Here is a 72,089-nt window from a genome sequence, read left to right on the forward strand (position 1 = left end):
ACCACCAAAAGCATATCTGACAATCTGCACCCCGTAGCAGGTCTAAGACCAAATAGAACACTGTCTCTGAATCAAAGCTAAACTCTCAGCACACAAGATCAAGGCAGAAGAAGAATCTCATTTGGTTGTATTGGTGGCCCACAAGAAAGTTCTTCCAAGTGGGTGGTGGTCTTGTGAGAACTGCAAACCCACCAGTCTGTGAGGTTGCCTCAAACAACAGGCTAATATAGCCTATGCTTGAGTTTTACTGTATGACTGTCCTTCTCAGGAAAAAAGAACACTTTAGACAGCATACTACATAACAGTACAGAAAACAGCAAAAAGGAATAAAAGGGAATGGCCTATTCCACCAAGAACGCCAAACAAAGGGCAACTAATAACAAATCCTGGTACCAAGCTAGGAATAAACAGTCAAGGAGCTCAACACAAAATTAGCGGATCTTAGACCCAGTGCTGACTTTCATATCTCTGTGGTCTTGACAAGCCATGAGCAGCAGGGCACAGAGGGCCTCTGTGGGTACTATACCTGGTCAAAGGGCAGGGTCCACAGTGATGGGCAATGCACACCAGACTTCAGTGGAGCCTCCTCAATTAACTGTGGAAATAAACAAAGATCAACCAAATAGGAATTAGCAAAGGCTATTTATTCAGCGTTTGTTGTAGCAAAGGGATCGGCCACTATCACTTGTGTTTTGGCAGACACTAAAAGGAAGGCAGAGGAGTGGGAAAGCTTTATAGTAGAAAAAAACGAAAGCTCAGGTGTGCTCTGATGGGGCTGTTGGCCTGGAGAAGCTGGGGCGGCTACTCTAAGTGGGACATCCCATGTGATTGGTTAGGAAGCATATTTGGCCTTTCTGGTTGGTCTGAAGTTAGAAGCAGGGACAAAATTAGGGAAACTGCTAGTTATTAATCAAGTCTTGGATGCTTTGGGCCAGTTGTTACAGAAGTTATTTTTTAGCTTTCTAGATTGCCTTCTGGATTCCTGTGAGTCTGGATTTTAGCAGACTGGCTTCCTGGGCTAGCTGTTGTAGATAAGAGGGTTGGTTTCCTGGGAAGGTTGTGGGTCAGAGTTCTATGTTATATACGGCCTGGCCATTGTCTGTTCATATACCCAGTCTCTCATATGGTAGAGAGTAAATCATTTTTCAGCAGCTACCTTTTCCTTAATTCTGATAAAGCTTATCGCACCTTGAATATTCAATATAAGTCATTACCAAATTCCTTACCATTCTATGCCAGTGTCAAAAAACTGAAAATCCAAATTAATGTTCCTGATAAGTGCTAAGGCAGATATTGCTTGCTTTTCTGAGAGAAAACCTTGATCAGAAAAAGTGAGAGCTGGCAGAAGCTATATAGACAAGCTTGTGTTAAAAAGTCTTTGAAGTCATTAGTTGAGAAGAAAAGAATAGAGAAATCCACCCTGCAAATGGAAGGTCATTCCAACTCACCTTACTTTAGCATATTGGCTCCTAAGTTCTCATACTTATACTCTTCTCCAAATCCATGCCATTGGCTCAGGGGAGCCACGTCACTGGGAGAATAGAAGAGTTTACATCCTTTTCTCACCCATAGAGGCAGCAGCTGACAGACCAATGTAGAGATGTAACAGCCCAGTCTCTTGCCTCTGGTCAAGACAAACTGAACTGTGGCGCAATTTATACTGCAGAGTACTCCAATGGATGAGGCTAAGGCTACACCTCTCTGGAAACATATATTTGCTCACTTTCTTCCATTGCCCGATTCTGCTTCCCTCACTTTTCTACGGGTTTCTCCTGAGAGCACTCCTTCAATAAACCATTGCATGAAAATCAGCATTTCAAGCTCTGCTTCTAGAGAACCCTGCCTAAGACAGGTCATACTCTGAACTGTATTTCTACCACATTTTACTTATTCACTCAGGTTGCCTTTAACTCCCTGCCACTACAAACATCTCTCTAATGAATATACTTATAAACCTGTTTGAAATTTTCTTTTCTTTATATACTATCAGAAGTGGAGTTGCTGGGTCGTGGTGTATGCTAGACTTAGTAAATAAGTACTTTCATCCTGCTCTACTGAATGGTTCTATATCTCTCTAGACTCCCACTCTGGAAAGTTTAAAGTCCCCTCAATTATTACTGAAACATATGTTTTAATATTGTCTCCCCTTCTGCCACCAAAATTAATAAAACAAAAATTTCATGCCTCAGCCCTGTTTGTCCAATCAGCAAATTTATTGGTTGTTATTTAAATCAAACTGTATAGATGTTATGTGTGGGCTTGAGAAATAAAATGTTCCTGTTAAATTATACCAGCATGGCACCACCCTTGTGCAAATTCCTCTAGTTCATATTTTCCCTTCAGCATCTTGATCCTTAACTCCCCAATGATCAGGGAAATATATTAATGATGCTCAGATTTTTCATTCATTCAAATGACATTTTTTTGAAGACTTCAATTCAATCAACATTTATTGTGCACACACTATGTGCTAGGCACTCTGTTAGACTCTGGGGATACACAATTTTAATAAACATATTTTACTTGATTTGAGTATTGATTCAGTATTTAAATTGCTACTTGGAAATAAATCTAATGATTTTATTCAGTTTAACAAGCACTGTTGTTAATTGCACAAGTCAGGGCTGTCGACAGCTAACCACTCAATGGAGGAGGCTGCAAAAGGTGACTTCAGTCTTATAGCCCATGACAAAATGGAGCAGTGCCAGTGCATGGCCTATTTGTCTAGATTCCTGATGCTTTTTCCGGATTAAAGTTTTGAGGAGCAAAATGAACATTCTGCAATGATAAAGCTTCTGGATTCCTTCACGTTTAGTTCCCTGATCCTATCTAATCTACTCTAGTGTAATGTCTTCATAAATTCTAACTATCCAGTGACGGCATCACAGAGACCAGTGATTCATAACTGAATCAATCAAAATAAGCCAGGCTCGTACTAAACATTTAATGATTACTCAGTGTTTCTCAGGCAACCACACTACTCATTTTTTTTTCCCTGTTGGCTCATTTCACACTCCCAGCCCAAAATTAGATAGAGTTCTTTACCTTATAAATAAGGTTCATTCTTCCTGAGTTTTAGTCTTTTTATCTCCACTCTCTTCATTTAGCTTTGGTTACTATTATTGCTGCTGCTGCTGCTGCTGCTGTTGTCACATTTTGTTTTGTTTTTTTTATCCTTTTCTAACAGGCTAATTATTCCAATTATAGCCCTTAGCACTGCCTGCAGACTCTAGCTTAGTACTTCCTAAATTGGGATTTATGTTGTAGTCATCTTTGGAACTCCGTAAAAGTAGAGATTTTTTCTGATACTGTTCTTAGAGATTCTGATTCAGTAAATCATGTGGGGCTTGAGAATCTGTGTATTTTACAAATTATTTCCACCCCATTTGTGACCCCACTCACCAGCCTGCAGGTTCACAGTTGCCCAATATCTTTAGCATAATAGAAATAGTATATATATCCATGAAATTTCCCTTAGCTTCTCCTCCCCCTAGGCTCAGCCAATCCCCAACTCCTAGGCAGACATAGAGTCATTTTTTTTCCCATGAATTACTCTATTCTCTAAAAGAACAATGATTTGGGTTCCAGGACTGAGCACTGTGCATGGATGAAAGCTGAGGCCCAGCATTTCCGCCTGGTTCCCATTTGATACCTCATGTTGAGACAGGTTCAGGTCAGCCACAGCCTTATTAAACAATATGTAGGACACTAGTCATCCACCCCTCTTAAAGAATAGTGAGTCCCTCTATCTTTATCTTTAGCCCTTGTTCTTTACAACTTCCCTTACTGGAGAAGGGATTGTGGATTCTGACTCCCTTAGCCTACTTCACTCCAAAATGTGAACAACTGGGATATGCTACCCACCTGGTTGGATAACACACAATTAGTTTCCCCTAGAAATAAATCTGGGACTATTAGATACTTAAATATTGTCTCAGATGTTGTCATTACCCATATAGGAAACAAAATATGTAACTAATCTAATTTTCTACCATCTTGGTCTCACTCAGTTTGAGATCCTTCTGCTTGTCTCCTCTCTGACTCCTGATTGATGTTCAGTGAGGTCTGACATGCATACATGATCCTATTCTTTTAAGTGTTCATAGCATTTGACCTTGTAGTCCTACCTCTGATTCTGTAACATAAGAGAAGAATCCAAAATTAAGACAAAGAATTATCCACAATTATATCTATTGCAAAATTGTTTATAAAAAAAGGAAACAAACCAATAGTTCAACAGGAGGTTATAAGAGTATAGTGAATGGTGACATATTTTTAAACTGGCATATGTTGTGATCATTAAACATGATGCTTGTGATTTGGTAATATGAGTAAATTCTAATGATATGGTGGCTTGAAAAAAGGAAGATACATTATATATACAATATGGTCTCAAATATTTAAAAGTCTATAAAGTTGTGATAATTTTTAACTTTTCATTTTGGACTAATTTTTATCTTAAAGAAAAGTTGAAAAATAATACAGGGTTCTCTTACATCCCTCACTAGACTTCCTCTGATGTTCACATCTTACATAACCACAGTACAATGATCAGGAATGAAGAATTATTGTACTTTATATGCTGTGATTATTGACATTTTTCTTGGTCTTGTGTATCATAAAAATTCATATAATTAGTATGACTCAATGATCAAAAAAGTATTATAAATCCCATGAAGAAAAAGATCAACTCTGATCCAGAGAGATGTAACTATGAAGGTAGAATTATTTTGAATCACAATAACAACCAAATCTTGCAGAGTTTTTGATTAATGACTGAACTTTGGTTTTGGATGGGTATTTGCTTTGCATCAAAGTTGAAACAAGCACTTCTCAACTTGTCCAGTACACACTGTATATTCTTTCTTATAATCCCATTAAATCTCTTGTCAAATATACCCCAATATCCACCTGATTTACAAAGTCTGCTCTTCCTTTCTTGGTCAAATAAGCCCTAGATATCTACATTCTGTCTTTACAGATTGTATGAAAGCTTTCATGTACCTTAGAAAACAAATGTTCCCACCCAGGACTCTATAGACTCATTTAACCTGGAAATATTACCCTATGAAAAAGATTGATAATTCTCCTTATACTCTGTGTATAATAATATTTTGTCTACATTTTATTATAACCCAAACTACTTTATGTGAAAAGGAAATACTGCTGTTCAAGTTCAGGCATCTTTAAAACTAATTTTTTAAAGTCATCTTCTGTAAGATCTTATAAGATTACAGCAGGAAATTTGTAAGTGTGACCTGTGCCACACACACCTCCCTGACAATGTTATATAGCAATTTATATTTGGACCTTTGGGAATCCATAGTGCCTCCTGAGAAAATGCTAATTAGAATGCTAACAAAAACAATTGCTAATTTGAGTTTAAATAAGAATGTAATATTAATACTGAGACTCTTGAATAGGAAGAGGTAAATGGTATATCTATTTCTTCAATGTTCAGCTTGGCTATAAAAGTGATACAGAGTAACACAGAGTCCTAGAGAAAGGTACACCTCAAGATGAAAAGAACTTGACACTTTAAGTCAGGATGCCGAAGGCCTGTCCACTGGGGGCCATGGTAAAAATTAGCATGAAATTCTTACATGAGTGAGAGATAAACTTCTATCCATATGACACTCTAGGGCCTGCCACATAACTATTGTGGATTTCAGATGAAAATATGAGATACCTTGTTCCAATATCAGGATAAAACCTTTTTCTTTTCTTCCACAGTCTCTCAATCTGTCATGAGATTTCAAAATTTTCTAGTTAATGTTGCACGACTTTGGGCAAAAGGACATTCACAGGATAAGTAAGAAAGTTAGGCATAAGCACTGTAAATATAAAGACACAAGTATGTTAACAGTAAATGATGGGACATTAGGTTGAGTACATAGAAGAGACTTTCCTCCAAAGTGGATAATAATTATACATAGACTAAATGCTTCTCTGTATCTACCTAACAAATCTTAAAAAACAAGACACAAAGGAAAAAATTATTTCATATAAGTTATCTACATCCTAGGATAAAGCTCAAGAATATTTATAGAAAAATAAAGTCATCAACCAAGGGAAAAATTAATAATGCCTGGTGTTCAACCAAAGATTACCAGACATTGAAATAAGCAGAAAAATATTAATCACATAAGGAGAAAAATCAGCCAATAAAGATTGACTCAGAACTGACACAGATATTAGAATTAGTAGACAAATATAATAAAAACAGTTATATCTCTATCTTGCATGTTCAAAAAGTTAAGGAGAAACATAGATGAAATGAAAAAGACCCAAATCAAACTTTTAGAGATAAAAACTACAATGACTGAGATGAAAAATATTATTGATGGAAATAATACTAAATTCAAAGTTGCAAGAGAAACAATTAGTGAAGCAGAAAACACAGAAATTGAAACTACTCAAAATGAAAGGTAGAGAAATAATTTTTTATAGAGGGAAAAGAGCATCAAGAGCTTAGGGCAAACTTCAAGCAGTTTAATATACATGCATTCAGGGTCTCAAAAGATGACGAGTGAAGGAAAGTGACAAAGACTATTTGAAGACGCGATGGATGAAAAAGTTACAAATTTAATGGAAACTATAAACTCACAGTTTTACAAGTCTTACCAAAACTCAAGCACAAGAAATATGAAAATCAGGGCATAATTAAAATCAAATTGGTCAAGATCATTGGAAAAAAGGAATCTACAACCAGAGAAAATAAATGAACCATTACATACAGAGGAGCAAAGATAGGGATGACACACATTAGATTTCTCAGAGGAAACAATGCAAGCGAGATGACAAAGGAGCAAAATCTTTTAATTTCTGAAAAACAAAAACTAGCAACTTAGAAATCTTTACTCAGTGAAAAAATATTTCAAAAGAAAGGCAAGTAAAGAAGTTATTTTATATGCAAAAGTTGAAAGAATTGATCAACAGCAGTCTTTCTGATAGAAAGAAATGACATGTGGAAATACATGTTTATACAAATGATTAAAACACCTGAAATGACAACTACATAGGTAAATATATAAGATTATTTTCTTCTTATTTAAATATTTTTAAAAGATAGTTGATTATTTAAACAAAAATTAATAGCAATGTATTGTTGGGTTTATAACAGATACATAAATTAAATGTGTGACAAAATGACATAAAATTTAGTAGAGAACAAATTATAAGGTACTCATTTTATAAAGAAAGCAGTATAACATCATTTGAAGCCAATTGAAGATGTACAATATAAACTCAAAAAACCCACTATTTTTTAAAGTCATTTAGATTGTAAGCCAAAGAAGAAGATGAAATTGATTTATAAAATGTACTCAAGTTATCCAAAATAAGGCAGACAGATGGAAAAAAGGGAACATAGAACAGGTGAGATAAATAAAAAACAAATAGCAAGATAGACTTAAAGCTAATACTATCTATAATCACATTAAATGGAAATTATCTATCTCAATTAAAAGACAGAGCTTGTTATATTGTGTACAAAATCAAGTCCCAACTTTCCACTGCTTACAAGAAACTTACACTAAATAAAAGGCATGAAAATGTTAAAAGTAAAAAATTTGAAAAAAATATACCATGCTATCCTCAGTAAAAACTATGCTAGAGTGGCTAGATTAATAACAGACAAAGTGGATTTCAAGCAATAAATATTACCAGGAATGATAATGATAAATGAGCCAGTTGATTAAGAAGATATAAAAATCCAAAATGTTTATGTACCTAACAACAATATTTCAAATACATGAAACAAAAACTGATAGAAATGCAAGGAGCCACAGACAAACCCACAGTTAGAGGTTTCATTACAACTCTCTCAAGAAATGATAGAAAAAGTAGACACAAAATTCCTACGGATTTGGAAAATGTGAGCAACACTATCAACAAAAGAGACCTAATTGACATTTTAGAGAACATTCGGCTAAACATTAGAAGATTGCACATTGTTTTCAAATTCACACAGACCATCTATCAAGAGAGATCATATTCAGTTCCATAAAACAAGTATAAGTGTATTTAAAAGGATTCAAGTAGAATTAAATTAGAAATCAAATATAGAAGATATTGGGAAAATCACCAAGTATTTGCATATAAATAAAACTTCTGAACACCACATGAGTCAAAAGAGAAATGAAAAGGGAAATAAGAAAGTATTTTGAACTAATGGAATGAGAACACAACATGCTAGTATTTGTAGGATGCCTAAACAGTATTTAAGAGTTTCTCTCTGCAGTATATTTCCTCTGCTTATTTTTACGTTAGAAAAGAAGACAAGTCTCAAATCAATGGCCTCTAATTCCACTTTTAAAAAATAAAAAAGAAGAGCAAATTAAACACAAAGTAAATAGAACAAAGAAAATAGTAAAGAAAAGACGAGAAATTAATAAAATAAGAAAGAGAAAAGCAATAGAGAAAGTCAATGAAACAAAAAGCTAAAATTATAAACCACTAGCCAGCCAGTTCAGGGGAAAAAAATATTTAACTACAAATATCCAGAATGAAAGAGGCAATATCACTACAGATTCTACAGTCATGAAACCAAGAATAAGGAAGTATTGGGAACAATTTAACGCCACTGGGTTTGATAACTTAGGTGAAATTGACAAATTCCTCGAAAGACACATGCTCATTCAAGAGGAATAGATACTCTGATAACTATATCTCTGTTCAAGAAATTTTATTTGTTAGTAGAAACTCTTCCCACAAAGAAAACTATAGGCCCAGATGCATTCATTGATGCATTATGTAAAATTTTTAAGAAAGAAACAACACCTATTATACCAGAAACTCTTCCATAAAATTAAAAAGTAGGAAATAATTTCCAATTTATCCTGAGGCCAGCATTACATTGATACCAAAATAAGAAAGCCACAGACCAAGATTCCTCATACATATAGAAGCAAAAACTCTAAATATAATTTTTGCACATAAAACCCAACAATTTGTAGAAAAGGATAATATATCATGACCTTTTATTACTTACAACTGCTGTAAATCTACAACATCTCAAAGTAAATGTTGAATTAAAGCATATCTCGGCAGGTTTTTTTTTTTCAGTAGAACATGACAAGCTGATTAGAAAATTCACATGGGATTGTAGAGGACATAGGAAAGCCAAAACGACTCTGAAAAAGAAACGAAAATTGATATCAAGATATGGGAAAGCTAAAGTGATCAAGACAGCTTGCATAAGGCTCAAGATACTCAAATAGACAATGGACCTGGATAGAAAGTCCAAAAATAGTTCTATATATCAAATATGGACAATTGTTTTTTGATAAGTATGCAAAACCAAGTCAATAGAAAATAAATAGTATTTTCTACAAATGTTGCTGGAACAATTTCGTATCTATTTGCAAAAAATAAACTTGATCCATACCTCACACTGTATACAAAAATTAACTGAAAATGTACCATAGGCTTAAATGTAAAACCAAAAATATTAAGACTTTTAGAAGAATATATGGGAGAAAATTTCTGTGACTCGTGTTTAAACAAAGATTTCTTAGGTTAAACAACAGAAACGTGATCCATAAAAATAAAGATAAGTTAAACTTCATCAAAATTAAGACATTGTCAGGTGAATAAAAATAAAAGTCACGGACTGGGAAAAGTCTTTGGAAAGATATATCCAATAAAAAGCTTGTTTTCATAATACATTAAGAACTTTAAAAATTTGATAATATAGGGGAGGGGAAGGGGTGAATAGGAGGAACACAGAGGATTTTTAGGGCAGTGGAAATATTCTGTATAATTCTATAATGTTAGATACAAGTTATCATTTGTCCAAGCCCTTAGAATGTACAAGCACCACGAATGAATCCTAATGTAAACTACGGACTTTGGGTGACAAGAATGATGATGTAGTTTCATCACCTGTAACAAATGCACCCTCTAGTGAGGGATATTGATAATGGGGAGGCTGTGCATATGTCGGGAAAGGGAGTGTATGGGAAATCCGTACTTTCTTCTCAAATTTTCTGTGAATGTAAAACTACTGTAAAAACTACTCTTAAAAAAACTCAATAATGAATAGACAAAAATGAATTAAAAATGGGAAAATACTTGAACAAATATTTCACCAAAGAAAATTTATGGATGGCAAATAATTGCATAAAAAGATACTCCACATCATTAGTCATCGGAAAAATGCAAATTGAAAGCACCCTGAGATACCATTACACATCTGTCAAAATGGCTAAAAATAAAAAGACTAAAGACATTGAATATTGGAAAGAATGTGAATGAATTTGTGGTACACTGACATGCAGTCTCATATGCTGTTGTTAGGATTATAAAAGAGCAAAGACACTTTGGAAAATATTTTGGAATTTCTTAAAAAGTTGCACATACACATACCATCAGATTCAGTCATTTTGCTTATAGATATTTATCTCAGGGAAAGGAAACATGTGTCCACACAAGCATTTGGACATTATTGTTCACAGCAGCTTTATCTATGATGATCTCAAATAAGGAAAAAAACCCAACATATATCCATCAACAGGTGAATGGATAAATAAACTTGGTATATTTATAAAAGGGAATACACAAGTATATTAATACAAAGTAATAAACTATAGATACACACAACATTCATGAATCTCAAATATTACGCCAAAATAAGCCAGACTCAGATCTCTGAAACAAACAAAAATAACATGTCATTTAATTTGTATAAAACTCTAGAAAATGCAAACTATTCTACGGTGAAAGAAAACATATCATTGGCAGCCTTGGAAAGGAGGGGTCTGAAGGTGGGGTGTTGGTTTGTAAACTCAGGAGCTTCCCTGGCGAGATCTGAAACTGGCCCTTATACATGAAGGGCAAGAAGTGACCGAAGAAAGAGGCAGACACTCCAGTTTGGTAAGTGGCAGGTATAATAAGTAGTGGAATTCGCTTATGAGGTTGTCCTGGGTGGCCTCAAGTTGAGTAGATCTCTGCACCCACCAACCGGAATCTTAATAGAGACCTTAATGGGATTCAATCACGCATTCAGTCCAGGTGATCTCCACTACACACTGCTATCTCAAGGCTGTGTCCTTGAAAATAGCTCCAGTGTGGGAAGGGTGGGCAGTGTGTACACTACAAGGACAGTGGAGGAGATGGGGAGCCTCCAATTGGCTGGGTCCAGTTCACAGGTCAGCAGGAAGTCACCTCTTCTCAATGACCTCCTCCAACAATGCGGGTTGAAGGATATATTCCATGTCTTGATTGTGATGGAGGTTTCATGTGTATATACAAAATTTATCAAATTATATACTTCAAATATGTGCAGTTTTTTCTGATCACATTTCATTAAAGCTATTAAAAATCAAAAAACACCATTTGCAATTGCTCCATCAAATATGGAGTGATATATGAAATGAAAGTCACATAAGACCTTTATACTGAAAACAATTTGTTACGGAGAGAAACAATGGAAATATAACACATTTGGGCATTAGAAGATTTAATACTGTTAAAATATCAATTCTCCTTTAATTAATATATAGATTCAAAGCAATTCCCATGAAACTCACAGAACTTTTTGAAAAATTTGGCAAACAGACACTAAAATTTCTATGAAATTCGGAGACAGTATATGCAAAAGTTTTGAGAAAGAAAAACAAAGTTGGAGAACTTATACCTCTTGATTACAAGGATGTTATAAATATATAGTAATCAAACAATGTGCTGTTAGTATAAGAATAGACAAGTAAATTAATGAACAGAAAAAAATGTAGAAATAGTCCCACAACAAATGTGCTAAAGCAATCCAACTAGATAAATATAAGGAAAAAAACTTCAAATCCTATCTCATATTATATACAAGCAAAAATAATAATTTGAAATGCATTATAGGACTAAAAGTAAATGCTAAAATTATAATTTTTAGAAGAAACTACAGGAGAAAATCTATGTTCTCTTGGTAGGAAAAAGTATTCTGGAGAGGACATAAAAAGAACTCAATATGAAAGAAAAATAATTGATATTTTAGACTTCATCAAAATTTAAAACTAGTACTCACAAGAACATATCATTAAGAAAATGAAAAGGCAAACTACAGACTGGAAAAATATTCATAATACATATATCTGCCAAGAGACTTATATTTAGGTTATGTAAATAACTCCTCAAATAAATAACCAAAGTAATCTAATAAAAATGAACAAAAGATTTGAATAGACACTTAACATTAGAAGATATATGAAATGTCAAGAAATGAGTGAAAAGGTGATCAGCATAATTTGTCATTAGGGAAATGCCAATTAAAACCACACTAAGATACTACTTCATATCCACTAGAATGGATAAATTTAAAAAGAATGACAACAGCAAAAATTCCAAAGATGTGGAGCAACTGGACGTCTCTCATATATTGCTGGAGGAAACGTGAAATATTAAAACAACTTTGGAGATTTTTAGTATATTCTTATAATTTTATAAGAATTTTAAACATTTGGGGGCTGGCCGGGTGTTGCAGAGGTTAAGTTCACACGTTCTGCTTCGGCAGCCAGGGTTCGCTGGTTCAAATCCCAGGTACGGACATGGCACCGCTTGGCAAAAGCCATGCTGTGGTAGGCATCCCATGTATAAAGTAGAGGAAGATGGGCATGGACGTTAGCTCAGGGCCAGTCTTCCTCAGCAAAAAGAGGATTGGCAGCAGATGTTAGCTCAGGTCTAATCTTCCTGAAAAATAAAAAAATAAAAATAAACATTTGTTTACCCTATGTCCCAGCAGTTCATTCTCAAAGGGCCTTTGGAGATGCCATGATACTGCAGAGACTGGGGCTTAGGGATGAGGGGAAGGGTGTTAGGAAAGGAAGGATACAGTAGTTTGTTATAGAAGGCAGTGGCTTCTGGCAACATCAGCAAAAACATGAGGCTAGTAAGCAGCCTGAACAGCTTTCAAACCTAACCCTCCTGTGTTTTCAACTTTCAGCTAATACAGCTGATTTATCTGCTTTTATTTTCCATCGTACAACCATGGCATTCCCAATGCCTTAATTCACTTCTTCACGTGGCTAACGTTGTTTTTAATCAACTCTCGACTCAGCCATGTCCTCTTCTGAGAAGCTTTCCCTGACTCTCCAGTCTAAGTTCTAGAACCTATGATTATGTTTCACTAGTACCTCATCCTTGTGCATAAGGCTTTTAGAACATGTGTCGCTTTTCTCTCATAATAGTCCATTTGCTTTTTGTAGGCAAGGACTGTGTCCTTTGGATATATATTATTAAATCTGGCCAAACCCTGACAGACACTGAGTCTTTAACAACTACTACTAGGATGAATAAATGTTTACATAAAGGATTGACTGAGTCTATAAATCTAATATCTTGAATATTGGAAAAAAGTTTACACATTAATATCTTAATACTAATCATTGTGAAGTTCTGTTTCTTGTTACTAAGTAAATAATTATCGATCTCTCCTCACCATTTAAGCAGGAATTATCGATTATAAAGCCTCAATATCAATCCTATGCCATTTATCATTTTTGAAGGCTTGGATCATAATTGTAAAGGCAGAATTAAAGTGAATATAAATCGTATTTTGAGAGAGAAATTTCAATCAGAATTCTTTTTCTGTTCTTTATAATTCACAATTAAGTAACTAAATGTACATAGGTATTCACACAAGTTTAAACAATGACTTTATTCTTAGAAAATAAGAATAAAAGCAACATATTTCACATTGATGCTTTGGCTATATCACCATGAACTAGGAAGATCTTTCAGAAGTCCTATTGATTGGTTAAATCGTTTCTCTATGTGAAATGAACATCAGTAACACAAATGCCTTACATCCCAATATTAACGGGGATATAGCAACTATGGTTCATATTATGGTGAACTCCCTTAACTGCCTGAGAATATTAAAGCACCATTTATCATGGTAAGTCCTCCCATCAAAAAGCTTTAGTGAGGGTTAATATATAACTGGTCCTTAGTAAAAAAGAAAGTAAAGCCTACTCTTTAGACCAAGATGGGCCTTACCATCATTTATTCAATATAATACACTAATTTAAAACAATCCCTTTAAAATAATTGAAGAAATATAATTATTTTGAGAAAAGATTCTCTTCAACTCAGCCCCACTGAAACACTATATGATCCTTGCTTTAGAGAGTATGAGACAAGCACACAACTCTTTGAAGAGCCTCACCTTTGCTAGCTGTCTGTTTAGTAACAGAAGTAACAGATAATAACTATAATTTATGAAATAATCAGAAAATTTTAACATTCATTGACCACAGTCCATCACATGTAAGATGCCTATGTTACATGAGGCATCTTACAGGACATATCAAACTTGACTTATGGGTAATACCCAATCCGTAAATTCATTCTGATTCAATATAATTAGTAGGTTGACATGGTGGATAACAGTGTATGGGCATGTTAGGAGCATAGAGAAATTGCTGTCTACTATCATCGACCATGATTTAACTACAGGTAATATACACACCCTTAATTTTCTAAGAAGTCAAGAAGATGAATTTAGAGTAGATCTAGATACCACAGGAAGAAAGGTTAAACTCTTGCACTGAGCCTACTTGACTTAAAATGCGGACACTTACCAGATCAGAAGTAATGTTGAGATGCAAGCAATGCTCTTTTCTAGACCTTTTATCTAGTAGAAAGAAAGCTGGTGGAAATAAGACTTCACCTAGTTCAATGGAACACTGATAATTCAAAACCTGTCTACAAAAAATTGATCAGCAAAATGGGAATACAAATGAATACAGAGGTTTGAAAGCAACTATGAAAACAGCAGAGATCCTGAAATGATGAAACTTGGAAATTGTAGTCAGTTGAGTCTTCAGGGGTCGACAATAGAAACAACAATAAGACACCTCATCTCTAAAGGTATAGTTACGTGAAACTGGAAACCCCAGGTTAACCAAAGGAGGAAAAATCCAGCATACACTGACACCAGACACCATCACTGGTGCTTATATCTCACAATATATCTATTTCTCATGACAAACCATTAGAGGGAGATTATCCTCTATTTCCAAGTGCAGGAACAAGGGCTCGAAGATTAATTTACCAAAGGTCACAAGTATGGACATACTGGAGATAGGATTTGAATCAAAGCCAGTGTAAAGTTAATGTTTAATAAATGTGTGAGGACGACCTGGAGTTCCCTCGGCTCGTAAGATGGGCACTCAGATGAAGGAGATCTTTTTGATTCATTAGGTGCTGCTGCCTCAATGGCTGTTCCCAGTCCAAGTTTTACGTAGTTGTAGTGCGCCCAGTCAAGGTTGGGTAGACTCATATCTCTTGAGCAGATGACACTAATGGCAGCTCCTACTGGGTAGCTGATAGATTGCTGAGGTTAGAGAGGTGCCTCCACCAGTGGAATTCACTGGGAGGCAGGTGTTACCCAGATCATATTCAGGAACCAATCTTTGACTTTCAAGACATGATAGAGCCTGGAGAATGAGTTACACCTGTCTAAGTTTAGATTATCAGAAGGAAGCATACTTAAAATAGATAAAACTCTTATAAAATGTCTTCACTGTATTATACTTGAATGTGAACACCTTAGCTCTTATAGAGAGATGTCTCTCTACCATCTTCAAACTTGAATTTATATGTAGTGAGCAATCCCCCTTATCATGAAAATGCTCCCCCAAATCTCCACTGCACTCAGTTCCATTGACTCTTTAGCAGAACCAAGGAATGTTCTATAAGGAGAAACAAAAGATTAGAATCCTGTAACTTGACAGGTACTTCTTTTCTGAATTTGCTGCTGAACCAAAGGGCAAAAGGTAGTGCTTGGAGGATGTAACTAAATCATTTGAGGAAACTATTTCATTTGCCTTTATCTTCTACCTAATTGGCTTTTTATTTCCCTTAAAATTTTAATTGTCCTGATTTATGTGTATTTCACTTTATAATGTTCCTCAAATCCTTTGTGGAGTAGGCTATTAAATATAAATTCTTTAAAAATATCTTGTCCAGTAATATATATCTATGCAGATACTGAAGGTTATGGAAGTGCGATTAGAGAACAGCCTTTCTCTATAAATACTTGACTAACTTGTAAAATGATTAAGTTCATATGCTCAGCTTCATTAGCCTACTCCTGGTTACCAGGAATAAGATGGAGAAGATAGTCCATTCTTGCTACTACCATGGAAGGCATTTTATAAAATATTTAACAAAGCTCCAACTGGCTTTTCAACTTCTTTTTCCTTTGCCTTGACCATCTGGGCATAAAGTGGAATTTGACTTAATATTCTGCAAGATTAATAAAAGATACCTCCCAAATATTTGTGAAATTCTTATTAATTGCTCTGAAAATCAAATATCACCATGTTTAAAGTCGTCATATCAGAATTGAAATATCTGTTCCTAGGGTAATTTAAAATCTCATTTATTGTGACAGAACTTAGACATATACTTGTTTAATTTACTTGCAATTAAGCCATTATATAATTGAATCTCACCAGAACTATTGGATTACGTTACAGCTGAATAAATTGAAAAGGCTTATGTTACCTTTTTGTTTAAAATCAGGAGAAAACCAATCTAAATTAATTTTCCAATTGCTTTACTTTATTATTGAATATATGAGAAAATTATCCTTGCATGAAGAAACATAAAAGCTTCGTCACATAAAGAAATATGAAATTAATCTATCTTTGACTGAATCCATTCATATTATCTATTACTGGCTTGGTGCCCTTGTTTGAAGTTCAGTCAACCATCATTTGCCATCAAATAAAGTTCTAGGAGCATTTTGTATGGAAAGGCTTAAGTCAACTTTATAGATGTCAGGACAGCGGCCGTTGACTTTAGTTGTGTCATATGGAGGATGGAAGATTCAACACAATATTGATTCTTCTATGCACAACCCAGGGTCCATTTGTGCCTCTTAACAGTTCTGCAATCAACAGATTTATTGACACTTCTTGTGTGTGGCATCAGAAATTCAAGGATGAAAATGCTAGGTTTGCCTTCTCAAAGAACTTATACCACTGGACAGATAAAGGCATTTGAAGGAATAATCATATATAATATGACATATGATGTCATGGAGGTATGAGTAAATTACAACTGAAGTACAGAGAAGATGCACAGAAATAAGAATGAAATTGTGAGAGAAGTCTTCTCAGAGAAGTACTTCTATTGTGACCTAAAGAATGAATAAAATTTACTCTGCAGAAGGTTACTTCAGACATGAAGAAAAGTGAAAACGATATGTTCAGGGAAGGGTGCACAGTTCAATACTGTTGGAGAGCATGGCTGTTGCAGGAGAATTGCATGCACAAATGATTGAAAGAGAGGCAGGGGGCTGATCACAGAGTGAGTGCCCTGTCAGTCAGGCTAATGACCTTCCACTTTGGCCTGTGGCCAGTGGGCACCTACTGAAGTCTCAGAAGTTAGGGAAGCAGCATTAATGGATAGTTCCAGCTGGGAAGAGGAAAAGAGACTGCAGGACCAGTGCCTGAGAATCCCAATTATGATGGTAATTGGGGCAAGACATAATGAGAAATTTAAAGTAATAGAAACAGAAAGAAAGAATATGTCATTTTAATTATGACACTACCCTTCTAATACTTTGAGAAATGGCTTTAAAACAAGTAGATTTCGTTTTCCTAAAACTCAAGTGTGATTCATTCCACCATTGCTTGCTTATAAATTCAACGACTAATGCTAGACAGTGTAAGGCTTCCAACTCCTAATGTACCTTTGGAAGGTCTCTACAAGATTATAAGTTTTGTTGACCCTACAGATGAATGGTACATTGATTTATTCTATCACATCATTAGTGAAGCTACTTTGAAAACCCTCATAATTCATAGAAAATTTGTATGGTCATTGGAAGGTTTCAGTGAATTGTTCAAGCAAAAAATTAGTTTCATATGAGGAGAGTCTGTTATAGTGTTAAGCTTAGAAAACAGTTGTATCACTCAGCATCTTGGAAGGAAACAGATGATATATTCAAATGGCTGACTGAAGAAAGTCTAATGAATTAACATTTACAGTGATTGGGGCAAGGCCCAGAGAATCAAAGATGGATAGAAGACCCCAAGGACCAGTGATCTTTACACTTCCAGACCTGAAAGGGCAAGATGACAGACTTGTGTTCCCAGAGCTGGTGAGAGCTTAGCTCTGCAAGAATGCAGCTGGAGCACCTGGCATGAAGGAGAGCTATAGGTAGAAGGATGGAGGCACTGCCAAAGCCCAGGTGAGGAAAGGAGGGAGTGGGGAACAAGACGCCAAACTTCTTTTTCCTTTCACATGACTCTCTTGCTGGTGTCTCTGTTTCACAATATGAACCACAAGAAAGAAAGAAGGCAACAGAGCATGGATGATGCCTCTCAAAAAAAGCCACCACCTAGGACACACAACACGAAGAATGGGGCTGGGAGAGGAATAATGGGCAACAGATTAAACGGCACTGGAGAAGGTTGCCATCGCTACTCTTCAAACAGGCCAACCAGCTAGTTGAGCAGGGTGCTTTTCAGTTCTGCATTTTCCAGAAGTGTGTGATTGTCCACGTGGTGTTCCCTTTGCCTTGTTTACACCCATACCCCTACTTTGCCACTGAGATTCCTGCTTAGACCTCACTCCTGGGCCAAGTCTCCCTTGAGACCATTTCCCATCAGTTAGAGCTAACCCCTGCCCTCTGTGCTTTGTTTATATGTCAAACTATGCTGATTAACACACTGAAGTATGCTTCTGACATTTCTTTATAGAAGCCTTAATGAACAAGGAAAATAAGCAAGAAAAATGGGAAAAAACCTTGATAAATTATCCTAAGAAAGATAAATCTCAAAATAAAATTTCCCAGGATCAAAGAAGTTGGGCATTAGAAAGGATCAAGTGGTTATTTAATCTTATTCAATTTTGTCACTGTTTTGCCTTCCTTCTACTCTCATCAGTTAATCAATTATCAATACACGCTGATCATAAATGAGATCTTTTCTTTCAGGCTGACTAAAAGAATGTCTGTACCAAGGCTGTGGGAGAAGAAGGAGCAGACATCTAAAAACGGTTATTATTACACAAATTGCTAGTTGAAATAACAACATTTTGGTGCAAGAAGGATTCCTGCTTAATAGGTTTCTAGTGCATTAACTCAGCCAGTTTTATAGAATTACAGACTTTTTTCCAAAACAAGTAATCTACTTATTATTCATAATCTCCAGAGCAGTAGCTTAATGTTAAATAGCCCTTAAAATACACTCAATAAAATAATAGTGCCTGTTTTCCCACTTTACTTGGAGACCTGAGGAGCCCCATTCCAAGGCTCTCCTCAGACACTCAGAACCTTATACGATTATTTTTGCAGCACAGCTATTTAATCAACTGCAAAGGCAGGTTGCTCAGCCTCCTGGAATTGAGGGTTATAAACAACAAATAATGCAGAAGCAAAAAAGCCAAACAAATCACCCTAAGATTTATAATCCTAGTCTTTTGTGTTTTGTGAGGAAACAGAAAAGGAAGAACTTTTGCTTGAATGCTGAGTCCTCCTTCCTCAAATAGCATCACTGTGGATCATGAAGAAAGAACAAGTTCCAGAGACAAGGGGTCTAGGGAACTGGGACCCCAGGAATCCTGTGCTGTAAAATGCGGGTGACTGAATGCATAATCCAGAGCATTATTTTGAGGATGAAAATGGCTAATAAAAGTGAAAGTGATGTGTCAATTGTGATGGCTTTACAAAGATTATTTATTACACTAAGCATACTAATATATTTCTAAAACACCTCGGCATTTAGTTTATTGATCAGAAATATGTATTGATATAGGAAAAAAATTATCATTTACACTGGAATATTGTGACCAAAAGAAATAAAGACAGATGCAATTAATCCACATGGATTTTGCATCATAATCAGCCCACTTGCTGCTTCGCTACAGTTCCTACGTCCAGTTCTGATGTAGGATTCAATTCCACAAGAGTTATTGAATGTGACAGTCAAGTTCTACCTTGAAAGTCCAGAGCCAGGTAAATCTGATGATCTTTTCCTTACTCATTTAGTCCTCCTCTTAATGACACAAAGCGAAGCTCTGGGCACTTCTTCAATGTCTTCTGCTTCCTTTTCTTCTATTTTTTCAGGACGAATAGGACATCCTTTCTTAAATCCATCTCCTCTCCTTTCTAACCATAAGTCCCCTAATTTAGATCACCATGATACCTTGTCTAGACTATGTATTAACTTCCTGTTTTCCCTTCTTTGATTTCTTTCCCTTCAAACCATTCTTCATAAAGTTATCTCAGATGCCAGACCATCAGTCTAAAAGAGTCTAAGCTCCATAACCTCATACCACTGTTTCTAGCTGCTCCAAAATCTGGCTTCTGTTTCCCTTTTTAATCTCTTGCCACTTGTGGCTTGTGTTTCATTGTCCACTAATATCAAATGGTGAGAGTGTCCAGCTAAAGTAAAAGCCTTTGCTAACAGTAAGGCCATTTTCACTTTTCCTGTATTTACTTCTACTCATCTTCCAAGACACAGGGCACAGATTGTCCCTTTCCTCCACCTCCACCAACTTGGTTATATTATCTGTGTGCCATGTGCTACTCCTCTGTTGTTACTCTTGTTACAGTGAAATGAACATTTGGTGAATTTCTGTCCTTCAGTATATTGTGATCTATTTCAGTCACAGATTATGTCTTAGTCATCCTTTTAACCCCAGTTCTGAATACAATGTTCTACACACATAGTCAGCTCCTTGCTCTAAAATGAGATATATGCTCCTTGATCTTGACTTCCCACATATACAAAAAGTATACACAAATATCTGGGTGACTTAAACTGCCTCTTGTATGGTATCCACGGCGGGTGAGTCTCTATCACCATTTGATTCTCCCTTTCACCTCTATTACATTCACTTAAACACTGGATATGTTAATAAACTATATTACTACCACTTCCATAAATGCAGTACTGGGGAGTTTCCGATCTACTGTGGACCTACTGAGCAGTTTTCTATATTAGTGTAATTCTCGATCATCCTCTGACATGTGGGGTTAAGCAACAGAGCTGATTATGATGCGAGATGCATACTGCGTGAATTGGATCTACCTTTATTTCTTTTAGTCATTAAATGTTGAAAAGTGGATGATAAATTTTCTCAACTTCAATTTATTTCCCTGACATAAAAAGCACTAAAAGGGAATTAAAGTTTCATAAAAGCTCTAATATGCACTGTACATATTTCCCTGTCAGACAAGCTGTTTTTAGAAAAGACTTGTAGGATATTTGGTTTCAATCAGTGTAAATTTAAATAAATTTATTCCAATCCCCACTTTCCCTTCCAGCTATAAATCTGAGGAGACCTGCAGAATTAATCTGAGCTCATTCTTGATGTAAGATCAAGGGAAAAGATATTTTATTGATATTAAAGAGAAAATTACAATAGATGGTCAGACTAAATCTCTGTATTGGAACATATAATAATAGAATTAAAGCAATTTCTGTCACCTTAAATCAAGATATTTGAATGTAAACTTATGTTGATAGGGAAAGGTGAAGCTACCCCAAGGATGATATTTAATGCATTGTTAAAAGAGAAAGGAATATTCTTCTAAAGGGGATGTGAAATTTGTGCACATGTATAGCCCACTCTACTCTACATGTCAATCATCACCTTTATTTGATTCTCAAGACTTAGAATGTTGCCCCCAGTACAGGCCAATCCTTTGTTTTACCATTAAGCTAATGGCAAGACTGGGTGGTGTAGTACAAGAGACACTGGTCATCATTGTTCAGATTTAAACTAAGCCATCGAGGATGGCAGCATAGGAGGACTCTGAATTCACCTCCTCCCATGGACACAACAAACTTGCAACTACTCTTAGAATAACTACCCCTGAGAGAGAAATGAAAGCTGGATAAAAAGAACCTCCACCACAAGGGACAGTGCTGACTGAGGTGGAAGAGACAAAAATTCCTTCCTGGGAAGGAAAAAGCCACATTCTAACTGCAGCATTTCATGGCCAGGAGCCTTCTTAAGCTAAGAAGCTTTCCCTGGAGGAGTAGGGGATCTGAGTAGGAGAGTTTTGCCACAATAGCCAGCTTTTGGACTCAGCACAAGCAAGGCAAGCATCATAACAACTGGCTCTGCCGGCTATTAGCAAGAAGGGGGAATATGCCTCAAAAAGCTATCAGACACAAGGGAAAAAACCCTGCTCTTAAAGAGTCCACACACAAATTCACCCATTTTGGAAAGCAACCAAAAAGTCACCAGAAAGAAAGGTGCATGGTCCTTTGGTAAAAAAAAAAAAAAAAAAAAAAAAAAGCTCACTCAATAGGCTCTAGGCACATCTTGATAAGAGATGAGACCTCCCCAGGCTGGGACCATGTTCCAGGGGCTGACATTGGCAGCAGCCATTATTGTGACCTACAACAGGCATGATGACACACACAGTGGCAGACACCATTGGAGTTCTTCCCCTGGCCTGTTAGTGCAGGGGGCTCCTCCACCCACTAGAGCAACAATTTAATCTAGCCCAGCCAGGACAGGCAGCCTGCCCTAAAGACTGGCCCCACCAAACAGCAAGCCTTTCAGCAACTTGTGGTACTGCATAGGCAGAGTGTGTGGGACCTCTGCAGCAAAGTGAGTGAGTCTGCCTCTGTAGGGCAGTGTGTGCACAAGGGACAGAGCATGAGCAAGGTGTGGGCCTGCATTGGTGGAGTGTGTAGGTCCTCTGCAGTGGGGTGAGTGGGTCACATCAATGGGTCAGGGCATGTGCATGGGGAAGGACTGTGTTCATGAAGTGTGTGGGCCTGTGGGTGGTAGGGCTTGTCAGCAGCAGTAGATTTGTGCTTTTCAAACAACCACATAGGGGATTGGCCCCACCTTCCGACACCTGAAACAATTGTGTGCTGCCATGTTTGGGGTCAGCCCCACCCAGCTGCCCTCCTAGGGCTACGGCAGTTGTAAACCCCTGAGCCTAGCAACTAGCCTCACTGGGGCCTAGTCACTTAGAAAAACTGCAACAGTAATGTGCTATTAGACCTTGCAGCCAACTGCGCTGGGGTTCCCCATGCCAGATAAAGTGACTGAAGGGACCATAGCAGGAGTAGGCAGCTGAGTATTATAATCAGCTAGCCAGGGAGTATCCTATCCTCCTTGTACACCTGCAGCAAGAGCAACTCTGCCACAACAGAAGGACACATGTAGCCCACACAGGGGTCACTATTGAAATATTTAGAAGTGGTGACAAGAGATAAACACACTACTGGGCCTCATATAGCATGTTTTACATAAGGCCAGTTCTCCAGGATTGGGAGATGTAGCTGATCTACCTAAAACATAGATATAAGCACAAAGAAAGAGATAAAATGAGGAGACAAAGGAATATGTTCCAACTAAGAGAACAGGACAAATCCTCAGGAAAAGAATTAAATGAAACAGAGATAAACAATCTACCTGATATAGAGTAAAAAAATAATAGGCATAAAGATGCTCACTGATCTTGGGAGAAGAATATGTGAACTCAGTGAGAACTTTAACAAAGAATTGTAAAATATAAAAAAGAACAAATTAGAACTGAAGAAAACAATAATGGAAAAGAAAATTCACTAGAGGGACTCAATAGCAGAGTAGATGGTACAGAACAACAGATCAGTGAGCTGGAAAAAAGACTACAGTAAATCCCTCAAGGTGAACAGATAAAAGAAAAAAGAATTAAAAAGAATGAGGACAGTCTATAGAACCTCTGGGACAACAGCAAGTGCACTAACATCCATATTATAGCTGTCCCAAAAGGAGAAGAGAGAGACAAAGGGCAAGAGAATATATTCGAAGAAATACTAGCTGAAAAATTTCCTAACCTAAGGAAAGAAACAGACATCCAGGCACAGGAAGCAGAGAGAGCACCACATAGGATAAACCCAAACAGGCCTACAACAAGAAACACATTATAATTAAAATGTCAAGAATTAAAGATAAAGGAAGCATCCCAGAGACTGCAAGAGAAAGGCAACAAGTTACATAAAGAAGGAAACCCCATAAGGCTATCCGCTGACTTCTCAGTAGAAACCTTACAGGATGGAAGAGAGGGGCACAATGTATTTAAAGTGCTGAAAGGAAAAAAACCTACAGCCAAGAACAGTTTACCTGGAAATGTTATCCTTCAGAATGGAAGGAGAGATAAAGTTTTCCAGACAAGCAAAAACTAGAGGAGTTTATCACCAAAAAACCAGCTTTGCAAGAAATGCTAAAGGGACCTATTTAAGTGGAAAAGACTTCAAATAGGAATAATAAATTATATTAAAAAATAAAAGAAAATCACTGGTAAAGGCAAATATACAGTAAAGGTAGTAGATCAACTACCTAGGAAGCTAACATGAAGGTCAAAAGGCAAAAGTACCAGAATTATCTATTCCCGTGAAAAGAGGGTAATGGATACACAAACACAAAAGAGGTTAGATATAAAAAACATAAAATGAAGGAGGAGGCGAGTAAAAGAGTAGAGTTTTTAACAAGCGCTCAAACTTGAGACTATCAACATAATATAGATTGCTATATGCGTAGGTTATTATATATGAACCTCATGGTAATCACAAACCAGAAACGTGTAATAAATACACAAAAAACTAAGAGAAAGGAACCCAAACATAATATTAAGAAAGTCATCAAACCACAGAGGAAGAGAGCAAGAGAAGAAGAAGGAAAAGAGAACAACGACTAAAGCACCCAGAGAAAAGAGTAACAAAATGGCAATAAGCACATTCTATCAACAGCTACTTTAAATGCCAATGGACTAAATGCTCTAATCAAAAGATGTAGCGTGGCTGATTGGATAAAAAACAGCGCCCATATATATGCTGCATGCAAGAGACACACTCCAGACCTAAAGACACTCACAAACTGAAAGTGAAGGGATGGAAAAAGATACTCCATACAAATGGCAATGAAAAGAAAGCAAGAGCAGCAATACTTATGTCAGACTGAAAAGACTTTAATACAAAAACTGCAACAAGAGACAAAGACGTGCACTACATAATGATACAGGGAACAATCCAATGAGAGGAAATAACACTTGTAAATATATATGCATGAGAACACCTAAATATTGAAAGCAATTATTAACAGACATAAAAGGAGAAATAGACAGCAACACAATAATATTAGGAGACTTTAACACTCCCCTTAAACCAATGGATTGATCATCCAAACAGAAGATCAAGAAGGAAACATTGGCCAGAAATGACACATTAGATCAGATGGACTTAGTAGATATATATAGAACATTCCACCCTAAACTGCAGAATACACATTCTTTTCAAAAGCACATGGAACATTCCACAAGATAGATCACATATTAGGCCACAAAACAAGTTTCAATAAATTTAAGAAGTTTGAAATAATACCAAGCATCTTTTCTGACCACAAAAATATGAAACTAGAAGAAAACTGGAAAAGCCACAAATATGTAGAGATTAAACAAAATGCTACTGAACAACAATTGGGTCAATGAAGAAATCAAAGGATAAATAAGAAAATACCTGGAGGCAAATGAAAATGAAAATATGACATGCCAAAATTTATGGGATACAGCAAAAGTGGTTCTAAGAGGGAGATTTATAGTGATAGGCCCTACTTCAACAAATGAAGAACTCTCAAATAAACATTCTAAAGGATTGCACCTAAAGGAGTTGGAAAAAAGTAACCAAAGCCCAAAATCAGCAGAAGGAAGGAAATAATAGAAATCAGGGCAGAAATAAATGAAATAGAGACTCAAAAAAAAAAAAAATAGAGGAAATCAATGAAACCAAGAGCTGATTATTTGAAAAGATAAACAAAATTGACAAACCTTCAGCTAGATTCACCAAGAAAAAAGACAAGTTTCAAATAAATAAAATCAGAAATGAAAGAGGAGAAATTACAACCGATGGCTCAGAAATACAAAAGATTATTAGAGACTACTCTGAAAAGCCATATGTCAAGAAATTGGATAATCTGGAAGAAGTGGATAAATTCTTAGAATCATACAACCTTTCAAAACACAATCAAGAAGAAATAGAGAATTTGAATAAACCAATCACCAGTGGGAAGATCAAAATAGTAATCAAAAACCTCCCAAAAAATAAAAATCCAGGACCAGACAGCTTCCCTGGTGAATTCTACCAAACATTCAAAGAAGACTTAATACCTATCCTTCTCAAACTCTTCCAAAAATTAAAGAGGAGGAGAAACTTTCTAACACATTCTACAAAGCCAAATTTACCCTGATACCAAAAAGAGATAAGGACAACACAAAAAAAGAAAATTACAGGGCAATATCACTGATGAACATTGATGCAAAAATCCTCAACAAAATACTAGTAAATCAAATACAACAATATGTTAAAAAGGTCATACACCATGATCAAGTGGTATTTATTCCACAGATGCAGGGATGGTTCAAAATCCACAAATCAATCAATGTGATACACCACATTAACAAAATGAAGAATAAAAACCACATGATCATCTCAATAGATGCAGAGAAAGCATTTGACAACATGCAACATCCATTTATGATAAAATCTCTGAATAAGATAGGTATAGAAAGAAAGTACTTCAACATAATTAAGGCCATGTATGGCAAACCTAAAGCAAATATCATTTCCAAAGGAAAAAAATGTAAAGCTATCCCTCTGAGAACAGGAACCATACAAGGATGCGCACTTGCACCACTCTTATTTAACATAGCGTTGGAAGTCCTAGCCAGGGCAATCAGGCAAAAAAAAGAAATAAAATGGATCCAAACTGGAAAAGAAGAATTTAAACTGCCACTATTTGCAGGTGACATGATTTTATATATCGAAAACCCTAAAGAATCCTCAAAACAACTTTCAAAAATGATAAATGAATATGGTAAAGTTGTAGGACACAAAGTCAACATAGAAAAATCAGTCGTGTTTCTATACACTAAAAACGAAGTAACCGAAAGAGAAATTAAGAATACATCCTATTTACAATTGCAACAAAAAGAATAAAATACCCAGGAATAAATTTAACCAAAGAGATGAAACACCTCTACACTGAAATCTGTAAAACATTGCTGGAAGAAACTGAAGAAGGGGCCGGCCCAGGGGCGCAGCGGTTAAATTCACAGGTTCTGCTTCCTCGGCCCAGGGTTCACCAATTTGAATACTGGGTGCGGACATGGCACTGCTTGTCATGCCATGCTGTGGTAGGTGTCCCACATATAAAAAGTAAAGGAAGATGGGCATGGATGTTAGCTCAGGGCCAGTCTTCCTCAGCAAAAAGAGGAGGATTGGTGGCAGAGGTTACCTCAGGCCTAATCTTCCTCAAAAAAAAAAAAAAAATTGAAGAAGACACAAAGAGATGAAAAGATATTCCATGCTCTTGGATTGAAAGAATTAACATAGTTAAAATGTCCATTACATCCTAAAGCAATCTACAGATTCAATGCAATCGCTATCAAAGTTCCAATGAGATTTTTGACAGAAATAGAACAAAGAATACTGAAATTTATTTGGAACAGCAAAAGACTCTGAATAGCCAAAGGAATCCTGAGAAAAAAAGAACAAACCTGGAGGTATCACAATCTCTGATTTCAAAATATACTACAAAGTTGTAGTAGTCAAAACAACATGGTACTGGCACAAGAACAGAAACACAGATGACTGGGACAGAATAGAAAGCCCAGAAATAAACACACACCTCTATTGACAGCTAATTTTTAACAAGCAAGCCAAGAACATAAAATGGAGAAAGCAAAGTGTCTTCAATAAGTGGTGTTGGGAAAACTGGACAGTCACCTGCAAAAGAATGAAAATAGACCATTATCTTACACCATACACAAAAATTAACTCAAATTGGATTAGTCTTGAATGTAAGACCTGGAACTATAAAACTTCTAGAAGAAAACATAGGTCTCTTCAACATCGGTCTTAGGAGAATATTTTCAAATACCATGTCTGACCAGGCAAGGGAAACAAAAAAAAAATAAACAAGTGAGATTACATCAAACTAAAAAGCTTCTGCACAGCAAAGGAATTCATTAACAACATGAAAAGACCATATAACAATTGGGAGAAGATATTTGCAAACCATATATCTGATCAGGGGTTGATATTCAAAATATATAAAGAACTCATACATCTCACCAACAAAAAAGCTAACAATCCAATTTAAAAATGGGCAAAGGATCTGAATAGACATTTTGCCAAAAAAGATATACAGATGGCCAACAGGTTCATGAAAAGATGTTCAGTATCACTAATTATTAGGGAAATGCAAGTCAAAACTACAATGAGATAACACCTCATGCCTGTCAGAGTGGCTATGATTAACAAGACAAGAAATAACAAGTGTTGGACATGATGTGGAGAAAAGGGAACTTTCATACACTGTTAACGGGAGTGCAAACTGGTGTGGCCACTGTGGAAAACAGTACGAAGAGTTCTCAGAAATTAAGGACAGAACTACCACACGATTCAGCTATTCCACTACTGGCTATTTTTCCGAAGAACATGAAAACATCAGTGCATAATGATTCATGCACCCTTATGTTCACTGCAGCATTATTCACAATAGTTAAGACTTGAAAGCAATCTAGATGCCCATCAAGGGACAAATCGATAAAGAAGATGTGGTGTATAGATACACAATGGAATGCTACTCAGCCATAAAAAACAATGAAATCTTGGCACTTGCAACAATATGGAAGGATCTTGAGGGTATTATGCTAAGTGCAGTAAGTCAGAGGGAGAAAATCAAATACCACATGATCTCATTCATAAAAAGAAGGTAAAAACAAGGACAAACAAACACAGAGACAGAGGTTTGATTGGTGGTTACCAGAGGGGAAGGGGGAAAGGAGGAGAGCAAAAGGGGTGACTGGGCACATGTGTAGAGTGATGGATTGTAATTAGTCTTCGGGTGGTGAACATGATGTAATCTACACAGAAATTGAAATATAATAACGCACACCTGAAATTTATATAATGTTATAAACCTATGTACCTCAATAAAAATAAATTATCATAAGCTAAAAAATTCACATATGAAATAATGACATTTTTATTATTGTTGATGAAATATACTTTTCTAGAGGTTTCATTATGAGTAATAAAAATCTATTAAAGCTGTTGAAAAATAAATAAAAGTAAATAAATAAATAAACAAATTAAGCGATCTCCAGGATCCTTTCAGCTTTAACATTTCAAAGATTTTATTTTTCCTTTTTCTCCCCAAAGCCCCCGGACATAGTTGTATATTTTTAGTGTGGGTCCTCCTAGTTGTGGCATGTGGGACACTGCCTCAGTATGGCCTGACAAGTGGTGGCATGGCCCCGCCCAGGATCCAAACCAGCAAAACCCTGGGCCGCGGAAGCAGAGCAAGTGCGAACTTAATCACTGGGCCACGGGGCTGGCCCCCCCTGACATTTCAAAATTCTAAGTATCTTCACCATTACAAACCTTCCTAACAATGGCCCTGCTATGGGTCATGAGATAGACTGAAAATTGAAAGAAATCACAGCTTGCGAAACCATACTATGATTTTCCAAACAAATCCACTGCACCAAGCCTCCCACAACCCCAGACTAAACTGAAACTCTCAGAACAAAAACTTGTTTACAGCCATACCTTTTAGATACAACCATAGTCAAAGAGATCTGACAATAAGTTGGCATGGACTAGTGTTCTAAAAATAAGTCACTGACTGTTCTAGTGGTTTGCCTGATTTATAAAACCTGATCATAACCAGCAAGACCACTCTGAGACTAACTCTCACCCTCAACACCTTAGAAAGCCCCTTATGACTCTCCCCTCTTTGGGATGCCCCTGTTCCTTATGATGTATGTTCTCCTTTGCTGCAAAAACTAGTGCATCCAAATTTGTTTGACTCTAGGTGTGTTCCTCCTGGTCTTGGTGTAGGGAAGCATTATAGTTATAAATCAGAGTTGTTGCAAAATGATTAAATAAGCTTAAGAAGCTGGTACAACATGAGTTTTAATAATATAAGATATTGCTACTGGGTGGTTATCAACTTATCATCTCTGAACTCCAAAATCCACTCTTCATTGCTCTGCTTTGCTATATTGGAGCTGGACCTGTCATTATTTCTCTCTGGTAGCTGGCACAATGGCATTGTGTGGGATACCCCATAGTGTTTCACTTCAGCATATTTTCTGCCATTCCAGCAAGAGGATTCCAGCTTCTCAGACCCAGGCTACAGTTCCAAGTTCTCTATGAAGGGGGGACTGTTGTCATCCCAACAGAAGTTATCCCTGACACCAGTCTCAGCTTATGCTTTGCTGCTTCTCAGCCTCGCCCCACAGCCTGTGGGCAGATCTAGGTTGAGGCAGCCAGCCAATTTCTCCACCACTCCTGGGCCATGGTCACACCCTTGCCAACAAGGTGTGAAACTCACACTTGGGGAGGAAACCCCCCTGACTTCTGCTCCTTCCTCTGGGACTCTCTTTTAGCCCTAAGATCTTTTTGAAAGTTCTTGTCCGTTCCTTCTCTCCCTGGCAGGCCAGAAGACTCCTGCAAGAATGCTGGAAAATCAGCTAAGGGTGATGCCACTGAATTGTATTAACTGCCAAGGGCAAATGTTTACAGCTAATAATTTCTTATATTAAAATTTCCCTGTTTAAATTACCTGTATATTTTCTGTCTTCTGACTTGACCCTGAATAATGCAGCTACCTGAAATATTGCTTTTCCAACTTGTACTTATAGATTTACTTCCAGACTTCCAGACTTGTCAGTGTCTCTTACTTTTTTTGGCCCCTTGACTTTTGACCAGTTAGACCACAACACAACCTGACACGTAATATAGGGCTGTCTTTAGTTTTAATAACTTGTAATTCTATTATTTATGATTCCTTTGTCAAGACAATGGTTTGGGTCAGCTATTTGCCTTCCGGTCTAGTTGAGGGAATGTCTGGTTAAATGCCAAGCCCTGTTTTGACCTCAGTCTTAAAAAATGATGCAAATAACATCCAGGTATTGACCACTTTGTCTCTTTCCCTCTGCTTGTCTGCATTAATCTTGTCTTTCTTCCTAATACAGGCTAGTCTTGTTAATACTAATAATGATATTAATAATAATAATAATAACAACAGTGCTAACATTTATTACTTTTTTGTCAGTCATTGTGCTAAATATATTTTATTTGATTTCCACAATAGTCCTACTAGTTGGATATTGTTCTCTATCAGTATTGTAAACAGTGAAACTGAGGCTTATAGAAATTTAGTGACTTGGACAATATACAGCAGCTAATAAATGGCAGATTTGAGGCCCTGTAAACCGTAATTATTCAAAATTAAACTATTGTTATTTAGCTCATGTTGTTCCAACGCTGGTCACAATTTCACTTCCCCGTACTTTTTGAAATATGCTATATTGTCAACGAGTATAACTACTGTATTGAATATAATCATCACCCATGGTATTTAAATGAATATCACTGTTTGAATATCTCGGTTATAGTGACATTTGAGTTAGTAATTATCACAAAGATGATAATTATTCAAATATGTGTGAAAGTGATTTGATTGACTTATGTAATGTCAATGAGTGCAAATATTTTGTTCTGATGACCCTAGATGCTAGATGTGGATGACAGAAAGATCACTGACTACATTTTTTGGTTCGATTTAATTAATTAAAATAGACCCTGTTTGTTAAAATGATGATTTGTTCTTCAAAATGTAGTTCGTGCCTAGAGTAGGTCTAATTAATTTTAAAATTAACTGTTGCTGTTTGGGTAGATCAAATGAGTAAATCATTTTAAAACATAATTATACAGGGCTACCATATAATTGGGAGGAATTGCAAGGCTAGGAACCAGCAAATAGACTATAAATGCAATTAACTAGCTTTTATTCAACAAAGCACGCAGTTTAATTTCTATTAGATGGGGTAACGTTATATTCCAGTTTACTCTCTTCATAAGTCTGCTTTAGAATAAATTAATGTTCATGCACAATTTGGGAGAGGCCATGAGATGTGATGAAAGGAAGGGTTTAAAAAAGTAACACCTTCCTCATAGGGGTTTTAGAGAGTCAGTTCTTTATATGAACTCTGCACATACAATTAAGGTGGGTATCACAAGGCTGGGGTGAGCGTCAAATGCTATGATGTGTGTGGGGATGTGTATGCAGGAAAATATAAAGCATTTACAAACATAAATAGACAGTAATGTGCCTCTTGTAAATCTCCAATCTTGCTTATGTTTTCCTGTTGCCTCAATCTTATATTCATCAGTTCCTTATTGTTGTTTTTCATTTTTCTCGGCATTTCCAATTTTAATATATTCCAAAACCTTCACACATCTTTATTTCTTCTAACAAGCCAGAAGGCAAAAATCCATGTGCTTAAACTTTGTAGCTTAAAAATTGGTGCAAGAGGGAGAAAGCTACACTAGAAACATTATAAATCTTCCATCTGACATTGAAAATGTTTTCTATTTTTAATTTAGATTCAGTAAATTTTAATTTTTAGGTTTTACAATTCTATATTTTTGACAGTTTATCAAGGTATAATTGATGAATAAAGAACTGTATTATTTAATGTATATAATTTGATGATTTGGGGTATATGCAAACACCTGTGATGCCATCATCACAATCAAGATAATAGACATCCAACACTTCCCAAGGTTCCGTTGTCTGTCTTTGGTTTTTGTTTGTTTGTTTATTTTGTGGTAAGCACACACAACACAAGACAAGTGCACAGTACCATATTGTTAACAAATTTTGAAGTGCACAATATCTTCTTGTTAGTATAGCACAATGTCATACAGCAGATCTCTGGACCTTATTCATCTAGCATAACTGAAACTTTATATCCATTGAACAATAATGCCTCTTTTCCCCTGCTCCCCAGCTCCTGGCTACGATTATTGTATTCTCTGCTTCTATGAAGTTGACTATTTTAGATACTTTATTTAAGTGGAATTATGTAATATTTGTCCTTCTGTTACTGGCTTATTTCACTTAGCAAATTTCCTCTAGGATCATCCATCTTGTCAAAAATGGCAGGATTTCCTTCATTTTTAAGGCTGACTGATATTTCATTATACGTATAAACTACATTTTCTTTACTCATTAGTCTCTTGATGGACACTTGCGTTGTTTCCCTATCTTGGATATTGTGAATAATGCTGTAGTGGACATGGGAGAGCAGGTGTCTCTTCTATATGCCTAGAATTGTATAACTGCCATCACAGTCAGGATACAGAATGGTTCAGAGTGGTTTTCTTACCACAAAAATTTCCATTGATCTGCTCCTTTGTAGTCATATTCACCCCTCACCTTTAACTCCTGGCAATTACAGGTCTGCTCTTTCTCTGCAGTTTTGCGTTTCCAAGAATGTCATGTAAATGGAATGATACATTATGTGGCCTTTTGGGTCTGGCTACTTTCACTTAGCGTAATGTAACTAAGATTTATCTACATTCTTCCAGGTATCAATAGAACATTCCATTTTATGTTCGAATAGTAATTTATTATATAGGTTTACAAGACTCTCTTCATCCATTCATGGGTTGACAGACATCTGGGTTGTTTCCAGTTTTGGCAATTATGAATAATGCTGCTATAAATATTTTGTGCTTTTGTGTGAACATAAATTTTTATTTACCTAGGACAAATACTTGGGAGTGGTATTGCTAAATCTAATAGGAAGTGTATGTTTAAACTTCACAAGCAACTCCCCAATTGTTGTAAAAAGTGTCTTTACCATTTTGCATTCCCTCTTGCAATACATGAGATTTCCAGTTGACACATATCTTCATCACTTGGCAATGGCAGGTGTTTCATTTTGTTCATTCTAATAGATGAGAAGTAGTATCTAATTGTTTTAATTTGCATTTCTAATATTTTAATGTTCTTAAACATCTTTTTATGTGATTATTCCCTATCTACATATCTTCTTTGGTGAACCATCTTTTCAAATTTTTGCCCATTTTTAATTGGGCTATTTGTCTACTTATTGTTGAATTTTGAGAGCTCTTTATATAGTCTAGATACAACTCCTTTGTTAAATATGGGATTTGTATACCTCCTTCCAGCCTGCAGCGTGTTTTTTCATTTTATTAACAGTATTTTTCACAGAGCAACATTTTGTTTTTGTTGATATCCAATTTATCACAGATTTTCTGCTTAGTTACAGATTTCTCCTGCATTTCATTTTAAATCTTTATAGTTCCACATTTTACATTTAATTCTGTGATCCAATTTGATTTAATTATTTTAAAAGTTGAAATGTAGGTCAAGATTTAGGTTTTGCTTATATTTAACTAATTGTTCCAGCAAACATTTGTTAGAAAGATATATCCGCAATTGAATTGCCTTTGTATCACAGTCAAAAATCAATTGACCACATTCATGTGTGTCTGTTTCTGAACTTTCAGTTTTGTTTCACTGGCCTATCTATCTAATATTTTGTCAGTACCACACTATCTTGGTTACTGTAGTTTTATAGTAAGTCTTTAAACTAAGTAGTATTTGTCCTGCAATTCCGTTCATTTCCAAAATTATTTTGGCTATACCAGCTCCTTTCCTTTTTGTTATCAGTTTTAGAATCAGCTTGTCTACATCTATAAAAAGCTCTGGGCATATTTTGTTTTGTTTTGATTTTTTTTTGAGGAAGATTAGCCCTGAGCTAACATCTACCACCAATACTCCTCTTTTTGCTGAGGAAGACTGGCCCTGAGATAACATCCATGCCCATCTTCCTCTAGCTGCCTCACCACCAGGCTAGCCCAAGCCTGGTCATATTTTGATTGTAATAATGTTGAATAGATAGATAAATTTAAGGAAATTGGACATATTAACTATATTGAGTCTTCCAATCCATGACCACCATATGTCTTTCCACTTGTTTTAGTTTTTGATTTTTTTAGTTGGTATTTCACACTGTGAAAAATACAGATCCTGGACTTATTTTATTACTTTAAAATCTAAACATTTCATTTGTTGTAGCTTAATGATCTAATTATTTTGTTTGATTCTGTGTTTTTAAATGGGTCTCCAATTGTTTATTGCTTGAATATGGAAATATAATTGTTTTATTATGTTGGTCTTGTATCCTGCAACCTTGTTAAACTCACTTACTTGTTCCAGGACATTTTTACCTTAGATTTCTTGTGATTTTCCATGTAGAACACTATGGCATTTGTGAATAGAGAGAGTTTTATTTCTTTCTTTCCAATTTTTATTTCTTTTACTTCTTTTCCTCAGTGCCTTACACTAGCTATGACTTCCTCTACACTACTGAGTAAGAGGGATGAGAGTAGGCATCTTTGTCTTGTTCTCAATCAGAAAGGAAAAACAGGAATTCTTTCATCAGTAATTAAGATCTTAGATATAGGTTTCCTTTTGTTTGTTTTAGTAGATGCCCTTAATCAAGATAAGGAAACCTCTTTCATTCTTAGTTCTGAGAGTTCTTGTTTAGAATAAATGTTTAATTTTGTCTATTTTTTCCTAAATCAATTGAAAGTACCATGTATTTTCTCATCTGTTAACAAGGTAGTTTTATTGACTTTTCTAGTGTTGAGCCAAACTTTTCATTCCTAGTATAAGCTCCAGTGGTAATGATGGGGTTTCTTCTGATTATATATTGACTGTTTAATTTTGTAATATTTTGGTGAGGATTTTTGTGTTTAACTTTACACAGGATATTGGTCTATAGATTTCTTTTCGTGGGCTGTGTTTTTATGATTTTTATTATCAAGATACAGTAGTCTCCCCTTATCCACAGTTTTGTCTTCTGTGGTTTCAGTTACCTGCTATCAATCAGGGTCTGAAGATATTAAATGGAAAATTCCATAAATGAAGAACTCATAGGTTTTAAATTGCACACTTTTCTGAGTAGCATGATCAAATCTTGGGCCATCCTGCTGCGTCCTGCCCTGAACATGAATTATCCATTTGTCCAGCATATCCACAATATGTATGCTACCCGCTAATAATTGTTGGTCTACATTATAGTTCTTTTTTCAATTTAATTTGGTATGCTGTTTCAGGTCGACTCTATGCATTTTTAACTCTATGTTGGGTCCAGGATTTCATACACAGCTTTATGGGATCCCTTTCTTGATCTCTTTCCTCACTATGATTTCTCTGTTTTCCAGCACCCAGTAGCTTCTTTCCTGGTCATCTAGCTAGAAAACTACGGATTTGTGCACCCTTATATACCATCCTATCCCACACTTCCAGAAACTGTAACCACCTATCGGGCAAAGCAGCAGTAGAGAAGTACAATGCAGCAAGGCTCATCCTCACACTGTTCAGACAAGAGGATGTGTTCCCAGTCATTTTGGTTAAGTACAAGGATTTTTCATTGAGTTTTAGGTGTCTTAGAAACAACTGCTACTGCTGACTCCACAGAAGGGTACTTTTGGGATTGAGACTTTGGGGACTGGACTGGGAGAAAATTAAAAGAAAACATGAGAAACAAACCAAACAGGGGATTTCCTTCTCTCTCTCTCTCTCTATCCCTTAAGGGGCCTGGTCCTCACAACAGGAAAACTTTATCTTGGAGCTTTTCTATTCCTGCTTATTGAACAGTCAGATATGTAGGCTCTCCTGAGCCTAAGCCAAGAGATTTGAGGGGGAAAACACACGCATACACAACACAAACACATACACACACAAAACAAATACACCTACATATATACAACACACACATACATACACATATATATATACCACTCATGCATACATATGCATCGCACATACATACAGGTACATGCACACACTGTGCACACATATGTACACACAGCACACACATATCACACTCACCACAAACACACACACGTAAACACACTAAATGCCACATGCACATGTATACACACAACCACACAGAATATGCTATTCTCAGATTATTTTTTTACGGCTTCCATACAGGACTTTTGGTTACAATTAATGGAAAAGATAATGTGAAGTATTCTTACTTTATCTTTAGAAACATCAAACATCTCTTCTGTATTCTTGACCTTCTTGCTTTTAAGACTAAGTGCATGAAATCTTTTGTAACTCTTCTGACTTTCCTCCTGGAAACTTTAGGTTTAGGGACATACCACCACCACCATCACCACCAACACCCACACATTCAACTTCACTGTATCTCAAAGGAATTAGCAGATGGCCATGCAGCAAAGAGCAGGAACATTTTAATGAGCCTGAGTTCCAGGGCCCAGAGCTCTAATCCAGATCTAAGGGCCTCAGGCAGTGGAATGTCAGCTGTGAACATTGTCCTGTCAATCCAGTGGGAGTGTCCTAGTGGAGAAGGGGTCACAGGGACCCTTCCTCTTCCTCAGTCTGACAAGGTAAGTTGGGTCAAGAGACTGGTGCTTTACCCCAGAGAGTTTGGGGAGAATAACTAACCTCCTCGAATCTAGGCCTTGAGAAGAAGTGGTTTCTGTTTTGCTTTACTTCTTGATTCTAACCAGGTGACTGAACCTTCTGTAAGGTCCTGTATCACTTATTAGAGTTCTATATGGGGTCTTCATCAATTGTTGTCTTCTGTGAAAATTTCCTTCAGGCACATGACAGGGAAGCATAGCTATCTAAAATAATATTCTAGTTTCCTAGTTCTTTTGTCCAATCTTCAATTTAACCTTATATCCTATTCTAATATGATTTCAGCAGTTGCTAAAACTAACTAATATTTTCTGTGCTCCTTACCAAGTTAACAGAACCTAGTCATTATGGAGCTCCTGTGTTGCCCCTAAGTTGATCAGAGACCTCCCCTGCCTCGTCAAGGAGGTGCACTACCACTATCACACTAGAGGGATACTCAACCAGACTTTGATTTAAATCACTGCTCTGTTGAACTTGAGTATGTCGCTTAAGCTCTCAATATCAGTGACTTGGGTACACTAAATGAGGAAATGAATATAAAATCACCTAAAACCAGTAGTTGGTACCAAATTGATCTTCAGAGAAAGATAATTTATCCTCTTTCCTTTAAATTTTGCTTCTGGGTCAGAATTTTCCAGAGTGCTCCACAAAACACCCATCTTTTGAAATAGCGGTTTGAGATCAGGGAGTAAACAAGGATTCTATACTCAAAAAGTCTGGGCACTGCTAGATGTCTCATTTCATGCTTGAAGACTCACAACTCTTATTGACATATTGAAGGCTCTGAAAAGTCCTCAGATAATAAAATTGCAATCACTTTATTTATTCCTGGGAACCTCCAATGAATTGGGAGTTGGAAATTTTTTCTCATTTAATTTTGGGTAAAAATATGTCCCAAGTTTTCTCTTTTAAGTCACTACTTGCAAGGCTACAGGGTCAGCCTTAGCTCTCCTCCACCGGCTCACAGAGCATGTGGCTCACACAAACCCTCCTGAGAAATATGCCAGAAGACTGTGTTTACGCCTCCTCTACAAGCCTGTTCACCAGGACTCATCTGGGGGTTCTTGCAACTTCTGCCTTTGAGCCAGTCTGCCTTCTCACTCCTCCAGCCCACTGCTAATCTCCACTAATCTGCAAGGTGTTGGTGATTAGCACAGTAATTATCATAGCGACAGGATGACAGCCTGGAAAGCATCTGAGCTTCCAAGCTGTTTTTATGAAAATTTTGCCTGAAAAGGTGAGGAGAGAGAAGAACAAGAAAAACATTACTGGGCCAAAAGTTTAACACATGCCTTCCCAAAAGTCATCTGCCTTAGTTGAGCTCTATACAATTCTGGATGAGCAGCCATGGATGATTCCTTCTCGTTAATGAGACTTCTCCTTTCTTTCCATTCTGTACATGTGGGTATTTCTACCCACAAGTATGCTTTGAGTCCCACGTAAAGGACTGTGGAGGATAAAGAGAAAGAACAGCAGTATTTTTTGTCCCACAAGACTCAAATTTTAGCAGACATAACAGGCTTATAAATAGGTATAATCAAGGGTGGTTTTGAAAAATGTCGTAGCAGGGCCACAAGGAAACAGCTAAGAGAGTGAGGGAAAGGCAAATATTCCTTCCTCCTGGAGGTGTGTGAAGAGACTTAGAAGGAATAACCAAGATTGAAGGAAATTCTATATTAGACTAAGTATTCACTAAAGTGAATTTCTTGCTGGAGTTTCTCCAGCTTATAGCACAATGCCTTGGCACATTGCAGATTCCTAAAATGTTTTGGGACTTGTTATTAAATGCCCAGGATCTGGAAGATTAAATTTGCTAACATAGAGAAAAGGGCATTTTGAACAGAGAGAAATCCTAAATAAAAGTGTAGAGATGGCAGTGTTCCAAGTAGCTTTAGAGACCAGGTGAAGACAGGTCACTAGAGAAAAGTTGGAGATCTGAGTTTGAATCCCTACTTTTCACATTTGAATTCTGTAAACATGATTGAGATATATAATCTTTCTGTACCTCTGTCTCCTCAGTTGGAAGGCAGAAACAATAATGCCAACTCATATAGTCCTCTGTAGCCGCAGTTCCCTGGATCTCAAACTCTGAAAACCACTCAGGGTATGGAGGTGGCTTTGGAGCAGGGCATACACACATTTGAATCTAACTTTAGTCATTGAGACATAGCTGTCCTCTGCTGTTGTTGTTTTCGTATCTGTAAAAGTGAGGATAATAGCATTTGCTTCATGGGATATCATTTTGCTAAATAAATCTGATGGTAAATGTAAGAGTCTAGTAGCACATGGCATATTAGACCCCTAACAAAGTTGGTTCCTTCCTGGCAGGTTTTCCTTCCATGGCTCTGAGTCAGGGTAGTTATTTCTCATTTTACGGTGTTGCTTCTAGGGAAGGAGGGATGAGTTGCTTAATTTTGGATGAGAGTGAGATGTAGAGGAAAGGCTTGAGAAGCAAATTTGTGTGCCAGTCCTAGTTCCCCGAAATATTTTTTACCAGTTACATGATCTGGGACAAGTTATTCCATTTTTAAGAGATCCTGTTCCCTAAATCTGGGAAGAAACACTTAAAGAACTGTTATAATTATCAAATGACTGTTAAGCAAGGCTCCATCACACCTGCTAGCATACAGGGCAGAGGTCAGTGAGCACTGCATTCCTTCTCTGTTCCACCTGTTCCTTGAGGAATGCTTTCTATCAGGGCATCATCTGCGTCGGATTTCCAGTAAACTGAGCTGGCAGCCGAAATCAACTTAATTTGTATGGAGATATACTTTCCTCCTAAATGTCTAACTGGGACAAAAGTGAATATCTCCTAATTAGTGTTGAAAAATAAATTGGGGCACTCCAATGCAGCCATCTGAAGCAGAGCATAAGGAGGATTCAAGCTCTGGGAGTGGACTCCATGCTGCACCGCTGCAAAAAATTTCTTACCAGTCACCTTATGTTCTTTTATTTGATTCTCTAGAATAGCTGCAGAATTGCATTTCCACTTCACAGACAAGAACAATCTGTAACTATTTTTCAACATGAGAAAGAAGATCTTAATAAAAAAAAAAAAAGAATTCTGCTATATACATCTCTGGTTAAGTCATTCACATAAAGTAGATGTGAGCAAAGCATTGTTAAGATATGAAACGTTTTCCTCATGAGAACCAAAAATAGGAAAATTTTAAGTTGAAAACTAGGCCATGAGCTCCAAACTAGGTAATGTCAGGTAAGAGTTCCAGAACATGAGGACTTCCGGTATCTTCAGTGGTCCTTTATCCAATTTCTGCCTTTTTGGGGAATTTGAGATTCAACACAGTTGAGACTTCGATCTGAAGTTACGCAGGAAGGCAGTGGCACAAGAAGAAGCAGCTCCTTTTCTCATCAGCCTCTGGTGCCAAATTAGATGCTCATTAAAGAATTTTTGGGCCCTCTACAGTCACCTCATGGCAGTCTACATCCCATTTACTTTCCCAGTCAGAGCTCCCCAGAGAGTAGACTGGTTATAAAATATGCACTATTTGAAAAAAAAACAACTGACAAGAAACACCAAAGCAATTCCTTTGTTCAGTAGTGCAAGTTTTAACAACAGTTTGGTAAGTTTTGGTTACTTATGGCCAAATTCACAACTGTAAGGCTAAATCTGCAAATGATACCCTTCAATTTCTCACCCTTGTAGAGGTTAATCCAATTCTCTGTATTCCTTCTGCCAGCGGCTCAATTCCTGCCGCTCTGACGCCCCCATGGAACTGCAGAGCCTTCTCTTGGACATTCCTGACACCTCCTGTTCTTATTGCAAGTTGTCAGGGGAGAAACATTTTGTTACAATAATGCATCTAATTCCATAGCTGCTAAAAGGCCTCCTTGGTCAGTATCTTCAGGATGAAATGCAAAATGCCTTAGCTAATGTAAAGTTGCTTAAGCTCTTTAAGTATACCCTGAACGGAAATAGAGTTTGCCACCCCAAAACATGCCTTTTTGGGATATTGATTATTTTAGGTTGATTATTTTTAAGAAACAAAATATTCAGGAAGTTTTTCTTTTACCTCTCCCTTAACTGCATAAAAGAATTTAGATAAATGGCCTGTAACAGGAACAGAACTATCAACAGAGATGTCTACAAAGAATATGGGCCAGGCGTGCTGGAGGAGACAGTAGGGCTTGCAGATCAGAGTCCTCTCCATGTCCCATTGTCTCTGCAAGGCACAGCAAACATTTGTTTACCAAACATTTGCTTTTCCTTCTCCATGTGAACTGCTTTCCTCCCTTTTGAAGTCCCAAACCACTAATCCCATCATCCTCCTTTGTCGTTAGCTGAAGAGGATATTTAAGGCGGTGGCTTTGGCCATTTTGGAGAGTTACTCAGTTTTCATGGGTCTCTCCCATGTATACATGTTATTAAACTTTGTTTGATTGTCTTCTGCTAATCTGTCTCATGTGAATTTAATTCATAGAATAGCCAGAAGACCCTAGAAGGGTAGAGGAAAATTTCTTCCACCCCTATAAGCCCTATCTCACATTCTAGCCATTTTCTTGATACTTCTAACCTAATACATCACCTCCCAAAATGTCATTTCTAAGTATCCTTTTCCAAGTCTTTATGCCTCTAGTTTGCCTGAAATGCCTTATCCACCTTTACCCCCTAGGAAATTCCTACCTATGATTCAAAATCCATCTGTGGTGCAAAAGTGCTCTTTCAGGGCTCAGTCCTCTCACAGCACTCAGACTGGACTCAAAGAGCACTGAACCCTTTCTAGATCCTTCTGCAAAACCAGTAACTGACACATTTTCTGGCACATGACAGACATGCCGCTGTTTAGTGAAAGAAAGAGAAAGGGAACAAATCTGTCATTCCATCATGAGCAGGGGGAATGACTGTGGCCCTACAGATAATATTGATATTGAAATAGTCTTTCTGCTCATTTTGAAAGAACCCTGGTTATGACACACCGGTCTGATCTCTTCCACTGCAATCTTTTTCTAGAGATGCATCATTTTAAAAGTGGGTTATTTCATACCAAAAATAAAACATGAAATGGTCGCAGGTCTGTAGCCTTTTCACTTAACAGCCTCTAAAATATCTCAGGAGAAGGGATGAGCTAGGAGTCTGAAATTCTCTTAACAGGATTTGTGTGTGTGTGTATGTGCATGTGTGTGTGTGTGTGTGTCATAACAAAATATACTGTAGACTTTTGGTTGATACAGCAAACAGTTCTCCTGAGATTTATTAATAAGCCTTTCTGGAATTGAAAGCTGGATAGCATTAGTAAATGAACTGTGAGGAAATATTAAATCAGTAACCACCTCATTTGTAAAACATATGCTTTATTCTAAATTCTAGTAAAAATCTCTTTCTTTGTTGGAGGTTTATGCTACTGTAAGAACAAAGAAATTTTAAAAATTTCCCCGGTGAAAAGAAGAAGAAGACCTTCCGTATTTTCTTCTTAGAGTATTTGCTTTAGAAAATTTAATTACAAATCCTTTCTCTGTCCCTTCGAGATATATGTAAACCTTTTTGAAAGCTAAATACACTTCTCTCCAGTTTTACAATGAAACCTTCTTGATTTTAAAAGACTTTCTTTAGGGCCTGGGAGACTTCCCTTTGAAACGTGAACATAAAGGAAGTGAGTGCCCCAGCTCCCCTTCTCCTGGGAAGACCAGAGTCTAACTCAGATTTAACTCAGGTGCCTGGATCCAAGTTGGAAAACTACCTGCTAGTCAGAGAGCTATGAGAAGTTCTCTTTTTCCTCTGGAGAAAGGCAATTAGCTAACGCAGATGGCCACCTTAATTACCAGGTGAATTTAGAATGAAGTGTATGTGACAATCCGTGCTGTCATGTTCTCTTGCTTGAGGATCTTCTGTTGTTTATCCTGAAAAAGTGCATGCACTGAGTTGTATCTGCCTGGCTCTCTTTCTTTCTTTGCAGATTTCTTTGTTTTAGTGAGCTCTCCAGGGAATCCCCTCTTATGACATCAGTCTGGTTTATTGCTTGCTCAGTAATAAATCTGTTCTTTGCTATATTTGTGGAGAGGTACCTGGGTTGGCAGAAGATTTTGCTTTATAACTATTTCCCAACACTGCCAACAAACTCGTTTCTTCTTATTTTAATAATCCAAACGTTTATGAAAATAATCTGTAAGGTTACCAAGAAAAATAACCACCACAACAAAAAGAAATATTGACATTACATCCGACTTTTCCTGATAATTCAGTGAAGGATGGACCTCAGAATTCCCATGATACTGTAGGCATTTGTATGTTTGTTTACTGAAAAAAAAACAGTGAAATGCATTTCAATACATATATTGCAAATCAATTGGTACCAGGCATGTGGAGTGTGGATTTGCAAAACATTTATGAGGTAGATAATTATAAAGTAAATTTTACTCATCTAACAAATTTTTGGGGCATCTATTTTGTGTCAAAGACAATGCTGGAAAATATCTGACTTTTTTTCTTTATTTTTTCTTTCAGAAAATGTAAATATTTTAGAAGTAAAAATATTCAAAATTTAAATATCATTCAGGATGGTCAAAACCATAATTTTGGTTCCTTTTCTTACCATGAACAATGTTGATTGAGAATGAGAATCTGGTTTTGGAAATGTGTCAACCATTTCCTTTGACTAATTCAAGAAGCTTTGGAACTGCAGTGAAGTTTCAGAGTCCCATGATATGATTTAACTAATTGGTAAATCAATCTGTTACATGGTACTGTGATGAAGTACTTTAACCAATGGTACCATCTGTAACAACACTGAAAATTAAGTAATCTAACACAATATTTGGATTGTCAAATCAGATCAAAGGAATCAGAGATCTTACTCAGGATCAAGCCTTACTAATAATTTTAAAAATACAGTCAAGAAGGTTAACTGAAGCAGAGAAAGCTCTGGGATATCCCGCATGGTTCCCCAGAGCCTTCCTTTCCCCCTTGGACATATGCCGTCTGACTCAGGCTGAAATGAGGACTCACTTCACACAGAAGCAAGTACTTGTATTATGAAACATCTCCATTGTAGAGATGCAGAGAATTGTCATCTTCCATGACATTCCCTGGAGAATCAGCCCTCAAGAATCCATAGATTGTTGCTTTGTTTTCCATAAAGAATCCTAAGTCAGAGACATCCAACTATCAGCATTCCACAAATAAGGATTCTCCTTTGAACAAGCATGATTTCTGTTATTGCTAAGTGGTCAAATTACCAAGTCATTTTTGAAGGAGATCAGACCAGGTCACCAGTCTTCTTTTCTTTTCAGGAAAAAAATATATCACAGGCCTACAGCTTTAACTCCTTCCTCTCCAGAGAGTAACCAGACTAGATTGTATATATGGGCTCCACCATCCCATAATTGTCTCATCTGACCTGTCTTCTCTGAATTTTAGCTGTGGATACCAACATTTAAATTATTGGATTTCTATTAATGTTATTTGTGATAACTACAACCAGAACCAGGATTTCCAAATCCTGAATCAAGTCCTAGCATCTACCATCACCCACACGTAAAAGAGACATGAAGCACAAGGAAAGTTTCAAGATTTCATCTGTGACCACCTACATCAAATCACCCGGAGGTGATTTTTGTTTTGGCTTTTTTTGAGTTTTTTTGTATTGAATATATGAGGCTTCATCTCTGATCTTTTAAATCAAAATCTTTAGTGATTGAATTCAACAGAAAACTGCATTTTGTAATTTCCCAGTGTGATTTTTATGCACACAAATGTCTGAATGGGGGTGGCATACTGCTGCTGAAAACTGCAGACAATATGTATTAAATACTTAGTACAATACTCAGCACATAACATACTCTGAATAAATTATTTTGATGATAAGAAGCCCAACCAGTCATCCTTGCTCTACTCACTGTCCTCAGATATTGACCTAGCTGAGCCTCAGCCTGTGGCATCAGGAACTATAATTTCTTTAGTTTAAACTGGACAAGGACAAGGTGACAAGGACAAAACAAAAGTAAACTATTTTGTCCCAGAGGAAATTGCAAAATTTTCTTGATAATCCACATTCAGCAGAAATTTATTAGGATCTAGAAGCTGCATGTATTTCAATGATTTTTTATCACCAAAACAGCGTGAACTAGAGTTAGAATGAACTGGCTGTGGCATTTTTGATAGGGCATTCTTTAATTTCATGGGGGCTGGTTGTACAAACTCTGAAAGTTAGAGGATAGAGCAGAAAAAAATCACCTTACCATATTTCTTTATGTTTAGCTTACAGGCTACAATAGACACAGGAAAGAGAATCAGGTCATAAATCTGAACTCAGTTTCTCCGTGCCTTGGACAAGTTTCTTGCCTTCATCTGTCTGAAAATTATACTTCCTATGGTGCCTAAAAACAAAATTAGGCAATATGCGGGGAAACGCCCAGCACAGTACCCAACATGGTAGGCACTCAAGAAAAAATGTTTCCGTGTCCTTCTTCAGGGTTAGATTACAGCAAAATACTATTCAGTAGTATTATCTCATAATTTTTTTTTGTCAAAAACTATTTTCATTTGTTCAGATCTTGTAATACAGGAAGGCAGACGCAAGAGAGACTGTTACTTTTGCTCTTTAAAACTGAGTTTTTGTCTCGACTGACTCTTTCTTCACTTTTCTCCTCAATTTGCCACTGAGCTGTGTTTGTTTTCTTGGTTTTGATAATGGGCTCCATGACCAATCACTGTGTCATTCACACATCAGGCATGTCCTCAGCAGGTTCCATCCACCTGCTCCATGAAAGGTCTCTAACTGAAGAAGCTCCAATCTTAACTGCCTCACCTCTCTGTGCCCTTGACTTTGTTGTTTCAGGAACTACTAGGTTCCCCTGACCTTTGCTGCCTCCTGAATTCCTAAGTTTTTGCCTGACTGAAAATATAAATATATATATATATATATATATATATATATTTTATGTGTACTTAATTTAATGGTATAAGATTCCTATGGATAATTTAGTCACTTGAAAGCTTTTCTATGTACTTTAAAATCTCTACTGATGCATATTTTATTTGTTTGTGAGGATAAATGCATTCTTCCAATTTATTAATATTTTATTTCAAGTATTATTTTTCAAAAAAATTCACTTCCAATTTGTTAAACATTTAATTCTTAAGCATTTCAATCAATTTTGAGAAAATTCATCAGTGATTAGTGTTAAATGCTGCAATTAGCTTCAAACATTATGCAAAAACTATAGGGAGGTACATTTATGGTTGTTTGATGTTTGACAAATATTCTGAGGCAATACAATAGACTTTTCAACAAATGATGCCAGAAGAATTGGATATCCAGAAGCAAAATAATCAACTCAGAGCTCTACCTCCCACAATATACAAACATTGACTCAAAATGGATGTAAAAGTAAATGTAAGTGCTAAAACTATAAAACTTTTAGAAGAAAACATAAGACAAAATCTTCATGACTTTGGCTTGGGCTGAAAGTTCTTAGATATGACACCAGAAGAACAAATTGGTAAATTGAATTTCATCAAAAAATTTAAAACTTTGTGCTTCAAAAGATATCATGAAAAAAATAAAAATGCAAGTCACAGACTAGAATAAAACACTTGAAAATTATGTATTTGATAAAGGGATTGTAAAGAACTGTTAATTTGTCAATAATAACAAAACAAACAACTCAATTAGAAAATGAGCAAAAGATTTGAATAAAAATTTTATCATAAAAGGCATACAAATGATAAATAAGCAAATGAAAAAGATATTCAACATCGTTAGTCATTAGACAAGTGCAAATTAAACCAAAATCAGATACCATTGAAACCCACTAAAATAACTATAATAAAAAGTGATAGACAATACCAAGTGTTGACAAAGACGCAGAGAAACAAGAACCCATGTGCATTACTGATGGGAATGAAAACGATTACGTTTGCAAACAGCCACTTTGAAAACATTTTGGCATTTGCTTAAAAGGTGAAACATGAACTTATAATATAACCCAGCAATTCTACTCCCAGGAATCCATCTGAGAGAAATGAAAGCGTATTTCAACATGAAGATAGTCACGTAAACGTTCACAGCAGCACTATCCATAATAACCAAAAGTCTGAAACAATCCAAATGTCCATCAACTGGTGATCAAATACACAGAACTGTGGTATATCCAATTAATTGAATACTATTCAGCAATTAAAAGGATACATACTCCACTATGGATGAACCTAAAAACACATTATGCTAAGTAAAAGAAGCCAGACTCAAAGACTACGTATTACATGATTTCATTTACATAAACTGTCTAGCACAAGCAAATTTTTGAACACAGAAGGCAGATTGACAGTTGCTGGGAATGGGAACAAGGATTAACTATAAACAGGCATGAGAAAACATTTTGAGATTATGAAAATGGTCTAAAACTGGATTTCAGAAATGATTGCATAACACTATAAATGTACTAAAATCATTGAATTATACACTTAAGATGGGATAATATATGACATGTAAATTATACTTCAATAGAGCTATTTAAAAAGTTTTTTAGAAAGAGATTTAATGGAGGAAGTTTGCCTGAGGGGAATTTTACAGGCTTGCTCTTCTGTCCTAGGCAGTCAGTCTCTCCTTCATTCCAGATTCCTCTCGTCAGTATTTAAACATATTCCAATCTCTCCATCTTAAAAACATCCTTCCCCTCCCATTTCTCTCTATTCCCTCTTATCTGATCTCTGAACTTTGTAGCCAAAGTCACTTTCTCACCTCCCTTACTTCTTCCTAACCTGCAAATATACTACAGTCTGGCTTCTGCCTCCACCATTTCACCAATTTCTTCTTTTAAGTCACTAATGGCTTTCTTGTCATTATGTTAAATGGGTTTCATAAGTCTTTAACTTTTATGAACTTTGTATACTTTCTGGCTCTGTTGACTCTTCCCTTCTGTATGTGTAATTCCCCCTGTCTTGGGTTCCTTGACACTAGACTTTTGCTTCTCCATTTCCGGAGAATGTATTAGAATCATTGAATGCTCCTCTTGGGATCATCCTTTCTATGTTGGTTGAGTCCATGTTGGAGGCCTCCACTATCCTCATTCTCTTCCTCCGCATTGGAGCTCAAGGATTCTCCAAAGCTGAAATCATCTCTATTCCCAATGCTTCCTCTCTACTCTCTTTCCTCTTGTCCTTGAATGACCCCACTATCTTGTCAGGTGACAGAACCAGAGATATGATGTCATCTTGGATTTCCTCTCTTCCTTACTGCTCCACGTCTAATCAATCACTAAATTCTCCTGATTGTACCTTCTAAACATGTATTTCATGATCTCACTTCTCTCTGTCCTAACAACCATTAAGCTCTGCAGGAGTCCACCATTTCCAGGAAGAGAGCTCCCTCACTGGTGACTGCCTCCACTCCTCCCCCAGGTCAGTATAACTGCCCTTGCATCTGGGAGAAATGTCTCCTCCCTGTGGTCCCTGAGCTCCTACCATGTTATTCCTCATGAAAGCCACACACTATTTATTTAATGGTCTGTCTTACCCCTCAGACTATAAGATCTGTAAAAGCCAGGTCCATGCTGGCTGAATTCTCCAGTGAATCTCAGGGGCTCCCATATGGCAGTATTTCAGGGAATGAATCAGTCTATGAATTTAATAAATAAGAGTTTTAGTTGTACACTCGATGTTATTCAACAGTGATACCATTAAAAAATCCTTACTGTGACCTTCAACTGCTCAGAAAACATACCTTCAGAATAAGCAGTAATTCTGTTGAACATGTGGCTTTATTTGCCCTAATTTGAGGGTCTTGCCAGTAACATGAGCAAATACCCTCAGGAGATACTGGTAACTGGCCTCCAAACTTCATTAAATGAAAAAAAAAGGGGTGAATGAAAACATGTAAAAATAACTTTGAGACTGTCATATGGATAAAATATTACTTTTTCTTTTTCCAAAATTTCTGTGCCAAAGACCCTTGAAGGGAAGTTAAGGGCATATTGCTTTTAGTTCAGGAAGAACTTTACATCAGAACAGATGCCCAAAGATGAAACAGGGTGACTTTCACCTCCAACCACTGAAAGTGTCCAAAAGGATCAAGGTAGCAGGATAAAACTTGAAAAATACTGGCAAAATTTTAAGCATTAAAGGGAAGGTTGACCTAGGTGACTAATAACCTTTCTTTGGGTCAAAAAAAATCTACAGTAAGGCAGAAAATTGTACCTAAGTGCAGATCAAGAGGTATTTGATGAAGCAATCAGAGATATGATCTAGTAACATAATTTCAACCTGCCTTAAAAAGTTAAACTTAACCTAAAGTAGACTTCAGGTTAAGGTGAGCAAACAATAAAAAAACATTGTAAATACAATACACAACACTTGTACATGGATTCATAATTTAGCAGAAGACAGAAAAGAATTGCTCATTACCTCAGGGAAGTAACCCAACTAAAATAAATATAGATTTTAGTAGAAGAAAATGCAGTTACACTTAAGAAAGCCTGTACTGACTGAAAAAAAATTAATAATGAGGAAACCAATAGAGTATGTGTTGAAATTTCTTACCATGGAGATAAATAATACAGAAAAAGAAAAATACTGATGCTATACGAGGAACAAAATAACCAATGATTGATATCAAAAAAGATTAGTAATTCACAGATATCCATAGGGGTGCTTAGAATTGAGACAAAGAGGGAACATGCAGCTAAAATGACACTTATGTAAGGTATAAAACAAGCTAAAACTGCTGAGAGTCAAAGAAGTGGGTGCTTTGGGAGCTTCCAAGAAAGGAAAATGTCTCCCTGTAAGGAGAATCAGATCCTAACACCTGGTAGGGGCTCCCATCTACCCTCCTTCACTGGGGTCTCAAATGTCAGAAGTCCCCTTACAAAGGGAAGAGAGCTGAGAACTTAGAGTCTCAGTGTTGGGCACAAAATATGTTAAATCTTCCATTCAGATGATTTGTCATTCCTCAATATTGAAAGGAGGAAGAAAGAAAGGAAGGAATGAGAGTTAATCATGTTTATGTGAGGTAGGAGACGGTTGGGTTCCCTCAGGCTTTGTAATAGGAGATAATCTTAGAAAATGAATAGTTAAGGCCCTTGCAGTTTCTATTTTAACAAGGATCTGGCCCAATTACTGTTGACAAGCTCATGAACATGACAATCAGATCAGCCTCCTGCTTCCTTCCACCCCCTGATAAGTAATAGTCTTCAGTGTGCATTTATCTCTAAGGCTCCCTTTTCTAAGCACCTAAACCATGCTTGCTGCAACGTAAGTTAAATTCCCAAGGTATCAGTACTAAACTCCTGCTGGTCATAACTCCTTTCTATTACCCCTCCATACAGGGTCATTTTTATCTGTTGAACATACTCACCACTGAGTCTGCACGCAGTGATTCATTTATACCCACAATTTATTAACTCTCTTACAGTCAGGGACATAAAGAGTTTGGATGTGATTCTGGAATTTGCTGTTCCCTTTAAGATTTATTTCAAGGCACTTTGTGACCCTGTAACTTTGAAAGGCCCCATATAAAAGAAGGTTTATTATTAGAGCTACAACCAGCAGGGTGGCTTTGCTTATGGGTCCGGCGGCAATTCTATGAAAGATTTCTCTTTTTAGCTCTTTCTATGTACCGGTCAGTTAAAACTTAAGCGAAAATTCAAGCAAGCAGGGAGTTTGTGTTAACAAAATGTCATTCCATGAGTCTGTCTCTTCTGAGATAAAGTAATAACAAGTCTTAAAAAAAACATGACAGGGAACTAATATTTTTATCATCCTTTTATGTATTTTAAAAAGTAAGCTATAAGAATCAGTATAAAAAGTGGTAAGGTAGCATGATGACAATGAATTATTCATAATGGAAGTCTGGAGCCTTAATTTTGCAGATTCTCTATAAATTCCTTTCCTCTTATGAAAATATCATCTTTGGAACGACAGTAGATGTGGAACAATTAAAGTGAAAATCGGTTGTTACTGATACCTATGATATGTATCTGTATTATACACTAAGTAATAACAACACTTGAATCCATTGCATTTCAATCAGTTGAATGGTATTTTATCAATGCTAAGGATATGCACCCTTTTCCACTTACTATGGAAATACAGCTTTCTGTTACTCAAGCAATAGCAATGAGGTTTAACAGTGAATCATCCCAGGACGAGAGGATGAAATAAAAACAAAGGAAAAAAACACTCACCCATCCATCTTCTTTTATCAGAAAGGAATTTATTGGCATAAATATTTATGACTAAGTCAGGAATGACAGACCCCAGTCCTGGCAATTAGTCAAATTGTTAACCGTTTTAACTCTTCTATCAAACAGGAGAGCAACTCTGCACTCAGATGATTCCATTAAGACGCTGAGGGGGAAAATAACCTGCTTTTCCATTCAGGCTTCTCAGGGAAGCAGATCTCCCAGCACCATCAGCAATTTCAAAGTTCTGCATTTAGAAATTCATTTGAACCCATGCATCCTGAGGTAACTTCTTCAATACTTGTCCAGTATGTTAAAGAAAACTGAAATCTATAGATATCTTTCCAAGGTCAAGGAGCTCCCCACGAGAACAGCTTAATTCTGTGTTTCCATTTTTATGATGATAATAAAAGCAGATCTTAAAGCTTTTAAAACCACCACACAATGCTGTACTGTTATATAATTGCATCCCTAATATTTGCATGTGTTTGCGATCAAATTCATTACAAAAATGATTTTAATTTTAATGTACTAATGAGAAAGGAACTAAATAAGGTAGATCTAACATGTAACTTGTGCTTTTATGCAAAAGTGCTTTGATGTACTCTGTTCAAATAAATGTTGTGCATTTCTTATTTCAACAAATATAGAAAACTAGAAGCTAGCAGTATGTGCTGAGAAGAGAATACTGCGAAGTGGAAGACAAGCACTGGACAGCTAGTTGAACCTGTTTGGTTGGAAAGTTGCCCCTGAGATCTGAATGATAAGAAGAAAACTGTAGTGTGAATGTCATTGGAAAGAGGATCCTAGGCTGGAAAAACCTCCTAGTATAAAGCCCCTACATCAGAAACAAAATTCTGCACTAAAAAGCCTATGTGGCTGGCGTCTCAGTGGCTAGCACAAGGTTAGTATGGAATGAAGTTGGAACAGTCATTATGGGAGAGCATGCAGAACTGTGTAAGTCATGGCAAGGGGGTAGGATTTCATGGTGAATGTGATGGGAAGCTTTGGGATGGCTTTATTTTGTTGGTTTTTCAGCTTTATTAAGGTATAGTTGACAAATAAAATTATAAGACATTGAAAGCATACAACATGATAACTTGATGTATGTATGTATTTTGAAAGGATTCCTCCCATCTCATGAATTAACTCATTCATCGCCTCACATATTTATCGTTTTCCTTTTTCCTTCAGAGAGATAAGTTTTAATCTCTTAGCAAGTTTCAATTATACAATACAGTGTCACCATATTATAAATTAGATCCTCAGACCTTATTCCTCTCATAGCTGAAAGTTTGTATCCTTTTACCAATTTCTCCTTAATTTCCCCACTCTCCAGCCTCTAGCAACCACCTTTCTGCTTTCTGTTTGTATAAGTTTTGATATTTTTTAATATATTCCAAATGTAAGTAATACCATGCAATGTTTATCTTTCTCTGTCCAACTTATTTCATTTAGTATAATGCCCTTGAGGTCCATTCATGTTGTCACAAATGGGAAGATTTTCTTCTTTCTTATGGCTTAATAATATTCCATAATATATATATATATATATATATAATCTTTTTTATACATTCACCTGCTTAAAGACAAGGTTATGTCTCTATCTTGGCTATTGTGAATACTGCTACAAAGGACATGAGAGTACAAATATCTCTTCAATATCCTATTTTCATTTCATTTGGATGTATACTCGAAATGGAATTGCTAGATCATACAGTAGTTCTATTTTTAATTTTGGGAGGAACCTCCATACTGTTTTCCATAGTGGCTGCAATTGAATTCTCACCAACAGTGCATAAGGGTTCCATTTTCTCCACATCCTCACAAACACTCGTTATCTCTTACATAGTTGATGATAGCCAGTCTAACAGGTATGAGGTAATACTTTATTGTGCTTTTGATTTGCATTTCCCTGATTATTAGTGATGTATAGCACAGATTTCCTATACCTCTTGGCCATTTATATGTCTTCTCTGGAAAAATATCTAGTCAAATCTTCGGCCCATTTCTTAATTGGGTTTGTTTTTTGCTATTGAGTTGTGTTATCTCTTTATATATATGCCATAATAACCTCTTATATGATATACGACTTGCAAATATTTTCTCCCATTCTGTAGGGTTCTTTTTCATTTGGTGATGGTTTCCTTGCTGTGCAGAAGCTTTTAATTTTGATGTCCTACCTGTTTATTTTGGCTTTAGCTGTCCTTGCCTTTGGCATCAAATCGAAAAAATCATTGCCAAGACCAGTGTCAAGAAGCTTACCCTCTATGATTCTTGTAGGAGTTTTATAATTTCAGGTCTTAAGTCTTTAATCCATTTTGAGTTAATCGTTGTGTATGATGTGAGCTGAAGTTCAGTTTCATTCTTTTGCATGTGGTTATCCAGTTTTCCCAATACCATTTATTGAAGATACTATCCTTTCCCCATTGTATATTCTTGACTCTTTCGTCATAAATTAATTGATCATATATGCATAGGTGCATTTCTAGGCTCTTTATGCTGTTCTGTTGTTCTATATGTCTGTTTTTATACCAATCCAATACCACTTTGATTACTAAAGCTTTGCAATATAGTAAAATCAGGAAGTGTGATGTCTCCAGCTTTCTTCTTCTTTATCAAGATTACTTTGACTTTGTGGGGTCTTTTGCAGTTCCATATGAATTTTATGACTTTTTAGTCTATTTCCATGAAAAATGCTATTGGAATTTTGATAGGGATTTCGTTGAATCTGTAGATTGCTTTTGGTAGTATGGACATTTTAACTATATTAACTCCTTCAATCCATGAGTCCTGAATATATTTCTATTCATTGTGTCTTCAATTACTTCCACTGATGTCTTATAGTTTTTATTGTATAGATCTTTCACCTTTTGGTTAAATTTATTCCTAAGTATTGTATTCTTTTTCATGCTATTGCAGATGGAGCTATTTTCTTAATTTCTTTTTTGATAATTTACTGTTGGTATATTGAAATACAACTGACTTTTGCATATTGATTTTTATCCTGCAACATTAGTGAATTCATTTATTCGTTCTAACAAAGTTTTTGGTGGAACCTTTACAGTTTTCTCTATATAACATGTCATCTGCAAGTAGAGAAAATTTTCCATCTTTCTTTCTAATATAGATGCCTTTTATTTCTTTTTCTTGCCTGCTTGCTCCAGCTAGGACCTCCAGTATTAAGTTGAATAAAAGGAGAGAGAGTAGGCATCTTTGTCTTGTTCTTAATCTTAGAGGAAAACCTTTGAGCTTTTCAACATTGAGTATGTGGGTTTGTTATATACAGCCTTTATTATGTTAATGCATATTCCCTATATGCCCAGTTTGTTGAGAGTTTTTATCACGAATGAATGTGGAATATTTTCAGATGCTTTTTCTGTATGTATTGAGATGATCATATGATTTTCATCCTTCCACTTGTTAATGTCGTGTATCATATTGATTTATTTTGGGATGTTGAACCATCCTTGCATCCCTGAGATACACATATGTGAGTGCACATAATTTCTTTAAGCCAAAGCCTAATCTAGAGCAAAGCTAACTCTCTTCGATTCTATGAAGACTGAGAGAGGTGAGGAAGCTGCAGGAGAAAACCTTCAAGCCAGCAAATGTTGGTTCATGAGGTTTAAGGAAAGAAGGCTTAAAGAAATTATGTGGCTGATTTGATCTTCTGTTGAGACCACTTAAACATCCTCTACATCAGCAATAAGGCTGTTTTGCTTTATTATCATTTGCGTGTTCATTGGAGTAGGACTCTTAAGTTACTTCAAGAATTTTTCCTTTGCACTCACAACTTGGCTAATTGTTTGGTGCAAGAGGCCTAGGTTTCAGCCTATCTCAGCTTTTCATATGCCTTGCTCACTAAGCTTAATCATTTCAAACTTTTAATTCAAAGTGAGAGACATGTGACTCTTCCTTTCATTTGAACACTTAGACACCATTGTAGGGTTATTAATTGGATAAGTTTCAATATTGTCCTGTCTCAGGGAATACGGAGGCTGCCAAAGAGGGAGAGAGACAGACAAATGACCAGTCGGTGGGGTAGTCAGAACACACACAACATTTACTCATCTATTAAGTTCACCATCTTATGTAAGTGTAGTTCATTGTGTCCCAAAATATTAACAATAGTAACATCAAAGATCACTGATCACAGATCACCATAACAATTATGATAATAATGAAAAAGTTTTAAATATTTTGAGAATTACCAAAATGTTACACAGAGACATGAAGTGAGCAAACACTGTTGGAAAAATGGTGCTGATAGACTTGCTCAGTGTAGGGTTGTCACAAACATTCAATTTATAAAAAATGCAATATCTGCTAAGTGCAATAAAACAAAGCACAATAAAATGAAGTGTGCCTGTATATATTTACCTTTATCAGTGAGATCTATAATTTCATCTGTTTTCTTGGTAATAATTAACATCCTTTTTTTCAGCTTGAAGACATCACTTTAACATTTCTGGTAAGTCCAGTCTAGTGGTTAAAAACTCCTCCAACTTTTACTCATCTGGAACACTCTTTGTCTCTCCTTAAATTCTAAAGGACAGTTTTGCCAGATAGAGTATTCTTGATTGTCAGTTTTTTCTTTCATCACTTTGTTTATATCATGTCATTCCTTTCTGTCCTGCAAAGTTTCTCCTGAAAAATCCGCTGATGGTCTCTTGGGGGTTCCCTTGTAGATAACAAGTTGTTTTTCCCTTGCTGCTTTTAAGATTCTCTCTTTGCCTTTGACTTTTTATTTTATTTTATTTTTTTGAGGAAGATTAGCAATGAGGTAACATCTGTTGCCAATTCTCCTCTTATTGCTTAGGAAGACTGACCCTGAGCTAACATCCATGTCAATCTTCCTCTACTTTATATGTGGGATGCCTGCCACAGCATGGCTTGCCAAGCAGTGCCATGGCTGCACTCAGGATCTGAACTGGTGAACACTGGGCCACCAAAGTGGAATGTGAAAACTTAACCACTGCACTACTGGGCTGGTCCCTGTCTTTGACTTTTTACAATGTCATTATAATGTGTCTTGGAGTGAATCTCTTTGGATTCACTTCTTTGGAACCCTTTGATCTTCCTGGATCTGGATGTCTGTTTCTATCCCCAGGTTATGGAAGCCTTTAGCCATTATTATTTTGAATGAGCTTTCTCCTCCTTTTTTTCTTTCTTTTCCTTGTGAGACCTCTGTAATGAGTACATTGGTCCACTTTATAGAGTCCCATAAGTTCCTTAATTTCTTTTCATTGCTTTTTATTCTTTTTGCTTTTAGCTCCTCTAATTGGATGAGTTCAACTGACTTATCTTGAGTTCACTGATCCTTTCTTCCACTTGATCTAGTCTGTTGTTGAACACCTCTGTAGAATTTTTCAGTTATATTCTTCAGTTTTGTGATTTTTGTTTGATACTTTTTTTTTATATTTTCTATAGCTTTGTTGAAATTCTCACTTTGTTTATGCATTGTTCTCCTGACCTCAGTGAGTATCTTTATGGACATTTTTTTCTTTAACTTTTTGTCAAGTAAATCACTTATCTTTATTTCAATAAGATCTGTTTCTGGAGTTTTATTTTGCTCTTTTGTTTGGAACATATTCTGTTGTTTCTTAAATATTTTTTTGACTTTCTGTAGGTTTCTGCACATTAGACAAAATAACCACCTCTACCAGTATTGTGAAACAGGCATGTGTAGGAGATGAATCTTATCAATCAGCCCAACCCAGTCTTTTGCTTGTCTCTGAAAACTTTCTGCTGTCTAAGCTGTTTTCTTTGTTCTTAGTGGCTCCCAGTAGTTGAGAGTGCACCAAGACCTGTCAATGTCCCAAAGGGGAAGATTGCAGTCAGCACTTAGATCCAGGCTGATTGGAAGCCATACCCTCAGGCAATAGCTGGGAAGGTGTGTAGTTAGGGCCTTTTAGGTAGAAACGGGGTCATGGGCATTTTTGTCTGTTCCTTGTGTGCTAGGCCTCATTGTATAGCCAATGGGAGATGCTCCTGTACTCATTAACAAATTTTTGTTTTCTACAGTCTTGCAAGACTCATGAATGCAAGCTCCATTGGCTATCAGAGCCAGGTGATACAGGGCCCCCAACCCTTGGGTGGCTGTTTCAAAAGCTGGGGTACCAGACATGAACACAAGCTTATTCTGGGAAGACATTATAGCAGGCTTGAGTGAGAAGAAATAGGTGGTATCTGCCAGCTTCCCCAGTCTCCAGGGAAGATCACAGTCAGCCCCTAGATGCCAGCTAAATTACAAGGCTAACCTTCAGGCAGCAGATTTTGTTTTGTTTTCTATAAGATTGGCCCTGAGCTAGCATCTGTTCCCAATCTTTTTTCCTTCTTCTTCTCCCCTATGCCTCCCAGTACATAGTTGTATATTCTAGTTGTAAGTCCTTCTAGTTCCACTATGGGTGATGCCACCTCAGCATGGCTTCATGAGTTGTGCTAGGTCTGTGACCAGCATCCAAACCTGGGGACTAAAGTTAAGCTTGTGAACTTAACCACTTGGCCATGGGTCCAGTGCCAGTTTTTATTGTTTTATTTTATTTTATTTTTGCCAAGGAAGATTCACCCTAAGCTAACATCCACTGCCATTCTTCCCCTTTTTCTATGTGAGCCACCACCACAGCATGGCCACTGATAGACAAGTGGTGTGGGTCTTCACCTGAGAACCAAATGCAGGCCACTGACGTGGAGCACATTGAACTTAATCACTAGGCCACAGAGGCTGGCCCCAGCTAGCAGTTTTTAAAGTACACAAATAGGCTTATTTCAGAGAAAGATAGAGAAATTGGCATTTTTTGCAGTCTCCCTCTGTGCTGAGACCTGGGGAGATAGCTATGGTGAGTCTTTACGAGCCAGTTAAAAACTATTTCTTTGCTCGCTCTAGTTTTGTAGATCTCAGACTCAAGCCTTGTTGGCTTTCAGAGCTAGTTGTTTTGGGGTCCTATCCCACAGGTGAGCATTAAAATTTCATATACTAGATGCAGGGTTCAAACCCATAACTCCTCAGGGAGAAACTAGGAGTTCCCTCCTGATTGTGTGGTGCTGTGCTGGGGATGGGGTTTGTGGCAAGATTGTGTCTCAGCTTTCCCTTCACATTTTGATGTGGGTGATGTGGTTATTTTCTAATTCATCTAATGTGTAGAAATCTCTGATAGTTTCTGGATTTCATTCAGAGGGAATTTCTTTGTGTATAGCTGTAGTCTCAGTGTATCCACGGGAGGAGGTAAGTCCAGGAGGCTCTTATGTCCCCATCTTGGACTAGAGCCCTGGATGGTTTTAAATGTGAAAATGTTGTGAAGTGATTTTCATTTGTAAATGATAACTCAGGCTATTGTAGAGACAAATAGTATAGGGGGTCAAGAGAGGAAATAAATAAATGAATTAGATAGCTATTGCTATAATCCAGATGAATGAGGGTGGAGACAGACTAGTGTGACAGGAGTGGCAGTGAGGAAAAGTGAAATAATTCAGATTATGTTCTAGAAGTAGTGCTGCCAAAGACTTTCTAAAAGATTGGACATGGAGGCTGTAGAAAAGAAAGAGATCAAAGTTAATCCTAGGTTTTTTGTCTCTTTGGTTGGTTTTGGGTTTTGGTGAGGAAGATTGTCACTGAGCTAACATCTGTGGCAATCTTCCTCTATTTTGTATGTGGGGCATTGCCACAGCATGGCTTGATGAGTGGTGCATTGGTCTGTGCCTGGTATCTGAAATTGTGAACTGCCTACCGCTGAAGTGGAGAACATAAACTTAACCACTACGTCACCAGGCCAGCCCCTAATCTTAGGTTTTTGATTTGAGGAATAAAGTGTATGGTAGTATTCTTTATTGAAATGGAGAAGACTGAGGGAAGAGCAAAGTTTTGGAGTAAAAGAATCGAGAATTCTGTTTTATCCATGTTCACTGTAAAATACCAATCATACATCTGAGTGGAAATGTCAAGATGATAGTATACGAATATGTAGAAGTCAAGAGTTAAAAAAGTACAGATCATGTGAAAATTCATGGGATTCAGTAAGATTACACAAGGAGAGTAAGAATAAGAAAATGGTTTAAGATAGAGTCGTGGAGCACCTTGCATCTTGAAGTCAAGCTACTGAAGAGGATAGATATCAATTGAGAATGAGTGAGGAGAAACCTGGTATGTGGGAAGGAAAGTACTCAAGTTCCTTGTCCCTGAAGTCAAGAATAGAAAGCATATTCAAAAGTAGAGAGAGAGTTAAGTGGGATAAGAACATGTAAACATTGGATTTGACAACACCAATGTCATTGACAACCTTCATAAGAACAGTGCTGGAGGGAATACAGCTAAAAATGAGGAGCCTGAAGATCAAAGATGATGTGAGAGAGTGCAGCCGAAAATGTAGATAATAGTGTTAAGTCTTCCTGTGGGAAAGTTGAGATGAGGCAACAACTAGAGGTGGAGGGATGTGGCTTTAAGAGGAATTTTCCTTTTTAAACCAGGAGATACAGAACAAATATGGACTGTGACAGGAACGGTCCAAAGTTGAGGGAGAAATTTGTACTGCACGATAGACAGAAATTGAAGAAGCCAAGTCTTGATAAGGTGATGGGATTTGAAACTGAGACACAAGCAGAAGGGTTGACCTTTGATAGGAACGGGGACACTTCATCCATGTAATTTATGATGACAAAGTAGAGAATATGGAAACAGATGCGTGTGAAGGGATAGTTATTGTGGTAGGAAGATGAAGACCCTTATTCTCACTGCTTCTAATATCCTAATGTAGTCTGAAAATAACAACTGAGAACATTGGTGTGTACAGGCATGAGTTTGGTGGTGACTGTGAGTGGTGGTGCATAGAAGGGTTGGGAAGAGAGAAGAAAGTGTGAAATAGAAGTTATGGAGAATAGAAAAGCTAATATATCAAGAGAATATAGTAGAATTTGGGGGCTGTTCAATACCCATTTCAAATTTTGAGCTTGAATTTAAAGTAAAATCTGACCAAGTTTGTGTGTTTTCCTCCAATGATGTTCAGCTGTTCTGGTGAGGTGCTTAGAAAAGGTAAGTGACTGGATTTAACCAGAGTTTGGACTTTGCCAATCAAGTGTGCCAGAGAAAAAGAATGGCTGAAATTCAAACTGAGAAAAGAGGTGTGAGATAGGAGTCACACTGCATATGGCAGATATGCACAACTCAAAAAAGCCCACACTAGAGAAGGTTCACATTACCACCATAATTAGCAATTTAGCTTCAGAAAATCATAACACACTGTATTTAATTAATGTTAATTTGAATTTAAATTTAGTTGATAAATGCATTTAGACTTTATAGATGTATTAGAGCTGTAAGTATCAGCAGTTTATACAAAGGTTTACATCTAAATATGTTGAGGTAACAATTAATTTAAGTCAACATTGGTTCTCTCCTCTGTTAAGGGGACTCATCCATTTTCCAAGTTTGAGAAACTGATCTAGGATCATGATTCACGCTAACCAAACTGACAACAATGCCAGTATTTCCATGAAGCATGAAAAACATAACGGTTAAATAAATGCCTGTGCCTAATGTGCTCTCTATGTAGAAACATTACAGGGGTAGAGAAATTAAAAGTAGGCTTTTGATCAAAGAGTGTGAAATCAAAGTAAGGGAAGTCCATTTGTCTTACTGTGCAGACATCAATCCTCTTGTGGTCATCTGCACAAATACAGTCTGAACTTCCCACAGCCTTCTGACTCCCTTCAACTGGCCTGGACCCTTTCTTTAATTTTTAGAGACACCGTGGCATATTTTAATTCTTTAATTCACTCTATTTCCCCTCCCCATGTTACCTGAAGGCCTCTGATAATTAAAGTCACTTAGATAATTTTTTCAAAATTTGCTATTTCCCAACTGTTAGAACCAGAATCTTACCTCATGAATCTAATTACAACGGCATTCCTTGTCTTCCTTATTCATATGCCACAATAACTCAGAAGTCCATCATTAAAGGAAAAGAGAGAGTAGAAAGCTTTGGTCCCTTTTGAGAAGCATTTGTCCATAGGAAGGGCTGGAGGGCTGTCTCATCCCATGATCAAATCTTCATCTTTGGGCTTTTTACAAGAGCTACAAAGAGCCTATCATTAACACTGAGAAGTCATCCCCAAAGCGTCTGGATACTCAATATCTTGGCCAAAAGGATCATGTTAAACTCTATATGTCTTCTCTTTAACAGGCACCAGTCTTCCAGATTTGGTGAATTCTAAAATTTCACTTCCAAGAGCCTAATCACACTCAATGACCCAAGGAGATTTTTAAAAGCTCTCAGATCAAGAGTAAAAAGAAAGATCAAAGAAAGTATTCCAGAACAAAGGGCCTCCCTTTTTGAGCTGTGCACACTGGCTTGACCTGGAAGTCAGACTTCGCTCAACCAATCCCTTGCTGGCTTGATGACTTCTGGCTGATACTCCTTGGTTCCTTCATCTCTAACATGAAGGCAATAACTGGTAAAGTACATAGCCCAGTGATTAATATATTATTATATACATATATGAGACATCATTATATTTATTTTATTACTATTTATTTTTATTTTTATTTTTGCTGAGGAAGATTCACCCTGAGCTAATATCTGTGCCAATCTTCCTCTATTTTGTATGTGGGTCACTGCCACTGCATGGCCACTGGTGAGTGGTGTAGGTCTGTGCCCAGGAGCCAAACCCAGGCCACCATAGTGGAGCACACCAAATTTAACCTCTAGGCCATTGGGCTAGCCTCAATATATTTTATTATTATTTTTTGCTTGACATCTTTGAGCCCATAAAGGTGGTTGGAACAACACCAGAGGGCCCTGGTTCAAATCCTGTCTCTGACAGTTAATTATGTGATCTCAGTTCGTATCATTTGTATATGTGATTCTTCAAAGATTTCATGAAGAGATTTTCTACTTCAACACATATTTATGAAAGACAACTGTCCACCAGACATTGTGTGTGCCAGGGATTTCCTCTATGTTATACCAATGATTCTTTAGGAAAAAAACATGAAGTAGTGTTGTTATTCCCTCTTCACTCAACTGGCAAATGGCTGAGGAATGATTTACACATAGGTTATGCTAAATCCAATATTCTCCAAATTACAGAAACAAAATAATGAGTTTAAGCCATACTCAAGCTGGGGAACTACATACTTATTAAGGGATATGAGGCCAAATGAAAAGGGTTGAAAAAATGATATTTTAAAACTTTATTTTTCATAAAATTGAAGATCAAGATTGTGAAATTAACTAGAAATCATCTTTTGTGATAAAGTGGAGCAGTAATTTTTCTACTACTCTAAGCTAAGTTATTCAACTCCTACAAACCAATCAAAGATGTCAAGAAAAAATAAAAATGTAAACTTACAGTTTCAGTTAATTCTTACCTTTTGCTATTTTCCCGCATGTCTTTAGATTCTTGGTCTACTCATTTCACTACTCATTCATACATTTGAAAGGATGCTTTCACAAGAAAAGAAGATAAAGACCAGCCACATGAAATGTCATTTCGTTTGCTTAGCTTTAGACTGAACTGACTTAGATGACGATGACATGGAGCTGGAGTTTGAGACTGTACTCCCTCCCCATTCAAATGATTATTTTGGAATCCTCATGGCTGCCCTGCAAATCTGCCCTGCAAATAAGAATCAATAACATGACATGTAATACAAATAAGAGAATGGATCATCACTCTTCTGAGAAAAATGCGGTCGATTCTACTACTACATTTAGATCAATTAATACATTATCTTTCCAAAAGAAATAAAAGCATGTTAACAATTCTGCCAGAATATTTCCTGATAAAATCAATCTGTATTTATAAAATACTTATGAAAGTCAATTAAGATTTTGTCACAATGTGAATAGGGAACTGAATGATGTTTTCCAGGATGATTGCTAAGCTCCCATTAGTATTTAGGACAAGGTATAAAATCATTTTAAATGGAATTTAACTGCTGAATTAAAAGAGACATTTCTAATTTTTTGAAATTTAATCTAATTCTGTTTCAAGTTTAAAGACAGTTAAAAAGAGAAAATCCTTTGTGAGGTCTGAAAACATCAAGTAAGTGTTACCTTTGATCATCAGGCACCCCTTATATTAAACTAAGTTAGGATTTATGTATCTGGGTCCATATCACAGCCAACTCAATCTCACAGTTGGGTCATGCCATAAATAAGGCTACATCAGCTGATTTCAGCCTCTAAATATAAGTCTTATGTTTAGGCTAAAAATAGCTAATTTGCATGCAGTGCAAAAGATCCTAGATCCTGAAATTTATTTTGAAATTTCTCTATTCTGAGTCAAGTGACTGTGCTATAATTTGTTCATTTTTTGTGGGAGAATGTACAAAAAAACGATTCATATTTAATGAAACTGTCATGTAAATGAAACTAGCATCCTTCAAAAATGCAAAGGAAATATATTTTCTGTATTTTGAATGAACTCTCACCAAAAGAATAGGAAAATTCACAAAGGTATTGATTGGGCTTTACTGTACAGGTTTATTCTTCAGAGTAATCATCTGCCAATTTAGTGTTTACCTGCCTCTATGACCAGTTTTATTGAACAAAAAAAATATTGGATGATTCTGTCTCGCTGAAGTGAAACAAAATAAGTTTTAGTTTAGAGACTATTTGTATATTTAATGGCCTCTTGGAAAAGTGCTGTCTGGGGTCCCAGGCCCTTCAAATAGATGCTGCCTGGAAATGAGGCTTTTCCCCTTTGGGCACCAACATAGTGTCACCGACTTTGTTGCAGTCTCTAGGCCCTGATCAAAAGCAATGTGATCTGACTTGCTTCAAGTGCAGCAGTTTGAATTTAGAAAAGAAATGCTGTGCTTGAATTTAAAAGTGGGGTGGCCTTTCAGTGATAAATTAAAAGAATTGCTCGATGACTTCTGAGTGTGGTCAAGTCCACATCCACTTAGTCCCACGTAAGTTCTTTTTTTTAAAGATTGGCTCCTGGGCTAACAACTGTTGCCAATCTTTTTATTTATTTTTTTTTAATTTTCTGCTTTATCTCCCCAAACTCCCCCTGTACACAGTTGTATATCTTTGTTGCAGGTCCTTCTAGTTGTGGGATGTGGGACTCCACCTCAACATGGCCTGATGAGCAGTGCCATGTCTGCGCCCAGGATCCGAACCCTGGGCCGCCGCAGCAGAGCGCGCAAACTTAACCACTTGGCCACGGAGCCAGCCCATGTAAGTTCTTTGGGCAGTTTGGTGTCACAGCTGGCCCATGTCGTTGCTCCAACACCTGCAATAACCCTCTGTCCACCACTTACCTGTGAGGTGGACCCAGAACTCCTAGGAATGCCACAGGCTAGAGGAATGTCTACTTCCCTGTGGAAAGCTAAGATCTGTCACCCTTCCTCCCCGCCAAGCTGGGTCTGGGAGCCAGCAGCAGGTATCTGCTGCTTTTATTTACTCAGACCTAGGCAGTCTGTGTTCTCCGTGTAAAGCCCACTGGTGAGGGGAAAAGAACAACCCAGACCTGGGAATTCAGTCTTAAGTCAAGTGAAAGCCATGTTCAATCCAACTCTTCTGCATTTTCACCTTGAGCAAAATTGCACAGAGGAGGGCAAGAAGTCTTGGTCTCAGGTTGGCCTAAAACCAAATTCTGGTCTTGACAGTTACTAGCTGTGACTTTGGCTAGTTAATTAACCTCCTTTAACTCCAATTTTCCTATCTATAAAAGGGACTAATATCTGTGGGTTTGAAGGGGAAAGTGCCCCCTCCATTCCATGGATGCCTGCTCTGGAGTGTGGAGGGAAGGAAAACGGAGAGAATGGTTAAGTTTATGTTCCAACTGGACTGGGCCATTTGGTGCCCAGACATTTGGCTAATCGTTATTCTGTGTGTGTCCATAAGGGTGTTTCCAGATGAGATTAATATTTGAATCAGTAGACTGAGTAAAGCAGATTCCCCTTCCCAGTGTGGGTTGGTCTCATCCAACCTGTTGAGCCTCTGAATACACCAAAAAGTCAGAGAGAAGGAGAATTGCTCCTTCTCTGCCTGACTGTTTGAGCAGGGTCATCATCTTCTCCTCAAATTAGAACTTAAACAATTAGCTCCCCTCGTTCTCAACCCTTTGGACATTATTGGAACCATGCAACTGAATTGCCTGGGTCTCCGGTTTCCAGACAGCAGATCTTGGGACATCTCAGCCTCCATAATCATATGAGCCAGCTCCTTATAATCTCTCTGTCTCTGTCTTTGTGTCTTTCTGCCTCTCTCTGTCTCTATCTATCTATCTATCTATCTATCTATCTATCTATCGTCTCTCTCTTTCTCTCTCACTCTCTCTATCCTGTTGGTCCTGTTTCTCTGGAGAACCCTGATTAATACAGAGCCCACCTAGAAGCTCAAATGAGCTGAGCACCTAAACCATGAGCAGTGACTGACACTGAGAACTGATTGAGGAAACTCAAAAAGACTCAGTGTTCATCTCATGCAGTGTCCGTTTCCTACAGAGAACAAACTGAGGTCCAGAGAAGAAGTGAAGGATTTGGCAAAAGTTGCATAACCACTGATTTTGAAAAAAAGTCAGGACCAAAATAAATCATTGCATCCACTGAACTGATGATTTCTCTATCGGTTTGGCTGAGGCTGCATGGGTAGTGAGAAGAGTGGCAGAGACAGATGGAAAAGGAGAAAAGCAGTGGACATCAATGACAGCTGTCATTGTGACGGGGCATGGTGAGGAAGTGTGAGGGATGAGCAGGACTCAGAGCACAATATCGTCAGGAGAATGCATCCACTGATTGCTGGTTGCTTCTTCATTCATTCCTACAGCCAGTCCTTCTACCAAAACACAAACATTAATTCCTGCCTCAACACTAGATGAGATATAATCTCTCCCTTCAAAACCTTCTGGTTTTGTTAAAGTTTGAAGAACTTCTGTGGAAGCTCAAGAAAAAGGCACATACTCTGTCCGGGAACATGGTGAATCATCTTAGTCCACAAACTGATATTGCAAGCTGATTATGTAAATAGAAATAAGCATCAGCTTTTCTCTTAGTAAGCTCCACTTCCTAACTCTCCTGTGTAGACAAGCCTCCCAACAGATAGCTATCAGTCTCATCATGTAGTACCAGCCAGGTGTGAGCAACCATTATCCACTCCACCTGGAATTGTGAAGCAGAAGATGAGTGTTGTCGTGATGAAATCTCCCCTCAGAGTCAACTGAACTCCTAAACTAGCCAAGTGAAGCTGCCAAAAATATTTAGGATTACATGCTCTGAATAGGCACCCCTGCTGTAACCTCAGGAAATGTGAAAATAAACCTCAAATCCCATTACTGTACAAACAGCAATAGAAAACCAGCTATAAATATGGAAAGTCTGAAGAAAGAAGAAGCCATTGTGAGGAACCAGCCTAAATGTGGTCATATTAAACAAACACGTGCAATGACAAGAAAAAATACTTTATGCGTTCAAAAAGCTCTAATCTATGTTCTTTGGCAGGTTAAAGAAAGGAGAGTCACCATCAAATGAGAACAATCAGAGCTGAAGAAATATTGCTTTCAGATGGAAAACACGATTATCAAAATTTCAAGAGTAGAATCAATTATATTGAACAGGAAATTGAATGTCATTTAGAAGAAATTCTCCTAAAGCTAAAAGGAAAAGAATTAACAGATAAAGACTATGTGTGGAAAAAATAAGAGCTATAAGCTATAGATCTCGGAGGAAGTAAAGGAAAATAGCTCTGTGTGTGTGCGTGCACCTGTGCCCAACCAGAAGGAGACAACCAACAGCTAAAGTCACAGGATTTACAGAGAAAAATATTGTAAATCTGAAAGAAGTTTTCAATGAGGAAAAGAACTAATGAAAACAGATGGGCATCCAGACATTCCTTAGTAAACTTTCTGATTTTTCCAAAATAAAGGAGACCAAGATAAATATGTGTGTAAACTGAGAAAACAAAAAAATGATTATTTACAAAGAAAAATAACTAACGAATTGGCATTACCTGTCTCTTCCATAATACTAAATAGGGGAAGACAATAAAGCCCTTAGAGAATCATACTGAGAAAAATCATAAATGTTGCTCTAGCCATCCAGGTGGGTGAGGAAGGCATTCAGCGTCTTTGACCTGAATCACGTGTAAGGTCCCATGAGCAAATGCCTTGTGGAGGATGCGGGTGAGGACCTAAGCCAGCTTTTTGAGAGATATTCTCTGTCCTGCAGGAGGGGCTTCCCTTTCCATCCTCTCCCTGGGTCACTTGTGATATGGCTGTCAGAAGGCACACAGCTTTACAGCCTGATTCCTGCTGGTCGGAGGCCCATAGTCATTTTAAATCTTAGCCAATACAGTCAAAGGCATTTTTATTCCAGGGTTACGCGTTTTTAGGTTTTGCTTGTCCTCTTGTTTTGCTTTGGTTTCTATGCAGTTTCCTTAGAAAACCCTGCCCTGTCATCCATTGTAAGAATCATCATTATTTTGTGTACCACTAAGAAAATGAAAAAAAAAAAACAGGTCAATTATACTCTGACATTCGTACCTTATTTGAGAGAGGTTAAAATGTGTGGAAAAAGAACTGTCTTAGAATTGGAGAAATTTGGTATTTTCCGGTCAGTTTTGTGTCAATAACCGTACCCCAAATTATTTTCCAGATAGTTCTCAAATTTGCTGTATTTCTTTGATTTCTGACTTCCAGGTCTTTCTCTGAACCTAACACAGGCTACATTGGTGCTACCTACAACAAGAGATGGGGAGTTCATCACTCCTAATGTGATTTTTGCCTTCATTCCTTGTAACCAATGAGACATTTTACTGGGTCTTTGTCACTCAAGGCCTTTTCCTAGACCCACACCTTAATATTAGGGCTACACAGCAAGTGGTGTTTCCCATCATATAAAGCAATAAACTTTTGAATCTCTCTATTCCTTTTCATTTCTGCTTGCAAAGCAGTTAATTCTTCCCTGAGCTTCTCCCTATATCTCCACTCAGTTTCTCTCACTTTCTCTCTCTCTCTCCTTTGCAGTACTTTGACAAATAGAGCTTATAGCAACCAATACACAGTAAAACTATTCTATTATCCAACCTTTTCCACTACAGCTACAGTTTCAACCAACGATTTCCAAGCTATTGAAGGTGACAGCTTTCCCAAGCATCTTTTCACTGCATGCCGTGGATCTCAACTGTTTCAGTCTCCAAGAAGATTTCTCAATACATGCCACCCAAACATGAAGCAACGGGCTTCAATTTCTTTCCTTTTTTTTATTTTTTGAAATATATATATGAAGTGAGGACAGAATTAGGATTAAACACAAAGTATAGTCCCCAAGCCAGCTTCCCTGGGTTGAAATGCCAATTCTGGCCACTTTTATTAGCTGGAAACCTTGGGCAACTTATATCGAGTTTCCTCACCTGTAAAAATGGATTGCCTTGTTGACTAAATGATTGGATATTTGTAAAGCTCTTAGAACAATGCCTGGGACAGAATGTGAAATAAATGTGCGTCCACAGCTGTAGCTGGCCCCTGATAGCTTGTGTGCGGCTGAGGCATCCCAGCAGTGGGGGGTGGATTCTTGAGTCCCAAGTTTTATCCCATTGAGTTCTTAGAATGAGGCATGACATTACCGTGCCCTTCCTCATCTTCTAGAATAAAATGTATGTTTACATTAACAATTATGTCAGAAAGGAGCAAATTCTGGAGTTTATTAATTTATCCTCAAATTTGGTGTGTTTTGGTCGCCACTGGCAGGTCCCAGCCAATCAAGATCCCTATGGCAAGAAATCTAACCCATGGCCATTTCATTCTGCACCCCTTCTGTAACTAAGAGGCTCATTCATAGTGGGGGAGGAGGAGTGGTATCTGTCAAAGTTGTTTTTAAGTTTTCATGACACAGAAATAGTAAAAGAGCTCATTTTTCTAAATAATTTAACCCACGAAATCCCCAGCCTGGAAACAAAACTCTGAAGTGGACATGCTCCCGGGAACCTGCCAATGATGTCATATGACATTCAAAGAGGGAATTCTTCATTTTCTGAAATCTATTTAAATAAAATCCAAAATAGAATTTCCTTTTGTTTTAACATTTAATTTATTCATTTTCAAATGTTTAACCAGCCTTTTAATTTTACTGCATAACATGTTTTTTTAATTTATGAAAGTAATTCAAGCATTACAAAGTCATATAAAACAAAATGTGTAAAATAAAAAGTGAAAGCCCCCACCCCAGCATCTGCACCCCTCCTGGTTGTAGAGAGAACTATTATCACAAGTTTCCACATAGTTTCTGTGCACTTACAAGTTGCTCTATTGTGTTGTATTTTTAAAGAAATAGAATCATACTGTGCATAACTTTCTACAAAATATTTAACCTTCAAGTAGTAGATAAAAGCTGAAGGGAAATCAGGAGAGAAAAAGGTACAACTTCTATAGGACAAATGCGGATGCTGCCAATCTGCCAGGGAGACCCGCAAACTCATCAGACAATGGCGGGGGGTGGTGGAAGCAGATCCCAGATGACACCACAGGCTTTTAACAGGCCTGAAATCACTGGTTCTGCGTAGAAATTTCTGTTGAATTGGTCACATCCAAAGTTGAGCAACTCTCAGGGGACTTGGGGTGGGTGTGTGATACTGAGGATCCTGATAGGTCTTATTTTTCTTTGCCTTTTCTTGTCTCGGATTTTTGCATAGAGCTCTGTTTGTGCACTGCAACATTCTAGCATTTTAAGCAGAATTTGCCCTCCTCCTCAGAGGGAGCCTGGTTTCGGGATGTGCTTTGCGGTTGCTGACTTGGGGAACGATCCTTCTTCCCTCGTCCGCCCCTGGGCTCCACCTGCCCTCTCCCCCTCCTTCAGGGTTGTCTGCCTAGGAATTTCTCTAATCTGACAGTTCTCACGACTCACTTCTTTCTGTCTGTTCCTCGTTGTCTCTGCAAGGAAATGTTACCAATTCTTCAGGACACACTCAATAGTCACATCCCCTATTTAGCCTTCCAGGATACTATTCCTCACACACACCGTCCTCATTTCACCCATAGCCCTGTAAATATTCCCCTCTGATATCACTTAGGACCTGTCAGTCACTTTTATTGTTGTGATAGCTCCTAATTCCTCATGTATCTGCTGCCAGTTTCTCATTGTCACCAGCCCTGTGCTTAGGACAGTTCCAACACACACAATAAACATTGAGTGGAAGTGTGGTGGGAGGATGAAGAAGTTGACAATGGATGGTCACACCCCATGCTCGGTGAAATCTTCCACTCCAGGGTGTAGCAGAATAACTGCCCTTTAACAAGCCCCCACCCCCCAATAAATGCTTTCTGAAGGAATGAAAGAAATATGGGAAGTGTTCGTATATTTAGTAGCAGCTATCAAGTCTTGTGCATATTTTACATCAAATAGTCAAATAAAATGATCAATTGTTTCTTTTATGGCTCATTATTCCTGATTGACTGGTCTGCCTCATTCATAAGTGGGGCTCTCCTGAGGCCAGATGGTCTCTGCTGCTTCTGTTTGGTAATTTGGCCAAGGAAACCCAAGATTTATTCCTTAAAAGACAATTTTGTTAAAGGGAATGCTGCGCAATATAGTACGTTCTTTAAATATCAGCATCAGTGAATAAAGTAAATAATGTTAATATGGAGTTTTAATCAATGGTTTCCTTGCATAATATAAAAATATACATCAAAATATCAGCTCAATCCTCCCTCTGGGCTTAATTAGCATCTTTGCATAATTAAATAACCATGGCTCAATGGCTTGAAAAATCAAATGTTTTTGAAACTGAAATGTATATTTAAACCAAGATATTTATTTATAATAAATATTGAAAATTGTTTTACAAAATTATAGCACTTTTAAGGCCTGTATTATTATTGTGAAATTGAATTGCAAACTTTCAACTAGTGAAAAAATAAAGTCCAAACGTAATTTCTGGAACAAATGAAGTAATTTATTCCTCAATCAATCCTTTTTAATTATTAAAATTTTAGTTTATATATTTTAAGAATAATGCTCTTCATTAAAAGATAAAGAATATGGCTTTCAAAGAACTTAAATACAATGGATACTTAGTTTTTTTTTGAAGAAATATTTTCAAAATGTTGATCAAAAATAAACAGTTGTAAAACCATAGCTTATAAGAATGAATCAAATAGAAGTGACATTGTTAAGTCAAAAATGGTTGAACATAGTCATGCATAATAACGTTTTAGTCAATGACAGACTGCATATATGACCGTGGTCCCATAAGATTACTACCATATAGGCTAGGTGTGTAGTAGGCTATACACCATCTAGGTTTGTGTAAGTACTCGATGATGTTCACACAATGACAAAATTGCCTAAGGATGTATTTCTTAGAACACGTCCCCACCTTTATCGGGGCACCAATGTCCAGCCTTTGCAAACTGCACAACCTAAAAGTATGTAAATTCAGATAGTCTGTAAACTATTAAACACTAGGAAAAGCACGTCACTGATTTAACAGTGGGGCTATTTTTGGAAGCGGGAGAATTAGTTAGGCCACAGTCTATGTGTACGACCAGTGCCCGGGCACAGCTCTCCTTGATCTCAGTTTTCCCATATGAAAATTTCTAATTTCTCTTTCAGCTCTGAACTTCTACAATTGAATTTCACAATTTCCTCTGCCATTAAAGATATTTGTACCGGGTGTCAGTAGAGCTCTTTTATTTTGTTATAAACATTTACTAATGTA

This window comes from Equus asinus, chromosome 1 (assembly GCF_041296235.1).
Source record: "Equus asinus isolate D_3611 breed Donkey chromosome 1, EquAss-T2T_v2, whole genome shotgun sequence".
Lineage (NCBI taxonomy): Eukaryota > Metazoa > Chordata > Mammalia > Perissodactyla > Equidae > Equus > Equus asinus.